Source organism: Oncorhynchus nerka, linkage group LG24, assembly GCF_034236695.1.
Source record: "Oncorhynchus nerka isolate Pitt River linkage group LG24, Oner_Uvic_2.0, whole genome shotgun sequence".
Lineage (NCBI taxonomy): Eukaryota > Metazoa > Chordata > Actinopteri > Salmoniformes > Salmonidae > Oncorhynchus > Oncorhynchus nerka.
In genome coordinates, this window is record NC_088419.1 from 19,766,911 (window position 1) to 19,838,645 (window position 71,735).

At 42.6% G+C, this 71,735-nt stretch overlaps 4 protein-coding genes across 4 annotated transcripts; 1 reads left to right on the forward strand and 3 right to left on the reverse strand.

Moving 5' to 3' along the window:
• Positions 1 to 14,692: 14,692 nt before the first annotated feature.
• On the reverse strand, positions 14,693 to 17,320 carry LOC115107277 (insulinoma-associated protein 1a-like). The gene has a single exon (XM_065009430.1). It carries the CDS (start codon positions 16,907 to 16,909, stop codon positions 15,533 to 15,535), a length of 1,377 nt encoding a protein of 458 aa, XP_064865502.1. The 5' UTR covers positions 16,910 to 17,320; the 3' UTR covers positions 14,693 to 15,532.
• A 1,625-nt stretch (positions 17,321 to 18,945) lies between these two features.
• cfap61 (cilia and flagella associated protein 61) lies at positions 18,946 to 49,306 on the reverse strand. The gene is made up of 26 exons (XM_029631075.2): positions 49,104 to 49,306; positions 48,752 to 48,900; positions 48,424 to 48,574; positions 48,269 to 48,345; positions 47,649 to 47,716; positions 47,391 to 47,511; positions 46,113 to 46,245; positions 45,198 to 45,398; positions 44,987 to 45,064; positions 44,753 to 44,880; positions 43,940 to 43,979; positions 43,661 to 43,800; positions 43,303 to 43,429; positions 42,918 to 42,995; positions 42,608 to 42,814; positions 41,796 to 41,924; positions 37,241 to 37,368; positions 34,900 to 34,992; positions 34,546 to 34,714; positions 34,160 to 34,334; positions 23,225 to 23,532; positions 22,640 to 22,967; positions 21,667 to 21,746; positions 21,262 to 21,467; positions 19,623 to 19,719; positions 18,946 to 19,507 (listed from the first exon to the last, which is right to left on the reverse strand). The coding sequence occupies exons 2-26, from the start codon at positions 48,892 to 48,894 to the stop codon at positions 19,307 to 19,309; spliced, it is 3,606 nt and encodes a 1,201-aa protein (XP_029486935.2). The 5' UTR covers positions 48,895 to 48,900; positions 49,104 to 49,306; the 3' UTR covers positions 18,946 to 19,306.
• Positions 49,307 to 49,364: 58 nt separating this feature from the next.
• crnkl1 (crooked neck pre-mRNA splicing factor 1) lies at positions 49,365 to 55,939 on the forward strand. Its single transcript, XM_029631076.2, has 14 exons — positions 49,365 to 49,541; positions 49,932 to 50,084; positions 50,230 to 50,321; positions 50,496 to 50,654; positions 50,771 to 50,937; positions 51,178 to 51,356; positions 51,467 to 51,637; positions 51,749 to 51,940; positions 53,949 to 54,008; positions 54,144 to 54,224; positions 54,315 to 54,554; positions 54,722 to 54,823; positions 54,964 to 55,212; positions 55,317 to 55,939. The coding sequence occupies exons 1-14, from the start codon at positions 49,494 to 49,496 to the stop codon at positions 55,773 to 55,775; spliced, it is 2,352 nt and encodes a 783-aa protein (XP_029486936.2). The 5' UTR covers positions 49,365 to 49,493; the 3' UTR covers positions 55,776 to 55,939.
• Positions 55,935 to 58,621, reverse strand: naa20 (N-alpha-acetyltransferase 20, NatB catalytic subunit). The gene is made up of 6 exons (XM_029631077.2): positions 58,421 to 58,621; positions 57,966 to 57,990; positions 57,749 to 57,839; positions 57,474 to 57,609; positions 56,626 to 56,771; positions 55,935 to 56,533 (listed from the first exon to the last, which is right to left on the reverse strand). Exons 1-6 carry the CDS (start codon positions 58,471 to 58,473, stop codon positions 56,448 to 56,450), a joined length of 537 nt encoding a protein of 178 aa, XP_029486937.1. The 5' UTR covers positions 58,474 to 58,621; the 3' UTR covers positions 55,935 to 56,447.
• Positions 58,622 to 71,735: the final 13,114 nt, after the last annotated feature.

Genomic DNA, 71,735 nt, shown 5'->3' on the forward strand with positions numbered 1-71,735 from the left:
TTATGGAGATTCCAGACGACCCCCTCCCATGACCTTTATTGATTGTGGTCTGCACCAAACAGCCCCCTGCAGTCACCAAAGAGCCCTGCCCCTCCGGCTACAACACTGGGGTGCCGTAATGTTTCAATTACTGACCCCTCTCATTGTCTAGCCGTGACAGGGGAGGTCCATCTCTAATTGCTGAGTGGAACCTTTTGTGGTCCATCCGGCATCCGGCCGAAGTAGGATTTGACATACAGCTAGGACATGGTGTCTTAGGACCTGAAGGCCAGAGGAGAGGAACCAGTATTGATACATACGGAGTGATTTTGTTATTTTTTAAATATATTTAATCGTATGTGACTTGAAAGACTGTCTGTCTGGGATCAATATTTGCCAAAGGGAGCGTAATTAAAGTCTGATGGAGTCCTTCATACTCCAGGTAATGGACAGGAAGCCTGCTTGTCAGAGATAAGATCCAATTTATGTTGAGCTGAATCTTCCCTTTACATGATGAAGACTTACTTATACCCTACAATATCAAATTACAAATAATGAGCAACGCAGTTCATTTTTAGAAGACCATTTCATTTCATCAGCAAATATTTAGCAGAATGAAACCTGCTGTTGTGATATGGCCCTGGTTGCCATGGCAGCTAAACCTTTGATGCTCCTCTGGTGTCCTAACTCATCCTGTGAAATCCAGAGTGGCCAGATTATGAGTCCACTTAGGACTGGACCCAACCCTGCACATAAGCATCAACATAAAAAGCCTCTGTTGTTCATTACTGCCAATTTGTGCTTTTTAAATCTCTCCTGTATTTCATATCATGATAGCTCAATACACTGTCTGCTTTTGGATTTCTCTATTGCTCTATCACCTGGATGAGTTATGTAAACAAAACAGTTTGTTTGTATCTTATTTACAGTACACAAAGCCTATTACTTCTAATGCAAAGTGTAGACTATGCAGGGAACCGGTTTGTCTCTCGGATGGTAGTATGTGCCATGCACCGGAGGGATTCTCTTGAACAGCAGGAGGGTCGTTCTGGAGGTGGACTGTGAAAGGCTTGTTCTCTAGTGGACCAGCTTCATCTGATAGACCACAGGGCCCCCTCTGTGGCCCCCTCTGTGGCGGTCCAGGCTCAGGTGCTCCTCGGCTCAGAGTTGCAGCAACCTCTTTCAGCGATTTGTCATGCCTTGGACCAGGCCTGCTGCGCCGGCACGTGCCAGGCTTTAGCCCGGCTGCGTCTGTTTGCCAGACGGCCACTCAGGCCTGACAGCCTGCTGCTGTCACCCAGGGGCTGAGGAGGAATGAGGAGTCACACACAGGGACCCTGGCAACCGCCCAGCCCGGCAGCCCCACCACCACCAACCTCTACCTTAACCCAGCCCCAGCCCAAGACAAGAACACACAGAGCCCCGAAGGGCCTGGAGGGTTTAACTGTGGGGATTAACAGCCAGCCCTGTCAGAAAGGTCACGGTTACATTCACAGGTCACTCTGTTGAGGTGATTAACACAGGCATCTGAATAGAACACTGAGGTGATTAACACAGGCATCTGAATAGAACACTGATGTGATTAACACAGCCATCTGAATAGAACACTGAGGTGATTAACACAGCCATCTGAATATAACACTGAGGTGATTAACACAGCCATCTGAATAGAACACTGATGTGATTAACACAGCCATCTGAATAGAACACTGAGGTGATTAACACAGGCATCTGAATAGAACACTGATGTGATTAACACAGCCATCTGAATAGAACACTGAGGTGATTAACACAGCCATCTGAATAGAACACTGAGGTGATTAACACAGCCATCTGAATAGAACACTGAGGTGATTAACACAGCCATCTGAATAGAACACTGATGTGATTAACACAGCCATCTGAATAGAACACTGAGGTGATTAACACAGCCATCTGAATAGAATATAGCACTGATATAACACTGAGGTGATTAACACAGCCATCTGAATAGAACACTGAGGTGATTAACACAGCCATCTGAATAGAACACTGAGGTGATTAACACAGCCATCTGAATAGAACACTGAGGTGATAAACACAGCCATCTGAATAGAACACTGAGGTGATTAACACAGCCATCTGAATAGAACACTGAGGTGATAAACACAGCCATCTGAATAGAACACTGAGGTGATTAACACAGCCATCTGAATATAACACTGAGGTGATTAACACAGCCATCTGAATAGAACACTGAGGTGATTAACACAGCCATCAGCCAACACTGAATAGAACACTGAGGTGATTAACACAGCCATCTGAATAGAACACTGAGGTGATAAACACAGCCATCTGAATAGAACACTGAGGTGATAAACACAGGCATCTGAGTAGAACACTAAGGTGGATCGGTCACAGCATCAGAGTCTTTCAAATCCTGTCTATTATCATATCAGTTGGATTAGAGCTTTTCTTTTGGAGGAGGAAATATACAGTGCTTTCAGAGAGTATTCATACCCCTTCACTTATTCCACATTTTGTTGTGTTACTGCCTGAATTCAAAATTGATTACATTGATTTTTCCCTCACCCATCTACACACAATACCCCACAATGACAAAGTGAAAACGTGTTTTTAGAAATTGTTGCAAATGAATTGAAAATGATATATAGAAATATCTCATTTAAATAAGTATTCCCACTCTTGAGTCAATACATATTAGAATCACCTTGGGAAGTGATTACAGTGGTGAGTCTTTCTGGGTAAGGCTCTAAGAGCTTTGCACATCTGGATTGTACAACATTTGCACATTCATATTTTTTTTTAATTCTTCAAGCTCTGTCAAATTGGTTGTTGATCATTACTAGACAGCCATTTTCAATTCTTGCAATATATTTCAAATCAAAGTTGATTTGTCACGCGCGCCGAATACAACAGGTGTTGTCCTTACAGTGAAATGCTTACTTACAAGCTCTAACCAATAGTGCAAAAAATCTATTAGGTGAACAATAGGTAAGAAAGAGAGAAAAACAACAGTAAAAAGAGAGTGAAAAACAGTAGCGAGGCTATATACAGACACCGGTTAGTCAGGCTGATTGAGGTAGTATGTACATGTAGATATGGTTGAAGTGACTATGCATATTTTCAAGACGATTTAAGTCAAAACTGTAACTAGGCCACTAAGGAACATTCAATGTCGTCTTGGTAAGCAACACCAGTGTGTATTTGACCTTGTGTTTTAGGTTATTGTCCTGCTGAAATGTGAATTTGTCTCCCAGTGTCTGTTGGAAAGCATGCTGAAACAGACTGAGGGACCATACAGATAATTGTGTATGGGGTACAGAGATGAGGTATTAAAAAATCATGTTAAACATAATTATTGCACACGGAGTGAGTCCCTGCAGCTTATTATGTGACAGGTAACCAAATGTTTACTCCTGAACTTATGCTTGAAATAGGGGTTGAATGCTTAATGACTCAAGACATTTCAGCTTTTCATTTTTTATTAATTTGTAAACATTTCTAAGAACATAATTCCAATTTGACATTATGGGGTATTGTGTGTAGGCTAGTGACACAACATCTCAATTGAATCCATTTGAAATGTAAGCTGTAACACAACAACATGTGGACCAAGTCTAGGCGTGTGAATACTAAACTTTCTGAAGGCACTAAGGATTTTACTAGGTCTGACTGTGTTCTTCATCTATTTAGTCCAATCAAAACAATAAATGTATTGCATATTTTTTTCAAGATAGCAAATTCAAAACACACAAACAACCTCAACAATATAAAAATAATTAAATGAACTAATGCATTTATTTACAGTTTATAGAGAGTAGTAATTTGACTCTTGGCTGAACTGGGTATGGTGTCAGCCTGCGGCATGAGGTGGCATGACGCCCAGCTGGTCTCCTTGTGGTGTACATGCCCGTCCCCCTGTCCGTCTGGCTCTGTGCATAACATCATCATACCCTCCATCGGGTGCTTCCCAAATGGCACCCTATTCGTTATGTAGTGCACGACTTTTGATCAGGGCTTGGTCAAAACTAGGGCACTAAATAGGGAATAGGGTAACATTTGGTACACATCCATGGTCTTTGTTCTGCTCTAGTCTAGTCCATTCCACACTGATGTCTGCACCCTTACATAAAAAAACACTTGTCAAATTTGTAGTTAAACATGTACAAATCGCATTTTCGCATGTTGAACTTAAACCATATGTTCACATGCATTAAATGTATAGTTAACATGTTAACACCACCTTTCCACATGTGAAAAGAATAACATGTTTTCACCTTCGCCTTACAGTTGCACAAGTGAAATTTGAGGTTTCACATGTTAAAAACATTCACATGTGAAAATTGGATATGCAGTTTCACATGTGACCTAAGTTCTCATGTGAAAATATTACGTTCACATGTGGAATTGCAAGTTCATGTGAAAATCAATCACTTGAAAATCTAATTTGCAGTTTCACATGTAAGAAAACTCCACATATGAAAATCTAACTTTCAAGTATGGAATTGCATTTTCACATGTAAAAAACAATCACTTGTAAAAATTACATTTGCAGTCTCACATGTAAGAAAACTCAAGTCCACATGTGGTGGTATCAAATATCAAATCCACATGTGGTGGTGAAATAGCGTTATTCTCCTCACATGTGAAATGTGGTGTTAACATGTTACATATGGAATTTCAAATTCTGTGATGCCATCTGTAAAAAGGTAACTTAGCCTACATGAGTATAATAAGTCAACTGTGTTAAAAAATAATCTATTTTTTTATTTCGGAACCATCCATACGGAAGGTTACTGCTGCCTTTCAGTGTCTCATTATTTGTCCTGTTTAACATGTTAAAATGAACGGAGTAAATCAGCTAACTCAAGTTCAGTTTTTGTCATTTTAGTGCAATTTTTTTAAACACTGTCGGAAAGTACATTTAGTTTGGTTCAAAACACTCTAAATACATAATCTATACAGGTAAAAACAACAATGCAATGTCCAAATAAGTTGACATTGAGTTTCAAAAAAGTGTGTTAGATTTAGCTAATCATTACTTTGGTCAAAATCAAGATGCCAATATTCTTGTAATGCTTTTTGTATTAATAATCTTAGATTACAGTTCAATAAGAGCGAATTCTGAATTTGTGATTAATTGTGATTAGTGATTTGTGATTTATCCTTTGATAAACTCAATAAAATGTAGAAATCGTTTGACAGCCCTAGTTCAAATGTACATTAAAATGTGAAAATGCACATGTGAAAGTGTAGTCAACATGAGTCGGCCATGGTTGCTCTTGGTCACGTGATGAGGGAGCCCTGCCTGGGACTTCAAAGTTAGCGTTGGTCCTCTTGGTCTAATGGTCAAGAAATCGGCTTCTCCCATTGGAGAAATGTTGGGAATCCAAGTGTCTGAGTCATGTGAGAAATCCATGTGAAACTCAAGTGTCTATTTTTCACATAATTTGTTCACATACAAAAAAATCATGTGAAATGTCACACTTGTCCAATAACCACGTGTCTGACTCGTGAAAAAATAATATATATATTATAGTTATTTTTCATGTGAAATTTTCACGTGTCAGACACGTGGTTATTGGACAAGTGTGACATTTCACATGATTTTTTCACATGTGAACAAATATATATATATACATGATAAAAGTTTAAAATGTGATTCTTTCATGTGATTCTTTGTAAGGGTATCCTGACATTGGACATTGTCCGTCCCCATGTACGCTCACATCACATGACCAAAAAACTGACATCAAAGCCCTGAACGCTATTAGATTTGTTATTGAGTTATTGAATTTGCACAGATTCAATCAACCAATAATAACATCAGTATTGGTACTGTTGGGTGCTTTGTCATATGATTTGAAATGTTTGTATCGGTAAGTGTTTGTATGCATGTGCTTTGTCTGTGTGTGTGTACGTATATGTGGGTACTGTATAACTGTGTTCTGTATGCATGTGCCTTGTCTGTGTGTGTGTACGTATATGTGGCTACTGTATAACTGTGTTCTGTATGCATGTGCTTTGTCTGTGTGTGTGTACGTATATGTGGGTACTGTATAACTGTGTTCTGTATGCATGTGCCTTGTCTGTGTGTGTGTACGTATATGTGGGTACTGTATAACTGTGTTCTGTATGCATGTGCCTTGTCTGTGTGTGTGTACGTATATGTGGGTACTGTATAACTGTGTTCTGTATGCATGTGCCTTGTCTGTGTGTGTGTACGTATATGTGGGTACTGTATAACTGTGTTCTGTATTTGTGTGTGTGTGTATATGAGTGTGTACTGTTTGTATATGAGTGTGTGCTGTGTGTGTGTGTGCGTGCGTGTGTGTGCCTGAGAGCATGTTTGTGCTGGAGTGCGTATTAATGTGTGTGTGTGTGTGTGTCAGTGGATCGTCTTCACAGGCTCACAGAGCAGAGGGCCGGCCAGACCAGCAGACCGGCTAGAACTAAGGGGTACCAGGTACATCTGCATCATTATGCCGCTGCTTCCTGGAGAGGCATTGAGAAACCCTGTTCTAACCTCTATCAGCCTTTCATGAACTGGAATACTAAACAGCACAGGGACACAGGGAGAGAACGAGGGGTTACCAAAAACCTCTAGTAATTCAGTTGTAATTTGCAAAGTAGTTGTGTGTGTGTGTGTGTGTGTGTGTGTGTGTGTGTGTGTGTGTGTGTGTGTGTGTGTGTGTGTGTGTGTTTTTTTTGCAGATATATTGGTCCGCTAATACAGGACTAGCAAAGGCCTAGTGAACTACTTTTGTGAGATTTCTTTTCTTTATTTTTTCTGACTTGATGGCTACTACCCAGCCTTCTATTAGTCCAAGAATAAACATTTCTCTGCATTGATCCAAAATGGAGGATTGGTCTCCCTCATCTGTCTATAAAGCAAGAACATGTCTTCAACATAATTAGGTTCTAATGTGAGAGGGCTCTTTTGCCTCTCTTGGAAATTAATTCTGAACAGCTTGTTATTATCTTGGCCCCTGGATGTGTGAATAGTAGATTTACAGCATTAGGGCCGGGGTATTGTGAGGGGCAGCATTAGTGGCATGTGTGGGGGAGGTCCAGGGACTTTTGTGTGGGCTGTGGTTGGAATCAGCTGTACCCTACACAAAAGCCTTCTGGTTGGAAGAACACAACAAATAAATGTGTTGCAGTGTTTTCAAGAATCACCAAATAGACATGAGCCAGCTTTAGACCACGGCTCTCTCTGAACAGGCCAGCTGTTAACACGTAGCCTACAGACTCCCATACAGTATGTACATGTACACGCTTGAGATTGGGAGGGTTCATATCTGTAGTGAATGGAGGGTTCATATCTGTAGTGAACGGAGGGTTCATATCTGTAGTGAACGGAGGGTTCATATCTGTAGTGAACGGAGGGTTCATATCTGTAGTGAACGGAGGGTTCATATCTGTTGTGAATGGAGGGTTCATATCTGTAGTGAATGGAGGGTTTATATCTGTAGTGAATGGAGGGTTCATATCTGTTGTGAACGGAGGGTTCATATCTGTTGTGAACGGAGGGTTCATATCTGTTGTGAACGGAGGGTTCATATCTGTTGTGAACGGAGGGTTTATATCTGTTGTGAACGGAGGGTTCATATCTGTTGTGAACGGAGGGTTCATATCTGTTGTGAACGGAGGGTTCATATCTGTTGTGAACGGAGGGTTCATATCTGTAGTGAATGGAGGGTTTATATCTGTTGTGAACGGAGGGTTCATATCTGTTGTGAACGGAGGGTTCATTTCTGTTGTGAATGGAGGGTTCATATCTGTTGTGAACGGAGAATCTGGAATGGAGGGTTTATATCTGTAGTGAATGGAGGGTTCATATCTGTTGTGAACGGAGGGTTCATATCTGTTGTTTATATCTGTAGTGAATGGAGTGAATGGAGGGTTTATATCTGTTGTGAACGGAGGGTTCATATCTGTTGTGAACGGAGGGTTTATATCTGTAGTGAATGGAGGGTTTATATCTGTTGTGAACGGAGGGTTCATATCTGTAGTGAATGGAGGGTTTATATCTGTAGTGAATGGAGGGTTCATATCTGTAGTGAATGGAGGGTTCATATCTGTAGTGAACGGAGGGTTCATATCTGTAGTGAATGGAGGGTTCATATCTGTAGTGAACGGAGGGTTCATATCTGTTGTGAATGGAGGTTTCATATCTGTTGTGAACGGAGGGTTCATATCTGTTGTGAATGGAGGGTTCATATCTGTTGTGAATGGAGGGTTCATATCTGTTGTGAATGGAGGGTTCATATCTGTAGTGAATGGAGGTTGAAGGAGGATGACAGTTTCTACATTTATGCAAATGTAAAAAAAACAAGAGTATGTACAAATGTTCCTAAAATGCTATGTGTTGATTACATTAAGTAGATACATTAAAATTGCATAATGGTGGAGTGATGTCACTGAAATGTCCTGGAGGCATTTCTTGTCATTAGGTTCTTGACACATAATTGTCTCCTCTTTGGTCTGTTGGTTGAAATAATTAGCCTTTGACTTTCAGTCAGGTCAACCGAGTGATTAGATCTTAGAGTGTTGAGCGTGCTAATCACAGAGAGATATGGATATCAGGGGCACCTGTATCCTGTATGCTGCATAGGATCAGTAGCCATCTGCAAGACTAGACTCCAACACCCTAGAGATGTGTCAGGGATCTTTAGCTAGGCTGGAGAAGGGGAGAAGGGAGATGGGCATAGATATGGTCCTTGAAGTGAACTGAAATAGGTGTTGGTACTCATTTTGTGTGCTGGAACCGTTTATATGTAGGTGCTGGAATGCCACAATATTTTTAAACCAATATTCTACGAGGTGCTGGTGCTTAGCAGGGTCAGAACATGCTGCAGGCTGTTAGTGACACACTAAATACCAGCTTCAAAACAAACTACACTGTTGTACTCATAACAATGTTTCACTGCGTGGTGGTTTCTTCCTCTGCTTTTATTCCAGCGTCCATCCTTGTTGACTCTTCATGGGTGTCTGGCCCTGGCACCAACACCTGCTACAATGGAAAATTCCAGGAGGCTTGTTTGTCTTGACATGTGCAGGCCAGGGGAGAGAGCCCAGGGGGAGAGAGCCCAGGAGGAGTGAGCTCAGGGGGAGAGAGCCCAGGGGGAGAGAGCCCAGGAGGAGAGAGCCCAGGGGGAGTGAGCCCAGGGGGAGTGAGCCCAGGGGGAGAGAGCCCAGTGGGAGAGAGCCCAGGGGGAGAGAGCCCAGTGGGAGAGAGCCCTGGGGGAGAGAGCCAGTGGGAGAGAGCCCAGGGGAAGAGAGCCCAGGGGGAGAGAGCCCAGGGGGAGAGAGCCCAGTGGGAGAGAGCCCAGGGGAAGAGAGCCCAGTGGGAGAGAGCCCAGGGGAAGAGAGCCCAGGGGGAGAGAGCCCAGGGGGAGAGAGCCCAGGGGGAGTGAGCTCAGGGGAGTGAGCTCAGGGGGGGAGAACCCAAGGGGGAGAGAGCCCAGGGGGAGTGAGCTCAGGGGGGGAGAACCCAAGGGGGAGAGAGCCCAGGGGGAGTGAGCTCAGGGGGAGTGAGCTCAGGTGGGGAGAACCCAAGGGGGAGAGAGCCCAGGGGGAGAGAGCCCAGGGGGAGTGAGCTCAGGTGGGGAGAACCCAAGGGGGAGAGAGCCCAGGGGAGTGAGCTCAGGGGAGTGAGCTCAGGGGGTTAGAACCCAAGGGGAGAGAGCCCAGGGGAGTGAGCTCAGGGGGAGTGAGCTCAGGGGAGTGAGCTCAGGGGGAGAACCCAAGGGGAGAGAGCCCAGGGGAGTGAGCTCAGGGGGAGAACCCAAGGGGGAGAGAGCCCAGGGGGAGTGAGCTCAGGGGGAGTGAGCTCAGGTGGGGAGAACCCAAGGGGGAGAACCCAAGGGTGGAGAGTTTACTTTTCTTATTTGTTTTCTTTGTCTCTGAGTGGTACAGATAAGAGAAGGCATGGGCTGTATTGAACTCTGCTGTGGACTAAGCTGAAAGACTGCCTGTTGACTTGTCTTTTTTTTAAAGAGGGACGGATGGATGGATGGCAGAGTTGATAAGTGGAGGGAGGATGTGAATAGAAAAGAGAAGAGAGGAAATTGGGGTTGTGGGTGTGGCTGACAAGCAAAGGGCAGGTGTAACTTCCACCATCTGTGTGTGTGCACACGTACACCCTCACACAGAGGACAACACGTCCAACCACGTAACACTACTCCCAAGGTCTGGTTAACTGCATTAGACTCTGCTGAATGTCTGATTACATCAGGCAAATTGAATAACTCTGTGTTGCTTTAATGTGAGATATCAAGTCAGCTCACAGGATAAAATGAAGGTGTCTTTGAACCAGACCAGAGAGTAGAACTGCCTTGGGATACTGACTGGGAAGCCTCTGTTATGAACACTTACAGACAACACACACACACACAATGTTATGGCAACCAGACTTATAGTCAGTAGTGCCAAGTTACACTATATATATACATATGAAAGAACGTGGACACCCCTTCAAATGAGTGGATTTGGCTATTTCAGCCACACCCATTGCTGACAGGTGTAGAAAATCGAGCACACCACCATGCAATCTCCATAGACAAACATTGGCAGAAGAATGGCCTTACTGAAGAGCTCAGTGACATTCAACGTGGCACCGTCATAGGATGCCACCTTTCCAACAAGTCAATTCGTAACATTTCTGCCCTGCTGGAGCTGCCACGGTCAACTGTAAGTGCTGTTATTGTGAGGTGGAAACATCTAGGAGCAACAATGGCTCAGCCGCAAAGTTGTAGGCCACACAAGCTCACAGAACGGGACCGCCGAGTGCTGAAGCGAGTATTGCGTAAAAATCGTCTGTCCTTGGTTGCAACACTCACTGCTGAGTTCCAAACTGCCTCTGGAAGCAATGTCAGTATAAGAGTTGTTTGTCTGGAGCTTCATGAAATGGGTGTCCATGGCTGAGCAGCCGCACAAATGCGCAATGCCAAGTGTCGGCTGGAGTGGTGTTAAGCTCATTGCTATTGGACTCTGGAGCAGTGGAAATGAGTCCGACGGACTAATCTGGGTTTGGCGGATGCCAGGGGAACGCAATCCTGCCCGAATGCATAGTGCCAACTGTAAAGTTTGGTGGAGCAGGAAAAATGGTCTGGGGCTGTTTTTAATAGTTTGGTGTAGGCCCCTTAGTTCCGGTGAAGATAAATCTTAACACTACAGCATGCAATGACATTCTTGATGATTCTGCGCTTCCAACTTTGTGACAACAGTTTGGGTAATGCCCTTTCCTGTTTCAGCATGACAATGCCCCCGTGCACAAATCGAGGTCCATACAGAAATGGTTTGTTGAGATTGTTGTGGAAGAACCTGACTGACCAGCACAGAGCCCTGACCTCAACCCCATCGAACACCTTGAATTGTGTTGAATTGGAACACTGACTGCGAACCAGGCCTAATCGCCCAACATTAGTGCACAACCTTACTAATGCTCTTGTGGCTGAATGGCTCAAGTGGGAAAGTCTTCCCAGAAGAGTGGAGGCTGTTAGAGCAGCAAAGGGGGGACCAACTCCATATTAATGCCCATGAATGAGATGTTCGACATGCAGGTGTCCGCATACTTTTGGTCATGTAGTGTATATACAGTATACTTTCTGTCATATTATCACAGACTCCTGCTCTCTCCTTCGATGGAGTTCAGATTGGCTGTCATATTATCACAGATTCCCTGCTCTCTCCTTCAATGGAGTTCAGATTGGCTGTCATATTATCACAGACTCCCTGCTCTCCCCTTGATGGAGTTCAGAATGGCTGTCATATTAACACAAACTCCCTGATCTCTCCTTCTATGGAGTTCAGATTGGCTGTCATTGGCTGTCATATTAACACATACTCCCTGCTCTCTCCTTCCATGGAGTTCAGATTGGCTGTAAAATTAACACATACTCCCTGCTCTCTCCTTCGATGGAGTTCAGATTGGCTGTCATATTAACACATACTCCCTGCTCTCTCCTTCCATGGAGTTCAGATTGGCTGTCATATTAACACATACTCCCTGCTCAAACCTTCCACGGAGTTCAGATTGGCTGTCATATTAACACATACTCCCTGCTCTCTCCTTCCACGGAGTTCAGATTGGCTGTCATATTAACACATACTCCCTGCTCTCTCCTTCCACGGAGTTCAGAATGGCTGTCATATTAACACATACTCCCTGCTCTCTCCTTCCACGGAGTTCAGATTGGCTGTCATATTAACACATACTCCCTGCTCTCTCCTTCCATGGAGTTCAGATTGGCTGTCATATTAACACATACTCCCTGCTCTCTCCTTCCATGGAGTTCAGATTGGCTGTCATATTAACACATACTCCCTGCTCTCTCCTTCCATGGAGTTCAGATTGGCTGTCATATTAACACATACTCCCTGCTCTCTCCTTCCATGGAGTTCAGATTGGCTGTCATATTTGAATGGTACACTATTAAAGATTCGACCTATTTGCCAACGCTATGCATTTCCCTTTCCCACATTTTTCTTTCTCATTGTGGTGTAGAACTAGACTGCCACAGGCAGCTCCATTATAGTGCAGCAGCGGTCGGTACTGTTGGTGTGAAAGGCTTTATCTGAAGCTCTTATCTTTGGCCCGCTCCCCAGCTGCCTGTCTGCCGCACACCTGTCTGGGATACCCGCCGAGAGGAGGTGTGTGTGTGTCAGGTTTTAATGTCACATGAACAAGTACAGTAAAAGGCCTTTTTTGCAAGCTCCAAACCCAACAATACAGTGATCAATATCAAAGTAGTACTAAAAATAACAAGGTAGAACGGAAACAAATGAGAAATAAAAACAAGAAATAAGAAGAACAGGAGAAAGTAAGAAGACATATACAGGATCAGTTCCAATACCATATTTACAATGTGCAATGTGGATAAGGTGACTAGGCATCTGGGTATATGATCAACAGAGTAGCAGCAGCGTATGCGATGAGTGTATGTGAGTGTGTGTGTGTGTGCGCGTGTGCGCTTTTGTGTAGAGTCAGAATAAATGTGTCTGCACGTTGTGTGTGTTGGAGTGTCAGTGTGTATGAGTTTGGAGATAAAACATGAAATACAACGGTAAACTCAGACAGTCCGTGTAGCCATTATGTTAGCTACTGTATTTATCAGACTTATGGCTTGGGGATAGATGCTGTTCAGGAGCCTGTTAGTGTCAGATTGAGGAACCGGTACCGCCGACCGTGCGGAAGCGTGATGTGTGTGGTGGTGTGGGCTGAAAGGTGCATGAGGACTGTTAGCCAGGCCATCACCATGTGAGGAGAGGGGTCTGGGGTTCAGGGGTTCAGGGGAACTGAAGGAATGTGTTGAGGTTAGTGAGGACATATTTTGTGGTCACTGCAGAGCGTTTGTGAAGTGCAGTTGAGGACACTTCCTCTTCCGTATAAAATAAAAGTCCAATAGAGTCCAAGAATTTCCAACATGTTTTACCACGACTTTCCTCTCTCTAAACCTCAGAACTTTAGGTGCCTTTTTAAAAAACAGAAATCCACCACGTAACATCGGTACAATTTTTTTTGTAATTAGCAAAAGTCAATTGAAAATTCCTAGCGGCCCACCAACAAACTCACATACATCTACCCATTCCAGTTTAGAAACCTTTTCCATTTTCAGTGGTATATCCATACTAATTTCTTACTGTGTTCGTTTTCTGTTTTTATCATCAAGCTCAATCAAGTTTTTTGGGGGGGGGGTTCTGATTATTTACAAGCTTATAGGGCCATGCCTTAGGTTTCTGACCATGCCACTCTTAGTGACAGTGAACATAATATGTGCAATTGACAGCTTGCAGTCCTCTACCACCAGCAGCAGTTACTGTGTAAGGGTGTGGCTGGCTCGTCCGTCACATCTTTCTACTCCTCCAGAGATCTGGTTGCCATGGAGAACCAGGTGGAGCCCAGGTGGCTATGAGAGCTTACCCTTAGTAGTAAAAAAAAAAAAATCCCTTCATTACTTTATAGCATTATACTCAGCATTGTCACTAAGCCAGCTCCAGTGTAATTAAAAACTTAATATTATGTGGATTCTCATTATAGTTGCATGGACTGAAGGATTATTACAACAAACAAAATGTCTTAAACATGTATGTGACTTCAATTGAGCCCTAGAGTGACAGGAACCAGTATTCCCTCCAACTATACTCTGCCCTGTGCTGCACTATGAGATGGGATGCAGTCAGTGGAGGCTGCTGAGGGGAGGACGGCTAATAATAATAACTGGAATGGAGTGAATGGAATGGTGTCCAAAACATGTGTTTGATGCCATTCCATTCACTCCATTTCAGCCATTATTATGAGCCATCCTCGCCTCAGCAGCCTCCACTGGATGCAGTGAGAAATTAACACTCTCTGGTGCAGTAGTGCCATCTCTGCTTCTTGTTGGTCTGCTCTGTGCTGCTGAACTATGGGATGTTGCTAATGGAGGATGCCTCCGGTGTGAGGATGATAGCCTGAGTCAAAGAGTCAATGTGTTGAGGGGGAGCCTTTTAGGAAGACAGACAAAAGAAACTCAACCTGCTGAACACCTGCACTACCCTGTAGTCCCTCACTGACTGACCATGCAGGGCCAAGACCAGGCCATGTCCTTTTACTTTCTGACAATAGTGAAATGCACTATAATAACACCACCACTGTGGCTGCATGATCCTGAAGCTACAAGCTCAGAAAACAGAATTTTCTTGGATCCAAGTTAGTCAAACAATATAGATTTTTTTGCTTTTATTATTTAGACATATAGCTAATAGTTATAAAACAATCAGAGCAAAAAAACAGGATTGCATTTAAGAGCATTGAAGAGAATGTTTTATAAGCTCAGGGTCGATCGATTACTTATACATTCTCAGTATCTATGTAAACTTGAAATAAATAAGTCAAAAGGATAATTTGGCTATGGCATGAAAAAATACATGAATAAGTATCACATAAATCACACAAAACATAATTTACATAAGATCAATTCAATAAATAAATAAATAGAAAATAACCATGATGGTTTTATGTGTGGTACATTGGCAATACACGTGTAAAATAACAATAATGATACAATATCTGGCCAATGATAAATAAGACATTAAAAACAATCATTATTCGACATATAAATTAAGGCAGTTTTACAGCAGGAGTGTACATGAGCTCTAATCCAAGGCATTGATGGCTACACTAGGGCAAACCTTTCAAATTGTATTATGTTCAGAGACAAAGCTAAAATTGAATGTCCACAGATTCACAAGCTAATAAAGTGATAGATACATTTCCAGCCTGTGAATTAAAAGGCAATTGTATGACAACAGTACAGCTAGGATATGCCTTTCTTAGGTCTAGAAGCTAATGCAAAAGCACTTGTGCAGAGATCCTAGAAAAATAAAGTAAACAGTCTAATGCTTTACGTACTTTAGATAAACTAAGATGAGTCTGAAAAATATATAATTCAAGCTCCAAACGGGATTTTAAATCCCCATTAGTAAATGCAGTGGTCGAGGACCGAGACAAACTTCACGCATACTGTATGACGTCCACGCGTAAAGGCACAGGTATCTCTTCAGTTTAACAGGCTGGTCGCACAGGCATCTGAAGGAGTATAACCTGCCTGTTTTCTGAGGGATGACATTTGTTGATGTGCCGTGTAAGTCCCGGAGAACTGTAGAACATGGCAGGGCAGTATTTGCATGGGTAGACCTGCGAGGAGTGGAGGAGACGGATGTGCCTCTCCTGGTTGACTCTGTTGGGAAAGTCCTCTCCACAAACAGGGCACAGGTGGCACCCTGAGGAACTCAGATTCAATGGTGCGTGGCTTGGAGTTTTGCCACTCGGTTTTCCTTCGTTTTGGGATAAGGGATAGGCATCGTGGACCTCACTGCTGGTATTGTGGGAAGCTGTGGCATGTTGAGATATTATGTGCTTTCTTAGGTATGCCTGGCGTTTAAACTTTTTCCCACAGTGATGACAATCATAGAGACCCTCCTCTGATCCAACTGATCCCGACTCTGACAGCCCGGGGCTGGGTGTGTCTCTATCACTCCGGCCCTTTATTTCATCAGACACAGCCTTGTCGAGCGCGCACATCTTATCACTCTCTGATTTAATATGTTGTGCACCAGACATTGACGCGTTATTTTGAGGTTTTGGTTTGTGCCAGCGCCTGTGGGAGGCTAGGTTTGCCGGGCAGCTGAAAACCTTATCACATTCAGGGCATCTGTACTCAATCCTCACTATCCTGGAACACTTATGCTGGGCCAACGCGAAGGGGTCGCCATATGCTTCTCTGCACAGTTGACAGACGAACTCACCGAGAGGTTTGTCACCTGCTGCCGGCTGTGGTCTGGGTTTTTGGTCGACGGGAGCCTCTTTAATTTTGAGCCCAAGCACGGGTGATGTGGTCATCTCGTCTTCGAAATGTAGTTTCTTGATAGCTTTGTTTTTTTTTGATGGAGGCTTGTTTTTACGCTCGGTGTCGCTTGAAGGCCTTTTGGTGCCATTCCCGGTGACAGCGGGTAGATTTGGGTTCGTGGTTGTCCCGGTCCGATTGCAGTTACTAGTACCGATTTTTAGGTCCACAGGGGCAAAGAGGGGATCTAAAGTGGTAAGCGATGCAGGTGTGGGAAAGGATTCAGCAGACACCGGTGAGCCGAGATTGAAATGTCTCTCTAAATATCCCTGTTCATGGTCTTTACTGACGGGCCGGGTGGGGCTGTAGAGAACCTGGTACAATGCCTCCGGGTTCCCAAACTGAACAGGTTTAGCATCTTGTCCGGGGGCTGCTGCTGTTGCTGATGCCTCGCAGAACAGGGATGCTGCATCTGCGCGCTCAGGGGAGGATGCGAAAGCTTGTATTTGTTGTCCCTGCTCCACCTCATCAGAGCGGACCCTGTAAGACATAGGGTTTGGTTTCTTGTTCCTTTTCACTAAAAATCCTCTTGGCATTTTTGCGATGGACGGAACAGATTAAGGCACTGTTGACGCACAGATTATGTTGAAATAAAATCCAGGTTCAGGTTATTATTACAGACACATCGGACACTTTGATTGTTCACCGTTCCCCTGGCTGCTATTGATTCGTTCTCCTTCCGAGATGCTTTCATCACGACATAGCTGCACTCGTTTTAAGGGGAAATTATGATATTGTTCTCGCCCCTTGTTGCCTCATCCTCAACCAATCAGATGGAACTAAGATCCCTATGGATTTGCGGAGTTGGTTTAGGAGGGTGGAGAGAAGGGCTTGGTTTCGGGTGGAAATAAAGGAGGATTTGCAGCTTGCTAAGCAGATGTACCTGAGTTAAAAAATATATATATATTACTATGCACGCATTGCCCCCCCCATAACCTCGTTCCATCGAAGGCACACGCCGGGACCCTCCTCTTTTTACGGTCTGATGAGTTTGCATAGAAATGCACACGTGCCTCGGCTTTGTGTCCCTCCTTTATGCTGGAGGGGGGCACACAAAGATCTGCCAAAAAGGAGATGTCCATTACTACACAACAACCATTAGAATCTAAAATAAAAATTAGGGAGGGGTGCCTGATTTATCGGACAATGACAAAGATGGTTGGGGTTGGTGTTATTTATTAGTTGGCCTACCCAAAATAGTATCTTCTGTGCAGACACACACACACACATTGCTGAGTTGCATGTTTTAATCTGCTTCAATTGCGTAACTATTACGCGTTATTCAAGGCTAAAGAAAATCGACAAATTGTTCAACCAATACAAAGTTTAAACTATAGCCTATTCCTTTAAAAGACCACATTTAAAAACCCCAAACAAGCAAATATTTCTATTGGAGAGAAAGAAAAAAAAGCAACAAAGAAACATTTCAAGGCATCCATAGCGACATGTGTTGGATACGACAGTTGAACTCTGGACATATGAATCAGTCATTTTACGCATACATAATTAATGAAACAGGGTTCTCTGCTTTGCATTACAATGGCAGCGCTTTTGCAAGCTGTATCCCGCTTGTGATTGAAAAGGAAATTGCACGGTAAAATGTGCAACAAAGCAATCTGGCCAATAGATACTTTCGGCGCGTGCTGTGCGTGATCAGTGTGGTTTGAACAAAGCCGACCGTCTCCAAACGGGCCCTACCATGATTATCTCTCCGTTAAAAACAGCCAAACCCAATTCCTTTAGGGTCATATCCCATCTCTAAAATATAGCCTAAAGGCTATCCACCACCATGGCGAGGAACGAGAAGACTTGTCTAGTTTGGCTAATGCGTCAAGATTTCATTCCATAATAATTTGTGCGATAAACCACATGCCAGATGTCTGACCAAGTCTTTTTGTTTCTTTTGACAGAATTTCACCGAATATGAGATTTGAATGGCATAGGCCTCTCCGGTTATTAATAGGCATATACATGTATATAACTATAAAGTTGCTCAAACTAATCTGAAATAGGGCTACGTGAAATTATTGTAATTAAAGTAATTATCCAAGGAAATCTTAAAAAAGTGTTTGAAAAAATGGTATTCTAACATGACCTACAGTATAAGCCTATAATATAGGCCTATAGGTCATGTTAGAATACCATGTTTTCAAACACTTTTTAAATTGCCTTCCTCTGGGAAATTGTTTGCATTAAAATGGCTAATTATTCAATAGCCAGGGGATGACACAATTCATTGGGTGTCATTGAGCCATGTCATTTCATAGATTCATATATTGTACCAATTAACGTTTATCTTACCGAGCTATTTGATAATCGCTTGAACGATCCCATACCTTGAGGCGCGTGTGCGGCTATTTGTTCATTGGCGTGTGCTGCGCAAAGAGAGGCAGTGAAGATTTGAGCCTCATTACCATACAGCTGTAGAATATAGAACCCCTCCTCGCACTCACTAAATCCACTTTCATCTAGGCCTAGGTCGTATCAGTCATCCCAATAACATTTGCAGTTACAATTACAAGTGACCTTTTAATGCGAATTTGAGCAAAAACTGTTATGTGAGAAAGCAGAATTTGACAATTCGTTGTGACTTTATTATAACACTTAATGAGGATTGTTTTGTTTTCTCTGTTTTCTCAAATCAGTCAACTTTAACTTCTCATAAAATTAAGACAACTACAAGTTAGTGTTCTTGTTCATGCTAAAAGTGTGTACATAGCCTAATATCCTTGTCTATCTAAAATCACAAGTACATTTATTAAAAACATTGGCTACTGTATTTTCTGTTCAAATGAACTCAATTGAATGTCAATGTTTTTACTACAGTTGGATGATTCTACAACGTTTAAATTAAATAAAAACAATGGAATATTTCTTTGTGATGAATATGTCATTTAAAATGTGGGTTGAGGTAAAATAAGATGTCAGAGCAGTTACAGTAGTCCAGGCTGGGCATACATAGTCAGGTGGTACCTGTTGTACCTCAGGTAATTCAGAGTGCTGGTCTTCAGGGAAGCCAATCCCCCACTTGTTTCAAACACCTTCTTGAGAAACACGTTCGGTTCCTCAATAATGTCCAGCTTCTCATCTACCATTCTCTGAACGAGCTCTGAAATGGACACATCATTGTGGTTCTGGAGAAAGAGAGAAGGCCTTCGTTAAAAGCCCCCCCCTCAAAAAAGACCATAGCAATGACAAATAGTATAGGTAGACAAACATGTGAATGGAGAAAGATGAGACAAATCCAACCTGCACTTTAGTTGATTCCATTATCTGGTGCATTTCCTGCTCAAAGTCTGCAAAGCGATCATGATACATCGCCAGGCACCATTTCTCCCTGAAATAACTACCAACACCCCCCCCCCACACACACACACATACAGACACATACACGCACGCACACACATGCACACACATTTAGTGCATTCACCTAAGAACCCCAACAGAACAGCAACAACATGGACAATTCATTATTTTAACAGTTGATGATGTTTTCAGTCAGCTCCAATAATGACATTGAGAGTGGCCTCATTCAGAGCCATGACAAGGGCCAGTGATGAATCCAGATGTAGTAAGTGTTAGACAGCTTTATGAACACGGCAGGGTGGCTACGCTTCTCCACAGAGCAGAAGAAGCAGATTGGGGACCTGCATTAATAGATTAGACCCAGGGACAATGGCTCCTATATATGGCGTGTTGAAACATCAGAAACGAGGTCACTCAAACACCAATCTCCAACCGCTGGCCTACCTGCAAACACTGACAGGGAACAGTATCTTGAAGACATACTTCTTCTGAGAGAGCTGCCTACTCAAAATGCAGATTTACATTAAGACAGTGTGTTGATTTACTTTTTTCCTTGACCATACTTGTATTGTCTGTAAACATTTTAAATGTAACTATATATTACATGGCCAAGAGTGTGTGGACACCTGCTCGTCAAACATTGTTTCAAAATCATGGGCATTAATATGGAGTTGGTCCCCCCTTTGCTGCTATAACAGCCTCCACTCTTCTGGAAAGGCTTTCCACTAGATGTTGGAACGTTGCTGCAGGGACTTGCTTCCATTCAGCCACAAGAGTATTAGTTAGTTTGGGCACTAATGTTGGGCGATTAGGCCTGGCTCGCAGTCGGCGTTCCAATTCATCCCAAAGATGTTCGATGAGGTTGAGTTCAGGGCTCTGTGCAGGCCAGTCAAGTTCTTACGCACCGATCTCGACTAACCATTGATGTATGGACCTCGCTTGTGCACGGGGGCATTATCATGCTGAAACAGTCCAATGTTGGCAAGCTTTATACCACTCCAGCCAACGCTTGTCAATGTGCATGACAATCTTAGGCTTGTGTGCGGCTGCTTGGCCATGGAAACCCATTTCATTAAGCTCCCGACGAACAGTTATATTGCTGACATGGTTTCCAAAGAGTGTTGCAATCGAGGATAGATGATGTTTTACACGCAACGCGCTTCAGCACTAGTCAGTCCTGCTCTGTGAGCTTGTGTGGCCTACCACTTCACGGTTGAGCCATTGTTGCTCCTAGACATTTCCACTTCACAATAACAGCCCTTATAGTTGACCGGGGCAGCTCTAGCAGGTCAGAAATTTGACGAACTGACTTGTTGGAAAGGTGGCATCCTATCCCGGTGCCAAGTTGAAAGTCACTGAGCTCTTCAGTACGGGCCATTCTACTGCCAATGTTTGTCTATGGAGATTGCATGGCTGTGTGCTTGATTTTATACAAGGTGTGGCTGAAATAGCAGAATCCACTAATTTGAAGGTGTGTCCACATGCTTTTGGCCATCTAGTGTATCTTTCCAGAGACCTGAATCTCCCCACTCCCTCCTCTCTGTGGTGTACTGTAATGTAAACCACCCCAGCAGCTACCTACCTGTAGAGGTCGTGAACCAGCCCTTCATCATAACGGGAACACAGGCGGTTGAGCAGCAGCTCATGTTTCCCATAGAGACACAGGTAGTTGGAGACTGGTAAGGGCTTCAGTGACAGACAGGTGATTGTCTCCACCATGCCGTACTGGTTCAGGTGCAGGTGGAAATAGTTGCCAGTCTCAATGCGGCCAGTCAGGATCTCTCTTCCCTGGGGAGAATAGGACAAATCAGACAGGGATTTCAGTATTGTTGTTAACATCACAATTTGTATGAGAACTTGGAAAAATAATCTCAATCTTTTTCAGAACTTGCATTTCAAAATGAGCAGTCACAAAGAGAAATGCATACTTATGTGACAAAATAATCAAGCCATGCACTTTCTAGTGAGGATTTAAAATGGTACCTACCTCTACAAGGTTAACTGCAGATGGTCTTTGCTCTGGTTTGGTAGCATGGAGATAACTGTATCCTCCTGGCAGTCTACCACCTTGGTAAAAACCGTGTGTACAGATAGAACAGCTGAACTGGGTTTTATGGGTCTACTGATGCCAATAAACAATGAAAACCCAGGCATGACTCCCAAGTCACAGACATGTCTTGCTTACAGTGTCTGAAAATAATGTTTCCAACTGTGGGATGCTTTGAAATACCTAATTAGTGTAATATTGATAAAAACACATGGTAACTTGATGAGCAATAAATAGTTACAGTACTATATTTATGTTCAAATGAACAGAATTGTATATGTGTGGATAACTACCACAGTTTAACAGACAATGCTGTAGAATAATGCCGGGTGATAAGGTATTTCTACCACTAGGAAAAACGTTCAAGGCTTTTCAATTTGTTTGAAACGGACAAAAATAAGTGGTTGTTTTGTGAGCACAGCTCTTCACCTGACCTTGTTTACCTTGTGACTAAACAAATACAGAATCGGCCATTGTTATGGTTCATTGTTGTTTGATGATCAAACAGTAAAATGAGAAAGAAGCGAGTAGCTCAGAGATTCCATTACTAGGAAACAATGTAGCATTACATAAAAATGTGAGATGGAGTACATTGTCCTGAACAGACAGGATAACAGGACATACAAGGTGCGAACCTTTGGGTTTTGAATAAATCAACAATGATAGAAAAAAAATGGCAATTAGTTATAATTAGAATTATGACTCAATCAGTATTATAAACTGGGTGATTCGGGCTCCGAATGCCAAGGCTAAAGGCTGTATCCATGCACTCCGCGCGGCGTCGTCATTAAGAACAGCCCTTAGCCGTGGTATACTGGCCATATTCCACATCCCCTCAGGCCTTATTGCTTAACTATAACACATGGATTAAGTTCATTTCTCTGGCTTATTTCTGTGTTGGACGGCAGCAGACCTTGGATCTTGGCTTGTGTGTAGATGGGGATGAGGCGGTCCAGGTCGGCTGGAGAGTTGCCGGCCGGCTCCAGCGTGGGGTCGAAGAAGGGCAGCAGAGCAGCAGCCAGCTCCTGGCCTACCTCCCTAGAGTTGAAGCTGGAGTGGGACCACTGGTCTGCGAGATAGCGCCGGGCAAACTTGGTGAGGGGCCCGGCTGCGCGGATGGTGGAGTCGTTCGTATGGAATGTGGTGTCTATGACCAGTCGGCCGTCGTACACCAGACAGGCGTCGTTGATGGTCTTAAAGGCATCGTAGTCCACACCTTTGGAGGAGAGGTTGATAAAGACCTACAGAGAAATCAAGGATGGTTAGGCAGTTTTACTACATTAAATGATCCTGCTACCAACTATTTTACTCTGCTCATACGATTATGAAATCCACAATTAAAATGGACAATAAGAGACCAAAAATGATTGAAGCCCACAACACCTCTGATATACATTCCATTTTAGAGACCTGTTACAAATTCACTGAATCAAGTATGAAGCTACTGCACCCTAGTAAGAGCGCCTCTTTTCTCTCAGAGATGGTGATTTGGACTTACAGAGCACTCCAGCCGGAGAGGCTGACTGTCACTGGTGAAGGACAAGGAGGTGATTGGCTCAGGGTTCTGTCCGTCATTCATCTGGGCCAGCAAGCAGTTGTGGTGAACATGGACCCCACTCTTCTCCAAGGCCTTCTTCATGGCCTTCTCCACTGTGGGGTTGCTGAAGCACGATCTGGGGCTGCAGCTGGAGCCCTCCGTGGTAGGCAGATGGACCAGGTGGATGCGATAGCCTTGGACATCCAGGCATAACAGAGTCTCCACACAGGTGTACACGTCAATGGTGTTGCCATACACTATGGCATTACCTGTAGTGCCACAAAAACAAGACATTCCAACAAAAAACAGATTGAATGAATAGCGAGCTTGATGCAATTTACAATCACAAGAGGATTGGTTGAAATGTATTACAGCCAGCCTTCTCAAATTACTCAGATGCTATGTGGATGGAGAAGATCGGGTCACTTGGCAACAAGGGGGCATGGCAACCACACAAAGACTGCCTAATCTTCTCTTTGTCAGTGAAGAGCTGTGGAGGAGGGATGAGATGAGAGCAGCTATTTGAGTGACCTCTGAATTCTTACAGCTCAGCCTCTCCTGATGATGAAAACTCACTGATGTTAATAATGACGGTAATAGGAGGATCTAAATTAGTTTAGCCTCAGTGAATGTGTCCTTTGATGCACACGTTTCAGAAGTGGCCCCTTTCTCCTCGATCTAGCCATCCCTAACCTTGGGCTTATTATCCTAAATGGGAAGAACAACCATGGCTGCCGCATTCCAGTTGATTTGAGACAGTAATGTAGATATTGTCCCTGAATAAAATAATTTCTAAGGCCTGTATAAAAAAGTATTGTACTCTTTTTTTGGGGGGATAAAAGGAGAAGAATTGTATAATAGTATACATTCAAGTAAGCATCATTCTGGTCGAAAAACTAGAGATCATCCCAAATTTTGTAATCATCATTTATAAGGACTGCAAGCATGAAATTGGTGCATTTATGTAGAATGAAAGCTGTTCAATGAAGCACCCCACTTTTAGTCAGGGCTTTGCTTTTCTTTCTCTGTCCATGGTGCTGAAGTGGACGGCTACAGCAGTGCCACTACAGAGGACAATGCTGCCAGTACACTTTAAATGCTTTTTATATTTCTATGAAGTATATCATTATTATTCCTCCTTTCTATAATTATTTTGCTGAAATTAAAAGGAATAAGGAACAAGATGGCGCCGAAGAGGATGGCAGACGTTTTACGTACCCCCAGTCGATTGTGTTTTTTTGTTTTGTTTATTTGCGTTGTTTGTAACTTATTTGTATACTTATTTTGTACATAATGTTGCCACTACTGTCTCTTATGACCGAAAATAACTTCTAGACATGATTACTTACCACGGACGAGCAGAATCCTCTTTTCCTTTCACAACTCTGACAAGGCCAACGCGAACGATACACTGCTTCCTCGGAAACAAGCCCTGATTCCCGTGATCTGCGTGAAGAGGACGCGGAGAAAGGCGGAGAAAGAGGGTCTGCCTTCTGAGAATTCGTAGGCTATCGAATATATCCCTACTACCGTCCTTTCTGCTAGCAAACGTGCAATCTTTGGACAATGAAATCGACAAGTTACGCGGAGGATTAAGCTACCAACGGGACATTAAAAACTGTAACATCCTATGCTTCACGGAGTCGTGGCTGAATGATGACATCATCAACATACAGCTGGCTGGTTATACGATGTACCGGCAGGATAGAACAGTGGCATCTGGTAAGACAAGGGCGACGGTCTATTTATTTTTGTAAACAACAGCTGGTACACGATATCTAAGGAAGTCTCGAGCTATTGCTCGCCAGAGGTAGAATATCTCATGATAAGCTGTAGACCACGCTCCCTACCAAGAGTTTTTGACAATTCTTTGTAGCTGTTTACAAACCACCAGAGTCAGAGGCTAAGACAGCATTGAATGAGCTGCATTCCGCCATAAGCAAATAAGAAAATGCTTACCCAGAGACAGCACTCCTAGTAGCTGGGGACTTTAATGCAGGGAAACTTTAATTTGTTTTACCAAATTTCTATCAGCATGTTAAATGTGCAACCAGAGGGAAAACAACTCTGGACCACCTTTACTCTACACATAGAGACGCATACAAAGCTCTCCCTCGCCCTCCATTTGGAAAATCTGACCATGATTCTATCCTCCTGATTCTAGCATCAGTGACTAGATCAATAAAAAAGTGGTCAGAGGAAGCAAATGCTAAGCTACAGGACTGTTTTGCTAGCACAGACTGGAATATGTTCCAGGATTTCAACAATGGCATTGAGGAGTACACCACATTAGTCATTGGCTTCATCAATAAGTCAATTGATGACATCGTCCCCACAATGACTGTACGTACATACCCCAAACAAAAGCCATGGATTACAGGCCGCATCCGCACTGAGCTAAAGGCTAGAGCTGCCGCTTTCAAGGAGCGGGACTCTAACACGGAAGCTTATAAGAAATCCCGCTATGCCCTCTGACGAACCATCAAACAGGCAAAGCGTCAATACAGGACTAAGATCAAATCGTACTACACTGGCTCTGACGCTCGTCGGATGTGGCAGGGCATGCAAACCATTACAGACTACAAAGGGAAGCACAGCCGGGAGCTGCCCAGTGACACGAGCCTACCAGACAAGCTAAACCACTTCTATGCTCACTTCAAGGAAAATAACACTGAAACATACATGACAGTTCCGAAAGACTGTGTGATCACTCTCTCCGCAGCCGATGTGATCCTCAACACAGGGGCCCCTCAGGGGTGCGTGCTCAGTCCCCTCCTGTACTGCCTGTTCACTCATGACTGCACGGCCAGGCACGACTCCAACACCATCATTACATTTGCCAATGACACAACAGTGGTAGGCCTGATCACCGACAACGACGAGACAGTTTATAGGGAGGAGGTCAGAGACCTGGCCATGAGATGCCAGGACAACCTCTCCCTCAACGTGATCAAGACAAAGGAGATGATTGTGGACTACAGTAAAAAGAGGAACGAGCATGCCCCCATTCTCATCGACGGGGCTGCAGTGGAGCAGGTTGAGGGCTTCAAGTTCCTTGGTGTCCACATCACCAACAAACTAACATGGTCCAAGCGCATCAAGACAGTCGTGAAGAGGGCACGACAAAACCTAGGAGACTGAAAAGATTTGGCATGAGTCCTCAGATCCTCAAAAGGTTCCACAGCTGCACTCTCGAGAGCATTGGTTGCATCATTGCCTGGTATGGCAACTGCTCGGCCTCCGACCGCAAGGCACTACAGAGGGTAGTGCGAACAGCCCAGTACATCACTGGGGCCAAGGTTCCTGCCATCCAGGACCTCTTCAAGAGGTGGTGTCAGAGGATGGCCCTACAAATTGTCAAAGACTCCAGCCACCCTAGTCATAGACTGTTTTCTCTGCTACTGCACGGCAAGCGGAACCGGAGCGCCAAGTCTACCTCAAATAACCGGTGCCCCCGCACATTGACTCTGTATTGGTACCCCCCTGTATATAGCCTGCTGCTCTTTAATTACTTGTTACTTTTATCTCTTATTCGTATCTGTATTTTTTCGGCGCATGTGACTAATACAATTTGATTAGATTTGATTTGAACCAATATGTCTTCAACATATATTTTTTGGTCTACATTAGATTCATAGTAGAAGTAATTTGCATTTAGTAAATGATTTCCTCCATAATGAACAGATCCCCTAATTAATAGGCTTAATCTGAATCACTGCACATCTCATATTTCTTCAGATGAAAAATATGAATTCTACTTAAGCACATCAATCTTTTCATCAGCAGAAAACCTTACATTCCAAATAGCACCCTATTCCCTTTATAGTGCACTACTTTTGACCAGGGCCCTATATAGGGAATAGGGTCCCATTAGGGAGCTGGCCTCTCAGAAATTAGTATCACCCTGTAAATGGAGGGAGATGGAGGAGGCAGACCTGGTTGAGAGAAATGAAAGATTTCCCTCTCACTAATTAGACCCTAATTATTCAGACTTTTGAATAATGTTACATCCGTGGAAATTAATGTAAGGGCGCTATCATGCCTTTAGCACTTCCTACATACAGTAGTATACCAAACATAAAGAAAACCTTCCTAATATTGAGTTGCACCCCCTTTGCCCTCAGAACAGCCTCAATTCATCGGCGGATGGACTCTACAAGGTGTCGAAAGCGTTCCACAGGGATGCTGTCCCATGTTGACTCCACAGTTGTGTCAAGTTGTCTGGATGTCCTTTGGGTGGTGGACCATTATATATATTTTTATACTTTCTTTTTTATTGAAGAACACATAGACAAAAAACGGTCTGGCAGGTACAGTATACATCATGCGTACAACAGTAACATCATCTTTGAATTAGACAATGTACAAAACCCATTTTTCCCAGTATTCCTGGTCTCTCTCTTCATGTGTTCTTAAAGGTCATACGCTCCATATAGTGTATTTCTTTAACAATGTCTACGCATTGGGTCACGAGGTCTTTTGTAGCCATTTCCTAGTGACAGCCTTTTTACTGGCTGCCAGTAGGACCTTCAACAGGTACTTTTCTCTATTGTGTAAGTTATCAGGTATTTCATCCAAGGACAAAGAAATTCATGTTTGATGAATGCTTGTTCTATGTCAAAACCAGTTAGTTTTTTTTCTTATTTCTCCGCAGTAGGATTAAACAGCAGGGCAGGACCAAAATATATGAGTGTGATCCGCCCTTGATAGCCCACATTCTCTCCAATAGTCTATTTGATTTCAGTTTAGGTGTTGTGAAGAAACGCAATACATCCTTCCAACAGATTTTTTCCCCATACCTCAAGTTAGTAGAGCTTAATTGAGTCGTAAATCAAATCAAACCTTGATATCCGTTTGTCCCATTCCCTAAACTGTTTAGGTGGGATTTCTATCGGCAGTGATTGGAACAAATACAGTCACCTCGGCAGGATGTTCATTTGGATTGTTTCGATGCTACTACTAAGATCCAAAGGAAGTGAATTCCACCTGTCCAGGTCATCATATATTTTCTTGTTGATGGGAACGTAATTCATGGCATAAAGTTTGGGTGTATCTTTTGGTAGGTTTACTTTAAGATATTTAATGGATGAAGTGGTCCACTGGAAGTTATACCTACTCTTCAGTGCTTCCTGTGGGATATGATTATATACTAGGGCTTGGGTCTTGTGTACGTTAAGCACACACCCTGAATATCTTCCAGATGTTTGTAAAACATCCATCAATCTACTGCCTGGGTCTTTAAAGAACAAGATAACATCATCAGCATACATGCAAATCTTATGTCCACTGCCTCTTACTGTTACTCCCTCTAAATATGGGTCCTGTCTTATTGCCTGGGCTAATGGCTCGATGTTCAAGGAGAAGAGCCTGGGTGAAAGATTACAGCCTTGTCTTGCCTCACATTCTAAAATGATCATTAGTGACAAATGTCCATTCATCTTTATTCTGGCAGTCGGACATGAGTAGTGTTCTGACGCAGTGTATCACTTCTTTGTTGAAACCAAATCGATACATAACTTGAAATAGATAATCCCAACCCACTGAATCAAATGCTTTTTCTGCATCTAGACTGATTAATATAGCACTTATCTTCTCCTGACTGACGTGGTCCATGACATGTAATGTTCTCCTTATGTTGTCTGTCTATTCTGTATGAACCCAGTTTAATCCCCATCAATCAATTTTGGGATTATGTCCTCCATTCTTTTGGCTGTTAATGATGCATAGTTTATAATCCATGTTAAAAATTGTGATAGGTCTATAGGAACTGCATTCCTGCGTATCTTTACCCTCTTTTGGAATTACAGATATTATGGCTTCTCTCCACAGTGGTGGTAGATCCCCCTCCTGCAGAGTCCAGTTAAAACAGGCCTTAAGTAGAGGTGTTAGTTGTTCTCTTAAGGCTTTGAACCATTCTGAAGGGAAGCCATCAGAGCCTGGAGACTTGTTCACTTTTAGATTAGACATTGCATTATTCATTTCTTCAGTAGTTATTTCTGAAGGAAGTCTATCATTTTACTCTATCTCAATGAGGGGAGATCAAGTGAGCTAAAAACAATACTATTGTCTATGCATCTACCTTCTCTGGTTGCTTGTACCGATTTGTATAGTATGATTCAAATGCATTCTGTATTGCATCCAAACATTCTGTATTTCACCCACAAATTGTATTATGTGCTTGTTGTTTTCTGAGTACATTTTTGTTCCACCTTTATTTAACCAGGTAGGCTAGTTGAGAACAAGTTCTCATTTGCAACTGCGACCTGGCCAAGATAAAGCATAGCAGTGTGAACAGACAACACAGAGTTACACATGGAGTAAAACAAACATACAGTCAATAATACAGTAGAAACAAGTCTATATACGATGTGAGCAAATGAGGTGAGATAAGGGAGGTAAAGGCAAAAAAAGGCCAGTAAACAATTAACAAGTCAATAACAAAGTAGAAAAAAAGGCATGAAGAGGTAGGTGAATAATTACAATTTTGCAGATTAACACTGGAGTGATAAATGATCAGATGGTCATGTACAGGTAGAGATATTGGTGTGCAAAAGAGCAGAAAAGTAAATAAATAAAAACAGTATGGGGATGAGGTAGGTAAAATTGGGTGGGCTATTTACCGATAGACTATGTACAGCTGCAGCGATCGGTTAGCTGCTCAGATAGCAGATGTTTGAAATTGGTGAGGGAGATAAAAGTCTCCAACTTCAGCGATTTTTGCAATTCGTTCCATGCTAGAAATTGTGTTGCCTTTGAGCCTGATTCATAATATCATTGTTGATCTCAACTTCTTCACTATAAATCTGGTCAATTTCCTGTTTTACCTTTTGAATCTCACGTAATATAAGAGGGTCTTTGAGATGACTATGAGATTGTTCTAAGCTTCCTAAAGTTTCCTGTAATTTCAGCAGTTTCTTTGCTTGTATCTTTTTCTTGAGAGATGATGTGGATATGATCTTTGCTCTAATAACCGCCTTAGCTGCATCCCACAATGTAGGAGATACTTCCCTGTTATCATTATTCTCCAGATAGACATTCAATTCTGTCTTTATTGATTCCTTGAATGCTGGATTATTCAGCTTGCTTGAATTAAGACTCCATAGAGTATTTTTTGGTTTGCTATTAAGGTGTAGAGTTAGGTTAACTCCATTATGATCCTTCTGCCCGATCCTACATCTTTAGACTTGTGCCTATCTGCTCTGTACATTAAAAAGTAAAAACTATATTCCCTTCCTGACATATGGAAGTTGTGCAATACATCATTCCTGTATTATCCTATTGATATTTTTAGCAACCAGACTTATTTACCTATTTTGATGTGTGCTGTCCAATTTTGAGTTTGAAATCCTGTTAAAATCCCCTCCACAGATATGAGTGCCAGACGTTTCCTTCCTAAAGAAGACCATGTCACTCCCCAGGGACACGTATAATGTACATTCAATAATGTAACTTCCTTGTGATCCAGTTTACATTTAACAAGGATACATCTACCCTCCTTGTCTTTTATATATGACATAAACAAAACATTTACTGAATTTGGGATAAAAATTGCAACAACCCTTCTACCCGTTTTATAAGAGAAAAAAGCTATCCCTATAGCCCATTTTCTCGTGTTCAGGATGGGATAAGTGAGTTTCCTGTCAGAATAGTATGTCAACTCTCTCCCGTTTCATCGTTGCTATTACCTTACTTCTCATGATGTCACTCCCCAGTCCGTTTACAATGAGACTTAGGACCTTACTTCTCTTGATGTCACTCCCCAGTCTGTTTACAATATAAACCCAAAAACCTGTGTACCATAACAGCCTGCCTAACATAAACCTAAAAAAATAATGAAAAATCAAGAACAACAGAAAAGTAAACCAAAGTGGGAAGAGACTTTGCTATAAGGACTCTCATGTCAGAGGATTGTCCCTGGCCTCTGGAGTTTGAGGGAATGAACCTGACCGCTGGAAAGCCCCTTGCTCAAGTATCAAAATGCGTGAAGCAGTCTGAATCAAACCTGTTGGAACCAAAAATAAAAAGGCCGCCTTTTTGTCGCCGACACACATCGGATAATTACAAGAGCAAAATAGGAGTGTAATGTAACAGAGGATAAATAATGGAACAGTAACAGTCTGGTCTATAGCTTATATCCTAGAATAGCCTATATAAGCCATCAACCATATGCAGTTCATTCATTGAATCTTCCCCATGATACAATATGTCCTTCTGCGCCTCGTTGTCGGTGTCATCAAATCAAATCAAATTGTATTAGTCACCTGCGCCGAATACACCTGTAGACCTGAAATGCTTACTTACAAGCCCCTAACCAACAATGCAGTTTAAAAAATATGAATAAGAAATAAAAGTAACAAGTAATTAAAGAGCAGTAGTAAAATAACAATAGCGAGACTATATACAGGGGGTACCGGTACAGAGTCAATGTGCGGGAGCAGCGGTTAGTTGAGGTAATTGAGATAATAGGTACATGTAGGTAGAGTTATTAAAGTGACTATGCATAGATAATAACAGAGAGTAGCAGTGGTGTAAAAGAGGGGGGGGGGGCAATGAAAATAATCTGGGAAGCCATTGGATTAGATGTTCAGGAGTTTTATGGCTTGGTGGTAGAAGCTGTTTAGAAGCCTCTTGGACCTACACTTGGCATTCCGGTACCGCTTGCCATGCGGTAGCAGAGAGAACAGTCTATGACTAGGGTGGCTGGAGTCTTTGACAATTTGTAGGGCTTTCCTCTGACACCGCCTGGTATAGAGGTCCTGGATGGCAGGAAGCTTAGCCCCAGTGATGTACTGGATCGTATGCACTACTCTCTGTAGTACCTTGCGGTCGGAGGCCGAGCTGTTGCCATACCAGGTAGTGATGCAACCAGTTCTCGATGGTGCAGCTGTACAACCTTTTGAGGATCTGAGGACCCATGGCAAATTTTTTCAGTCTCCTGAGGGGGAATAGGTTTTGTCGTGCCCTCTTCACGACTGTCTTGGTGTGCTTGGACCATGTTAGTTTGTTGGTGATGTGGACACCAAGGAAGCTCTCAACCTGCTCCACTACAGCCCCTTCAATGAGAATGGGGGCGTGCTCAGTCCTCCTTTTCCTGTAGTCCACAATCATCTCCTTTGTCTTGATCACGTTGAGGGAGAGGTTGTTGTCCTGGCACCACACGGCCAGAATAACATTAGCTAATAGATCTGTTAATAACGTGACCATATGTAATGTGTCCATATAGGCGACATACTTCAGGCTTCTCACTCTTACAAAGCAGTGGGGAAAATATGGGAGCTGTTTTACCTCTTGCAATGTCAACCATAACGGTCCAATAAGCCTAACATCTCGCCGTGATTATTAAGTCCGTAAAATCCGATTCTTTAGTTCCTATCTTCGTTGGAAATGCCTGAGTCTCTCTCGAATGTGAACGTCCTCTCGCCAAGGCGACTTCCCTCTTTCTCCGTGACTCTGCCCGCCGACCGCGGTCCATGGGAGGAGCTGCTCGAGTCTTTCAGCCAATGAAGATGCCTGTCTCCTGATGGTATACTCCACTGGGACACCCCTTGACTTCAGGTCTTCAGCAGCCTGCATGCTAGGCAGGCTGCAGAATAAGGGAGTATTCCTTCCTTCTTTTCAGCATCTCTCCCGCATAGTCATGATCAAAGAACACTCGTTGGCCTTGGAAGTTAACAGGCTTTTTCCAGGCTACACGGAGGACTTTCTCTTTGACTAAGAATTGTAGGAAGTGCACATGCACTATGGATCTTGGTAGGTCACCACTGAGGGGTTTTGAGGCCAGAGCTCGGTGTGCTCTCTCAATTCCCAAGTCAGTTTCGTCTTAAAGTTTTTATTTGAATACACCCTCTACGAATTTGGGCATTGAGTATTTTTCTGTTCCCTCGACCACAGAATAAAGTTGAATGTTATTACGACGGGAAAAACCTTTGAGTTCTGTCACCTTTGACTGTAGTGCGTGCTGTCTTTTCAAAGACTGCACAAGCGCGTCCTTTATTGCAGTGTTCTATGTATCCGTTTCCCCAATGTGCTGTTCTGCATCTCCCATTCTTGAAGATATGCGGTGAAGTTCTTCTTTGTTTTCTTCAAGTTTCTGGTTAATGTCTTTCTCGAACTCATGTAGTTATTTTCGTACATCTTCTCGGAGTGCCTCTCGAAAGGGGAATTCCTCCTTTATCACCTCACGGAATGAGGGATATTTTGCTGCTGTTAGCTCGTTTGTGCTAGCATTAGCCATCTCTGTTTCGTCGACAATTTTAGTTTCTTCTACCTTGTTACGGACTATCATTGTAGCTCCACAACCTATTCCTGCTCCCCCCTTTCTATTGTAGCATAAGTTACTATAATACTCAGAGTAAATACTTGAATTTATGGGCGAAATACCCAACAGATGTGCAGTACAAAAAAATCAGGCAGCCATTTCCTAAATTGCGTCACCAAAAGTCTGTGGTGGCCCATTCTTGATACACAGGAAACTGTTGAGCGTGAAAAACTCAGCAGTGTTGTAGTTCACAAATCGGTGCACCTGGCACCTCCTACCATACCTGTTCAAAGGCACTTCAATCTTTTGTCTCGCCCATTCACGCTCTGATGGCCCACATACACAATCCTTTTCTTAATTGTCTCAATGCTTAAAAATCCTTAAAAATCCTTTAACCTGTCTCCTTCCCTTCATCTACACTGATTGAAGTGGATTTAACAGGTGACATTAATAAGGGTTCCTAGCTTTCACCTGGATTCACCTGGTCAGTCTGTCATGGAAAGAGCATAATGTTTTGTACACTCAGTGTACATACTCACTTGGTTAGCAGCCAGTATGTGTCAATCCTCATGACAAGGAGTGGCATGATGGAGTGGCATGATGGCAGAAACAGATTGGTATCCAGGCCACATACATACCCTTCAGCTCCACAAAGTTGTTGAGCAGCCACTGGTAAGCGGTCACACAGTCGTGGTGGTCGTTGAGGGTGAAGAGGTTGGATGGGACGGGCCCGGTGTATCTACGGCGGGGCTGGGCTGGGAGCTGGCTTTTGGGGGGAAGATGGCTGCCGTCCACACCAGTGGGACAGGAAACCTAGCAGGGACGAACCCAGAAATCCTCACAGCAATCATTCAAGTTTTAGAACATCAATACAGAATCATGTGATTATGAAATGATGACTATTGTGATAAAATAAATACATGACACTATAGAAATCGTGCTTTAATTTCCCCCAACACTGTGACATAAAACATATTATACATATACTACTATTATAATCTTATATGCAGGATGTCCCTCCAACCTGGTACTGCTGGCCTGTACAGAGGATGAGATGATCATAAGGCACTTTCCTGCCCCCAGACACCAGTACGTGTTTGGCTGCCCTGTCGATGCCCACCATCTTGCCTGTCACCACGTTGATCCAGGAGCGCAGAGACATCTGGGCATGGTCCCTGTCGCTGGAGCTATGACTGTGGGCAGCGGACAGGGGCACAGAGGTAAAATGTTTTGTATGCTAGCGTATTATGGAGCCCGTTGAAAGACATCCTCGAACTCGAAAGATTAAATAATGCACAAGCGTTAATGAGTTTTCCATTGACGACGACAGTCCACCACGCAGGAAAAATGACAACAAGAGGAGCTGCAGGTGTCTCACCTCATGGACAAGAATCTCATCTTTTCATTGGTGTAGTAGCCTGGGAAGCCATGCGTGGAGATCAGAGTCATGTTATTGAACCTCAGGTGTGGGCTGGAGAAGGAAAGGAACATACTGTTTACTGGGAAGATAACCCTGACTCATGAGTGCAGCTACTGTGCATTGCAGAATAGGAGAACGTTTATTTTCTCAGAAATGATGACCTCATCCTACCTAAGCACGGATGCTCTTGACCTGATGATCAAAACGTTGTATTTCGCCAATAATTATCTTTCAGCGTTCCTGAACCATTTTGAGGTAGTGGGGAAAATCTAATACCTAACATATAGTACATGGGGTTCAGGAAGAATAGAGGACATCACAGAGAAATGAGCACAGGCTCTCTCTGTCTGCAGTGTTCTGTTATTCTCTGAGAGCTGAGTGAGGGGGCGCAGATGCAGCTGAATGGTTCCATCTAATACCCCTATTGCATTTCATCTACATCGGTATGCATTAAAAATCCTTTATTTTCTAAACCTCATAGTAAAAGCCCTTCCTTTTGTTTTGTCTGGTTTTGTCCCCACTCTGTAGTGTTCCTCTTATGCGTTTACTATCAGGAGTGTAAAAGGTCTCTTGTGATGTAAATGGCCTCCTTTGTTCTGTGCCAAATGGATATTATCCCTATTGGTGATACAACAGAGAAAGTCTCAATGGTGTTGTGTGAAAAGGAGATGTACACTGAGCTGAGCCATGTCACGTCAAGCTTTAGATCGCCTGCAAGTCTGCTGCCTCTCTCTGGGAGGGAAAGTGATTGATTGATTTTGGCTAATGAATGCACTGCATCTAAATCACAAATGTGTGTAGGAAGTGAACAAATACCTTTTAAGGCAACACAAACTTGTTTTTTCAACACACAATAGTTAATACAACCCTTTAATTTTGACACTTGGCTTGCTGTATAGAGAAACTACTTCAACTACAGTCTTTGTTAAAAATGGTAGCCTAATCCAGTGTGTTTTCTGGTGAACAGAGAATAATCAGAGCTCATTTGAATCCAACTTTCCGTGTTAATCTGAGCCAGAAGGTGGGTTTAACGCCCAGCACTGAGGCATTAAGGCCTGTTATTGGGTTCTGGACGTGACCTCCTGGCTTTCTGTCTGTCTATTATCAGGCGCTGACAGACAACCGCTGTGACCCCGATGCTCCACTCCCCCCACCCCACTGACCACCAGGCAGAGAGGCCGAGCCACCGCACCAGCTCTTTATCTGTCTGCCCTGCTCCCCCTGATCTGACCCTGTCCCACTGAGGAGTGGGGGTGGGCTGGATGGAGGGGGATGGAAAGCTGGAGGCCAGCCGTTTGAGTTGGCCTGATAAGGGGGCCCAGTAGGGCCCAAGCTGACCCATCACTCAACCAGCCCACTGCTAGCACCGCCTCACCATTAGTTTAGTGGACACTAACTGCCTCATTAGTCAAGTGATTAGTGACAGCAAACACAGATCGCTGCAGAAGATCCCTGACAGGAGAACAGTGGAGTGTCTAATTAAAGGGCCAGCTCCGGGCCCTCCTGAATGCCAGCCCCAGGCAGCTGTGTGCCCATTGCATCGCCGCCCCTGCCTGCCAACCCCCTCACTGAGTTATGCACGCTCCCTCCCTCCACGCTGCTTTCACATCCACACACAATGACGCGGTTGCTTGGTAGTTATCGGCTGGCGGCGAATGAGCAGAACCTAGACGCCATATTGTTTGGAGGAACAGTTAATCTCAAAGACGGAAAGAATACAAGCAGTGCCTCCTTTTTCTAGCCAACCAAAAGTCTGGCAACATTTCCAGATATTGGATGCCTGGAATAAAAGACAAATTCAGGAGAAAAGTCATTCTGAAAGTGAATGCTGTTGACATACACTTTAGACAAGTGTTTTTACTCGTGGTCAAGGAGGGTTGTCGTGTTTGCAGGCTTTCATCCAAGCCTACAGCTATAATGACTCATTCATCAAATCAACTAAACATCAAGACTTTGATAAGCAAGAATCTACACACCGCATGTGTAGATAGTCATAAATAAGCTTTCTTAACCTATGCAAAACATACTGTAATAACAAAAGGTGTGGTATTGGTGTTTGTTTGAAGGTAACCATGAATTGGTGGGAGAAGGGATGGTTGTGCATTCACACATTGCTCTGGGTGGGTATACTCATATTACTACTAATCACTGCTGCTAAAGCTGCACACACTGCTGCTCTAATACCTACCAGTCTCTCCCACTAATTACAATCATCTAGAGGAGGATGTCATTGAGCTTCCTCTAATACACACAATTCTAAATGCAATTTATGAATGCCATGTATACAATTTCTCAATACCAGAAAGCAAGCACCTCCAGAAATGCTAAGCCAGTGTCTGATGCCCCCACTACCACGATCCTGGCATTGATGGTGACTTTTGGTTCCATGGTTAGCTTTCGGTTGATGTGGTTGAGAGCATACGAGACCTGAGGAGAAGAGAGACAGCGTGTGTAAAAGTCACAGATTCATCCATTTGATTACTTCAGAAGAGTTCTCCAGCAATCTAACCAATATACAGTACCTGTCACGCCTGCTCCCGCTCCCCCTCTCTGGCTCTCAAGGGGACCAGGCTGCCCATCATTATGCACACCTGTCACCAGCATTACGCGCATCAGCGCTTCATTGGACTCACCTGGACTCCTTCACTTTGTTGATTGCTCCCTCTATATCTGTCTGTTCCTCAGTTTGTTCCCCAGATCAGCATTAATGTAATTTTGTTTCCCATCCAGACACTGTCCGTGTTTTGTTTCTTGTCCGTTATTCATTAAATGTACACTCCCTGTACTTGCTTCTCGTCTCCCAGTGTCTGTCCTCGCAGTACCAGTCAAACATTTTGGACACACCTACTCATTCAAAGGTTTTTCTTTATTTTCTACATTGTAGAATAATAGTGAATACATCATAACTATGAAATAACACATGTAGTAACCAAAAAAGTGTTAAAGAAATATATTTTATATTTAAGATTTTATATTTACAAATTTATTTTATACTTTGCCTTGATGACAGCTTTGCACACTCTTGGCATTCTCTGAACCAGCTTCATGAGGTAGTCACCTGGAATGCATTTCAATTAACAGGTCTGCTTTGTTAAAAGTTAATTTGTGGAATTTCTTTCCTTCTTAATGCATTTGAGTCAATCAGTTGTGCTGTGACAAGGTAGGGGTGGGTATGCAGAAAATAGTCCTATTTGGAAAAATACCAATTATGGTAAGAACAGTTTAAATAAGCAACGAGAAACAACAGTCCATCATTACTTTAAGACATGAAGGTCAGTCATTGCGGAAAATTTGAAGAAATTTGAAAGTTTCTAAAATTGCAGTCGCAAAAACCATCAAGTGCTTTGATGAAACTGGTTCTCATGAGGACCGCCACAGGAAAGGAAGACCCAGAGTTACCTCTGCTGCAGAGGATAAGTTCATTAGAGTTACGAGCCTCAGAAATTGCAGCCCAAATATATGCTTCACTGAGTTCAAGTAACAGACACATCTCAACATCAACTAATCAGAGGAGACTGTGTGAATCAGGCCTTCATGGTCGAATTGCTGCAAAGAAACCACCCGTGTTTCTTGGGCCAAGAAACATGAGCAATGGACATTAGACTGGTGGAAATCTGTCCTTTGGTCTGATGAGTCCAAATTTGAGATTTTTGGTTCAAACTGTCATGTCTTTGTGAGACGCAGAGTAGGTGAATGGATGATCTCCGCATGTTTGGTTCCCACCGTGAAGCATGGAGGAGGTGTGATGGTGTGGGGGTGCTTTGCTGCTGATACTGTCTGTGATTTATTATAGAATTCAAGGCACACTTAACCAGCATGGCTACCACAGCATTCTGCAGCGATACGCCATCCCATCTGGTTTGGGCTGTGGGACTATCATTTGTTTTTCAACAGGACAATGACCCAACACACCTCCAGGCTGTGTAAGTCATGGAGTGCTGCATCAGATAACCTGGCCTCCACAATCACCCGACCTCAACCCAATTGAGATGGTTTGGGATGAGTTGGACCGCAGAGCGAAGGAAAAGCAGCCAACAAGTGCTCAGCATATGTGGGAACTCCAGGTGAAGCTGATTGAGAGAATGCCAAGAGTATGAAAAGCTGTCCTCAAGGCAATGGGTGGCTACTTTGAAGAATCTAAAACATAAAATATATTTGGATTTATTTAACACTTTTTTGGTTACTACATGATTCAAATCAAATCAAAGTTTATTTGTCAAGTGTGCCGAATACAACCTTACAGTGAAATGCACATGATTCCAGGTGTTATTTCATAGTTTTGATGTCTTCACTTTATTCTGCAATGTAGAAAATAGTAAAACTAAAGAAAAACCTTTGAATGAGTAGGTGTGTCCAAACATTTGACTGGTACTGTAGATGACAAACATAATTATTGCATTCCTAAAAAGTGTATTAATGTGCACAACATTTTCCCATTTGGGTTTATTTGAATGACAATGGCCTAAAACCCAGAGACTGGCATTTATCAGAGCACTTAACTACAGGAAAGAGAGTACCAGTTTTCAGAAAAAAAAATTGTAATATTATTTTAGCAGAGTTTATACAAAAAAATATGGAAATGTCTTAAAGTTTGATGTTCCACTGGAAACGCTGAGTGAAACGTAATAAGTGCCAATGCTCCTACTTAAATACTAACTATTTTATTATGAGTACTGGCCCTATTGAAAATTAATGTCCAAATGTCAGAGCATTCAATGCGAGGTATAGACTCAGAATGAACACAGAGAACATTGTGTTATCCACAGAATCTCCTCACCAATAATCAAACTGTGATTTTAGTGCGCTAATTGGTCCTAGAGCACTCATAATTAGTTACATTGGTTCCCTGTTGGATGGAAAATGGCAGCACACCCCAAAGGAAGGGGAAACCTGCGGTTGGAATTAATCTTCAAGTAATATTTAAGCTATTCTCAGTAGTGCCTGCTCTGTTCTTAAAAGAACACATATAAGTTCAAACTCTGACTTCATGTGAAAATGACCAAATGTAACCAAACCTATGTAATTAAAGTGCAAGAACATTCTCCGTTCAGTGAATTACATATTTTTTTCTGCTTTGTAACGAACCCCCTAAATAATAATCACCTGAAATACTCCAGCTAACCAAACAACACGATGCAGGTCTGATTCATGCTCTGTCTTGTGCAGGTAGGTATAGGCTAGTGTGGGCAAGTGCAGCTGTCTTTATTCCCTATCCTTGTGGAAATGGTGCCTAACCTTTTCTCTAACATAATGGCCGGGTGCTGTGACCATGGCACTGGGTAATACGATCTGTTATTGACAGAGAGGGAACAGGTGCTTTAAATCTGATTAATACATCTGTGCTGGACACCAGGCTTAGATTACAAGGCTGAGGCTGTGTCACAAATGGCACCAAATGGGATCTGGTCAAAAGTAATGCACTATATAGGGAATAGGGTGCTATTTTGGACACTAAGAGACAAAGCTGTGAGGCATCGCCCTGCTATCCTTTTATCTACATGGCAGCCTGGATATGATGGTTGCCGTGTTACTAAATGGAGGTTTTAAATTGGATGGCCTGGAACGGGCGAATGCAGGTGTATCTGTTAATACACTGAGGGAGAGGGGAGTGCCACGCGGTACACGTGACACATATAGGAACATGTTGCTATATTGCTGTGTGCTATAGCTGTATTGATCTATTAATTTTATAAATAAAATATTAAAGCTGTAATATGTAACATTTTGGGTGACCCGACCAAATTCACATAGACATGTCAATTATAGATCTGTCATTCTCATTGAAAGCTAGTCTAAGAAGCGGTAGATCTGTTCTATGAGCACTATTTCTATGTTTTCTGTTCTTAAATTTTGTTTAACATATTTTACTTTCATTTTGTACATCAGCTTTATTTTTGTTATGGAAAAGATATTTCACAACGTTTAGATGGTACAATGATTCTCTACACTATACTTGCTTGTTTTATCACATAAACTGAAATTAGCCTATAAAATTTTAGCAACCAGGAAATAGTGGAGCGATTTCTGCATAGTGCATCTTTAAGAATATATGCTGTGATTAGTGACACTCATATGGTGAAAGTATTACCTAATAAAGTTCTGATTTAGTATAATATTACATTTGCTGCATATCCAAAATGAGTGTCTGATTAAGTCTGAAATGCCTTCCTTTCCTTGTCTCCTTTCCTTGTCTCCCATCACCCACATCAGTGATCATGGAGGAAGAGGACACAAGGATACGAAGCTAGTTACAACTATTGAGACACAGACCAGGTGCGGCAGACAGTGGCTTATGACTGACTGTGTGGTAAGTGGTCTGTGCTCCTTTACCTGTTAAACAGCAGAGGCAAACATTCCTAACCATCTGTCAGAGCAACCATCTGCTGCCCTCATCTACACTAATACAAGCACTTTAAAAATAGCCTGAGGAGTTGGGTGTGGAAAGACTAATAAAGAAAAGTTGTGCATATACAATACCACTGAAAAAGCTTTACAACTAATTAAAAGCAATGTTCAAGACTGCAATGCTATTTGTACATGGAGTGCCGTACCCCTGATGGAATAATTACCTTTAACATAAAATGACTTTCCAATTGTATCCATCACAATATTTTACTGTTTGAAACAAATATCTATATTATCTACACTCCATGCTAAGAGGGGAATGTGTTCACTTTAAAGCAGCACCCCCTTGTGGGCATGTAAATTACACACAAAATATATTTGTCTCCTTTCTCATATCATCCCTCTGCCTCTCATTCTGTTAACCTGGAGACAGTGGGTACTTGCCCAACTGCATTCCCAGGCATGTTAAACCACCAACCAGCCTGTTCATCAGCTACTGCTGTGCCCACCTGGTCCTTAGTGATCTGCTTGGATGGCGCGTTGATGCCCAGCTCCTCCAGAGGGTAGACAATCTGGCGTCGCGGGCGCACCGGAACCATGCAGTTAAGAACAGAGGTCAGGTAATGGGCACATGAGTTCTGAGGGGAGCAGAAAAGGGGCAGGGTCAGGGGAGGTGATGCCTATCAGCTATACCATTGATGGAGGCAAAGGAAGGGGTGACTAACAGGTTCAATATATTCCCTAAATAGGGCACTACTTTTGACCAAGGCCCATAAGAGCTCTGTAGGGGATGCCACTTGGGATGCAGACATAACTAGCTCTGATAAAGAGGTTGTTTTATACAATTTACACGACCATCTGAATAGAAACCACTTCTACTGAATATAACTTCCACTGCCTCGGTCATGGCTGGCCAACCCTATGCCCCAGCATCCACTGCCCAAATGATGATTCCCTCTCCCATTAGATTTTCCATAATTCCATTATTCTATTTACACCTCACCATCTGGTGCATGTTTGTAGAAGTTAATTAGCAGAGGGGAAGGAGGAGGATGAGGACAAGGAGAAGGCCTCTACACAGTGAGGAAATGTTTTCTAAAAGTCCAGAGAGGTGGACCTGGTAGTCCTATATCAGCACCTGCTTCTCCAACCCCAGAGAGAGTTGGTGAAGAGTGGCTGGGCAAGGACTGAAGAACACTGCACTTATGAATATCTGGTACTGAACACAATGTGCACGCACGCACGAACACATGCACAGACACACACAGTGGAATGGGCAAGGTGAGAAGTCAATATGAGATTTACAGGCTGTTTCTCTCACCTTCTGGTTGTGGTAGGAGGGGTAGATTGGGTAGTAGAGGCAGGATTTGTGGGCCAGCCGCAGGACCTCCTTTAGGAAGTGTTTGGCGTAGTGCTGGAAGATGGGGTTGAGGGCAAAGTGACACAGCTGGCCGTGCTCCTCATAGCGGTGGTGGCTGAAGTAGATGAAGTTCTCAATGTTGTAGTTGGCTCGGATGTAATCTATATCCTGAGAGAGAGAGAGACAGAGAGAGAGAGAGAGAGAGAGAGATTAAGTAGTACTGAATCTATGAAAGCAAAATACCATTGAAGTCTGTAAACGAGAAAACTACCTCCTCATTTCTGATAATTACAATCCCGACTAGTTGGTTCTGAACTTGGGCTACAAATGCCTGCAAGGGTGTTCCATCCTGGAAGACAGACACAGAGAAAGAGATGAGATATTACACTTGAGGAATCCATTTTCATATCCAAAGTAATTATCTGTGTTGGAGCTCTGTCATAGTTATGCTTGACTGCTCCTTGCAAAAACCATCAATCAATCAGAGATACTCCAAGTCTTCCAACATAATAATTTGAATAAATCTGGTTCGGTTTTTGTGTAATTGATTGATAAACTTGAGACTAGCTATATAAGAACAAGATAAATGGAACTAGTGGGTGTACTATTCCTTGTCCTATTGGCAGTAGTATGTCCTGTGTGTGTATGTGACTGACCTTGTCTCTATGGGCCTGGTAGAACATGTCCAGGTCCTCCAGCAGGCTCTCATGCAGGCTGAGTCTCTTCACCATGTCACAGACTGCAGGCCTGTCTGCAGACACTGCCAGACTCACCACAAATGTCCTGATGAGACAACAAGACCATGATGGACATTACACAAGCAACTTCCATTGTATATACACATCCAGGGATTTCTCGCCCCAAAAACATGTCTCTCTTCAAATCTCCAATAACATCCATCTCAATTTAATCGTTGTAAATTAAATAAGGAGATGCATTCATGCTAAACCCTTAGATGTATGTCAATGGCTAAAACTACTGAAATGTTCTGTTGGGGACTATACTAATACCCACTTGAGCAGGCCAGAGCGGTGGAAGATGTAGAGCTCCTGGGGCAGGCTGCTGGTGTGGTGTGGTACTACCCTGAGGAAGCTCTGGAGGAGGGGGAACTCAGGGGCCAGCTTGGGCACAGAGATGATGCAGAAATCACGGTCCTGTGGAAGAAACAAGGAGATTGGCTTCATGCTTATCACATGCAGTAACCTCAGTTTCAAAGAGTCTTCACAATGTGGAAATCAATGAGTATGTCAGTCAAAAATGGTTAAGTAATAAGATTTGTTAGTGGGTACTTACAGGGAAAAGTTTAAATATATTGGGCAGGAAGTCCACTGATCTGTAGGAGGAGATGAATGAGGGAAGTCAAGTGAAACTGTGTCTCTGCCAAGGCTCTAATCAGAGCCAACATGGAAATCACAGCAGTGGAACAACTGGCCAAGCAATCCGCAATCATCTCAGTACTTCTCTCCTTCAAGTTGCTGTCACTTTATGCACCATACTCATTAATTACATGCTCATTCTCGGTGGGGAGTAACTGGCTTCCATATTCCAGGACAGCTGGGCAGTAAGGCGATAGAGAGAGAGACGCAGCGGGAGCCAGCTAACAATCACACAGCTAAAGACAGATACATACTGGAGGGCTGCCATGACTAGTGAAAGGTTGTTTCCACAGATTCATGAAGTGGTGAAATTGGAGAAAGCAAAACTACATTTGATCACCTTCAATTAATGGGAATGTATTTCCTCTTTATTTATCCAAAACAGAATTGTTTTTTCAAATGGGTTAGTTAAACTCATCCAAACAATGCTAGTATAATTACTAGGTAATTACTTAATCAATGAATGACTTAGTAATCAAATTATTGTCGCTGTTTTTCTTAAAAAGATTTTTTTCTTTTTTAAACATATTTTCCCATTAATGAACCAACAATTATGAAACTTCAGAAGGTATTTTGAATACCTTTTATTAGTCCTAGAGTAATGAAATGTTCAGAGTACATTGAGGGGACTTATTGCTTTCAATAAATACATACAAATATTGGCAAATATTGAGTTACAAGGTTTTCATCAGACAGCAACGTTATGCTTGTGACTTTCTCCTGAACTTACCTCATTTCAAAATTCTTGTAGATGACAAATAATTGAATACAGAATGCATTGGGTGTTACTGAGACTCTTGGTTTCAGAGTCACTTCTGAACCCTGAGGCTTTGCCGCACAAGCCTGGCTGTCCCCTGGCTGCAATGACATCAATACAGTGTTAATATATCAATAGGAGATGAATGAGAGCCCATAGCTAGGTGGACATGAAGGAAATACCATAAGGAATTCATAATTGGTTTACCTCTGATACTTCACTGGGTATTTCTGTAATGCCACCTTGATCAAAATCCTTTGTCTGGTCCACGTCCTGTGATGATACCTTGCAATTCATTTAATCAAACCAATATGTCACATTTTGCCTAACAATTGCATATCTGTTATAGCCTTACAGTATCGTTGATTTTGGATTTTGGACATGGGTCCTTCTGGGTCAGATTCATCTCATACTCCACCTCTCCAGTGCTACCCTGTGGGCTGATGGTGTTGGTGTCCCCTAAAGTCCCCTCTCCCTCTGGCTCAGGGGCAGTCTTAGTCAGGTCCTCTGGACTGGGCTTATACAGACCGTTGAAGGGCCCAAGCTCAAAGCATTCATTGAGCAGCTTCAAGTTGATGTCACCACTCACACTGATGAAACCCACAGCAGTTCCCTCATTCTGTGAAGACAGAACACAGACAGACACAGTAATTTTACTGTAAAGCCATTTGTAATTAAATCAAGTGTATCAACACTAGTAATATACATGTGCATACTATCAAACTTGACCAATTACAGTATTTCGTTCTAGGCTATAACTTAAAAAAAGTACACAATAAGTAAATAATTGGCAATGCTGTTAAAATAGAGTGCCGAATAGTACAACCCTCTTGGGAAGTGTTGTGCTGTTTGTTCTCTGAATGGAGAACACATACAGGCAAAGAAAATAAAATATGCTACAGATGTCTGGACACAATATGTTCAGTGAGAGCCTGTCTTGGCAGTGTCAACTCTCATCTACCATATGCTGCCATGAACACGTGTCAGCTTGAGTTGCAGGGAGGGGAGCAAAGATCTGTCATATTCTAAGTCCTGGGGGAATTCACCCTAGCAGGATTTCTGTGAACCAGGAAAAAGCATCTGCACTGCTGCTATTACATTTTAAATGGACTGAACTCTCTGACAGTGGATCAGAGATTACTGATGCCAATGATAAAACAAAGAGACAGATAACATCAGAAAGAACAAAATGGCTGACTTGATCCAAAGCTTAATAATCAGAAGGGCTAACGTTTTTTCCTTTCCCGTGGTTTTGGCTGAAGTTGGAATGCATTAAGGAGAAATAAATATATTCTCATGACAACAAAGAAATAGAACTGTAAACATAGCTGACCTCACAAACAGCTGCATGATTTTCGTCGTCCTGAGCCTCAATGAGTTCAGCCAGAAAGTAAGTCCCATAGGATCCTGTGAGGGCCTTTGTCTGCTCCGCAAAGATGTGTGTGAGGTCATCATGATCCTCCACCCTGTAACAGAAGCGTCAATCACTTGATGAAAGCCATGAGCAACCCAAGGATCATCCCTCACTAAAATTAGAATAGAAATACATGTGAACGTATTGAAATAACAGCCTGGTCTCATAGACTAGACATGGTAAATGTAAATGGTAAACATGGTAAATGTAAATCCGGGATTCTGAAATTAGTATGATATGTTACATTTGGTATGGTTACATAAGAAAGATGGTTACTTAAAGCAAAAACGAAAGTAGGGTGGTTGGTCGGGGTGGATGGGTGGGCGTATTACGCCCCCAAAGGTTGTTCGAATCTCATCATTGACAACTTTTGCATTAGAGCTAATTAGCAACTTTTGAACTACTTACTACCTTTTAATTACTTAGAATGTTGGCTAACCCTTCCCTTAACCCTTTTAGCTAACCCTGGCCCTTGTATCGCTTCCGTAACTACAGACGGTGGGAGACGGGAAGCAAGTACAGGTGAAGATTTAATAATAAATAAACATTAAACAAAAAAAAAACAGCATCTGGACAAGAGAAACAAAACTACATCAATGCAGACAATGAAACTCAGGAAGTGACAGATATAGGGAGGCAATCAATGACGTGATGGAGTCCAGGTGAGTCCGATGAAGCGCTGGTGTGCATAATGATGGCGACAGTTGTGTGTAATGATGAGCAGCCTGGCGACCCCTAACCTTAACCCTGTTAGCTAACCCTTCTGCTAACCCTAACCCTTTAACCTATCCTCTATACTTAACCCTAACCTTAACCCGCTAGCTAACGTTAGCCACCTAGACGCCTGGCTAGAATTCGTAACATATCATACATTTAGAAAATTCGTAACATATTGTACATTTTGCAAATTCGTAACTAATAATAGGAATTGTAATTTCTAACATATTTATGAAATGGGTGATGGACATCCACAAATTAATACATACAATACAAAACCTAACATATACTAACTCGCGTTTCTTCGGATTTACGTACAGAATAATATGATATGCTCTGAGACCAGGTTGGAATTAAACAATGAATTCCTTAATTCCAAAAAGTAATTTATCATACAGTGAACTGCAAAATCAAATTTGAGAGTATAAAGCAAAAGTGCTATGGTACAGAACGCAGGTGTGTTAAAATGACTATGAGGACCTGGCTCGGCGGACATGCAGCCTTGGGCAATAGCTGTGTCTGTGGCACACAAATGCTGAACACTGGGGCCCTGGATCCTTCAGACTCTTCATGGGCTCAAAGATCTTTTCCAGTGCACGCTCTGAAAACACACAGTGGGAGTGGGCATACTGTGAATACTTCACAATCATATATTTTTGAATACATAATGAAGAAAGTTAACTAATATGATTACACATGTTGTAATACATATTCTATAAAAAAGGACTACACACTTACCTAAACATCGACTAGTTGGGGTGACCAAGCAGATGTATTGCAGCTCTGTGATAGCATTGAACACAGTTCTGCAAGAAGATGTTTACTTTTCTTATTGCACAATCCATCACCCTGTCAAGAACCTACAGTGCATGCCATATCACATCATGAGAATCTAATTTCTCATGCTGAAATTTTATGGAATGGCTGTGGAATCAAATCGGAAAAGCATATGTGGTATAGGAATGGCAGACTGCTGTATCACTAGTTGCCACAAACAGGATTCAAACCTGGTCTTATTATATTATGGAAAAGTTGAACATGTTATATTTTTGAGCCTACGTTATGAAAGGGGTTGTTACATGATTATGAGCAATGCCATGCCATAACTTGTTAGTGCTGCTCACTTTGACACTCACTCGCTTTTTGCTGATTGCATACAAAGAAAACATTGATAATCTCTCTACCAAGGGTGGCTGGTGGTACCTTAATTTGGGAGGACGGGCTCATAGTAATGGTTGGAATGGAATAAATTGAATGGCATCAAACACATGGTTTCCATGTTTGATACCATTCCATTCACTCCATTCCAGACATTATTGTGAGCCATCCTACCCTCACCAGCCTCCTGTGCTTCCTACCTTACAATCTCTTTGGCACTCCCAATGGAGAAGATCGGCTGTGCCACGAAGAGGTGCAGGAAAAGTGTGTTCAGAGGCTGTTGTGACGAGAAAATATGGTTAAACCCAGAGAAGAGGAAAGGAAACAAGAACAAGTCTCTCTAGTTGATACAAACCGTGTATTTTTCAGCACTGTAATTGTCATGCAGGAATGGTTCCCAACAAGCTTGATCCACAATGTCTCCAATGGGGTGATCAGAGAAGGCAGCATGGGCCAAGACCTCATTCTTCGCATTGCTCAGGGTCACTGCCAGATTGGCCTTCTCTCTGAGGATACCAACATACAGACAGTGAAGCCAGGATAAATTATTGTGGTCCATCTAAAATGGATTGACGCTTGCATGTTCATGCATTCTGACATGTAACAAAAAATATTCTTCCACCTTGAGTGTGAATATCTATTTCATGCATTTGACAGACATGATTAAGGCTATGCATACTCACAGTAGATGAATGACATTTACTCTTCCAAATACTGCTACTGTGGCAGGACTGATCAGGCTATTGATCGCATGTGCATCCGATGACTCTGTTCTCCTCACAGTCACAGTCTCAACTTTTCCACCCGAGGAAGTTATGGTCCTCATCTTTCTCTGATTTTGGAAGAGAAAAGCAAATGAGAAGCGAATAAACGTAAATGGCTTTCCAATACAAATTTGACCAAAACACAACAAATGCATTATTGTAATGATGAAATTACTAGCTAGGGGGTATCACATCAAGTATTTAACGTTACACATTGGAATCCACTCCGGTAGCATTCTTCTTGTCAAATTAGCCTATCATGCTAACTCACCTGGTGGATGCAAGAACTTTTCCAGTTCTGATATATATTTTCCGAATTTGCAAAAAGGATTCAAATCAGGGTTTCTATTTCATGCTTAGCTAGCTCATTATCGAAACATACCGTGTCAATAACAGTTTGTTCTCCTGCATTCAACCTAAAGTTAGAAATAAAGTAAAACTAGTACTAGCTCCAGCTAATGGGGGGGGGGTATGTTACCATAGAAACATAACGCTCGGTGACGTCTTGGGGTGAAGAGTCACAGTTCACATGTTACGTTCAACGCGCGCACGTTTGAAAGTGTCATGGCGGAGTCCACAGGCGCGCTGTGAAAATATTATAAACGGATCGATTCTGTTGTAATAGTTTATTCTAATTGACTCTACCATACAATCCAGTAAAATGGCATCTACTGCGGCAGGGAAACAGAGGATACCGAAAGTAGCGAAGGTAGCGAAAAGTTTAAAAACAGCTAACGTTAGCTAGGGAACTTATAATATGGCCTAGCCAGGTAGCGTTAGCTAGCTAACCATAACAAAGTGCTTTGTTTTGGTAAGAATGTAGATTACTTCTAGCTACATTAAACGAACGAAAAGGTAGCATGCTATGTAAGAACTGCTATTTTGTATTTATTTAACTAATGTAGATTACTCTATCGAGAAATCTGACCCAACTGTGTGCGAGGAAGGGCTAGCTAGCTAATTATTTAAAGTTTATGCCAGCTAACTAAACGAACTGTTTACATTTGGAACATGTACTACCTATGTAGCCAACTAGTATTGTCTTCAATCAACTAGTTTCATCCAATTCCAAAATAACGTCTTAATTTGTGCTGTGAAGGTGAAAAACAAAGCTCCTGCAGAGGTACAAATCACAGCTGAGCAGTTGCTCAGGGAGGCAAAGGAGAGGGAGCTCGAGCTTCTGCCACCGCCACCCAAGCAAAAGATCACTGATGAAGAGGAGTTGAACGATTACAAGTTGAAGAAGAGGAAGGTAAGACCCCAAGTGACACATGAACTATACTTCAGACTTCAGTCTTACTGTTGGTATTCTCAGTTGTCTGCAAATCTTGTGTAGTGCACAGTAGTAAATATATTGATCTAATCAGATACAAACTGGACTTGACTCCTTCTCTTAGGGATTTGAAGACAACATCAGAAAGAACCGTACTGTTATCAGCAACTGGATAAAATACGCTCAATGGGAGGAGAGCCTGAAAGAAGTCCAGAGGTAAGTTAATGCTTGTCAATGTCTCTGTGAAGCTGATTCTTGTGATTCATACATATATGTGGTCTAATGTGAATGTAGATGGATTTTGACAGGGATAATTGTTGTATATGGAGTTTGACTGGGATACATGTTATCTGAGCTTTTCTTTTTATATATACACGCCCCCCCCCACAGGGCTCGCTCTATTTACGAGCGTGCTCTGGATGTAGACCACCGAAATATAGCTCTGTGGCTGAAGTATGCCGAGATGGAGATGAAGAACCGGCAGGTGAACCACGCCCGCAACATCTGGGACAGAGCCATCACCATCTTGCCCCGTGTCAACCAGTTCTGGTACTTAACAACTTTACCTCTCCTAAACTGAGCATATCTGGTTAAAAAAGTTGAGGTATTAAAAAAAAGCACGATTTTGTCGCTCATCTGTTCTTTTGCTGCTTTCCCCCTTTCAGGTACAAATACAGTTACATGGAAGAGATGCTGGGCAACATCGCTGGCTGCAGACAGGTGTTTGAGCGCTGGACAGAGTGGGAACCAGAGGAACAAGCCTGGCACTCCTACATCAACTTTGAGCTGCGCTACAAGGAAGTCGACAAGGCCCGCTCCATCTATGAGAGATATATCCTTTTGATGGGAAGTGCTTAAAGCAATGACTTACTACAATGTATTAGCAAATGAGTTGTGGTTGCTGACTGTAGATATGCATTATTCATTAACAGGTGTTTTATTCTAACAGATTCATCTAACATTTGTAATGATGCATTGCCTTTGGTAGTGGTATTACCTTCATGCCTGTAGAGTGCATCTCTCTCTTTAAATTTTTTTAATTTTTTTTTAAAGCTCCTTAACTCCAGTGCACTTGTGATTGTCCACCCTGATGTGAAGAATTGGATTAAGTACGCCCGTTTTGAAGAGAAGCATGGCTACATCGCCCATGGAAGGAAGGTGTTTGAAAGATCAGTGGAGTTCTTTGGCGAGGAGCATGTTGATGAGAACCTCTTTGTGGCCTTCGCCAGATTTGAAGAGAAACAGAAAGAGGTTTGTAAATCTGACACTTTTAACCATGTCAGTTTTATTCCCACACGTTTATAGTGTTCTCCAACTGTGGTCAACAGAACAACACAACTTTTCTCCCCCTTGTGTCTTAGTTTGAGAGAGTTCGAGTCATCTACAAATACGCCCTGGACAGAATTCCCAAGCAGCAGGCTCAGGAGCTTTTCAAGTTCTACACTGTGTTTGAGAAGAAGTTTGGAGACCGGAGGGGAATCGAGGACGTCATCGTCAGCAAGAGGAGATTTCAGTATGAAGAGGAAGTCAAGGTAAATTAAACCTATGAAGATTCGCAAAGATTTCATCCCAAAATAATCCATTAAAACAATATTCTATCCACTAATGGCTTGTTATTGGATTGGGTTTTTCTTCCTGTATAGGCAAGCCCACACAATTATGACGCATGGTTTGATTACCTACGCCTGGTGGAGAGTGACGCGGATCCTGACACTGCCAGGGAGGTCTATGAGAGAGCCATCGCCAATATCCCTCCTATACAGGAGAAGAGGCACTGGAGAAGATACATTTACCTGTGGATAAACTACGCTCTATATGAAGAACTGGAGGTCAAGGTAGGCCTACATTGCATCCTCTGTGTTTAAATAATGGCTATTAGGGATGTAACGATTCACCAGTATGCATCGGTCCGCGAACCTCAAACCGATCCAAATGTAGCATGCATCGGTCAGAAAATCAATCTAAAAGTTACGAATCACTGATTCATTAACATTTTTTTCTCTCATATTACTTTCTTTCTACCTTCCAAAAATACACATGACTAAAAGTATGTGGACACCTGCTCATCGAACATCTCATTCCAAGATCATGGGCATTAATATGGAGAGGTCCCCCATTGCTGCTATAACAGCCTCCACTTTTCTGGGAAGGCTTTCCACTAGATGTTGGAACATTGCTGCTGGGATTTGCTTACATTCAACGACAAGAGTATTAGTGAGGTCGGGCACTGATGTTGGGCGATTAGGCCTGGCTCACAGTCGGCATTCCAATTCTTCCCGAAGGTATTTGATAGGGTTGAGGTCAGAGTCTGATCTCGACATACCATATTTGTATGGACCACTCTTTGTGTACGGGGGCATTGTCATGCTGAAAAAGGAAAGGGCCTTCTCCAAACTATTGCCACAAAGTTGGAAGCACAGAATCGTCTAGAATGTCATTGTGTGCTGCAGCGTTAAGATTTCCCTTCCTATCATCCGCCAAACCCAGATTTGTCCGTCAAACTGCCAGATGGTGAAGCGTGATTCATCACTCCAGAGAACGTGTAACGTGTTTCCACTGCTCCAGAGTCCAATGGCAGCGAGCTTTACACCACTCCAGCCAACGCTTGGCTGGACAGGCAATTTTTACGCTCTTCAGCAATCGACGGTCCCATTCTGTGAGCTTGTGTGGCCTACCACTATGATGGTGCCACGTTGAAAGTCACTAAGCTCTTCAGTAAGGCCATTCTACTGCCAATGTTTGTCTGCGGAGATTGCTTAGCTTTGTGCTCGATTTTATACACCTGTCAGCAATGGATGCGGCTGAAATAGCCAAATCCACTCATTTGAAAGGGTGCTTTTGTATCTATAGTGAACCTCCTCTTTTGTGACAACTGGTGCATCCTCTCCTTCAGTGGCTATGTCATAGCTAATTTGTAAACGGTAAATGTTGATACAGTAATAGCTCAAACACTTAATCTGTAAAAATGACAAGTTAATTAGTGGGTGATGGTGATTTCAGAACCAAAGTGGGGGGACAAAAAACACAAGCTACATTGTCCCCCCCTAATCTGATAGTGGTAGATGTCTAGTCTCTTTTATGACCCTAATCTGATAGTGGTAGATGTCTAGTCTCTTTTATGACCCCAATCTGATAGGTGGTAGATGTCTAGTCTCTGTAATGAACCCAATCTGATAGGTGGTAGATGTCTAGTCTCTGTAATGAACCCAATCTGATAGGTGGTAATGTCTAGTCTCTTTTATAAACCCAATCTGATAGGTGGTAGATGTCTAGTCTCTGTAATGAACCCAATCTGATAGGTGGTAGATGTCTAGTCTCTTTTATGAACCCAATCTGATAGGTGGTAGATGTCTAGTCTCTTTTATGAACCCAATCTGATAGGTGGTAGATGTCTAGTCTCTTTTATGGCCCCAATCTGATAGGTGGTAGATGTCTAGTCTCTTTTATGGCCCTAATCTGATAGTGGTAGTGGGGTGGTCAATGCCTAGTCTCCCTTATGGCTCAGATCAGGTGCCTACATACTAGTATAGACTGTGGACATACATCATTTACACACACAGAGAAGTCAGCTCAGATATGCCCAGCTCATGAGCTTCATCAGCAGCAGATATGAATTTAGAATGGTAAATGAATGTGTTTATGCAACAAATGATAGTGCATCCAACCGAATCACATCAATTAGTTCTCTAATCAAACTAAAACGTATCATTCCTGTATCTAGATACGTATCGAATCCTCTTGAAAGGGAAAGATGCACATCCCTATTGGCTGTGATTCTCACATTGCTAAGTGTGACATTGTGCATAGCCTGTGGATTTCAGTGCTTATTGTGTTGATTGGCAGGACCCAGAGAGAACAAGGCAGGTGTACCTGGCATGTCTGGATCTCATCCCTCACAAAAAGGTATCGGTAGTTTTCAATGTTTACAATCAATGGCACCTCTGTTTCTGAAATGGGGTTTAATAAAACATTTGATATGCAACAAAAAACATTCATCAACAAATCATCAAACTTATTACTTTGTTTCTTTCCTCATAGTTCACGTTTGCCAAGATGTGGCTACTCTACGGACAGTTTGAAATCCGCCAGAAGAACCTCCAAGCTGCTAGACAAGGCTTGGTAAGGTTCCTACTGTTGATGATTTATGTTTTTCATTGTGATACTTCAAACTTGAAATGTTCTGTCATTTGGCCTTGTCCCTCTCCCCAGGGCACAGCCATTGGTAAATGTCCAAAGAACAAGCTGTTTAAGGGCTACATTGAACTGGAGCTGCAGCTCAGAGAGTTTGACCGATGTAGGAAGCTTTATGAGAAGTACCTGGAGTTTGCCTCCGAGAACTGCACCACCTGGATCAAGTTCTCTGAGCTGGAGACCATCCTGGGAGACACAGAGAGAGCCCGGGCCATCTTCGAGCTGGCCATCGGACAGCCACGACTGGACATGCCAGAGGTCAGGCTCAAAAACGTTCACCCTGGGCATTTATTTACGCACGGTATTGGCTTTCCACTTTCAGCATGTCTGAAGACACCCTTCACGTGAAAAGTATTGTAGTGAAAACTAATTGAAATACCACTGAACAGTATTTTACTTTCAAATGTTTTGTTTTAAAATCTTAGGTGTTGTGGAAGTCCTACATCGACTTTGAAATCGAGCAGGAAGAGTATGACAACACCAGAGGTCTCTACAAGAGACTGTTGCAGCGCACACAGCACGTCAAGGTGAGAGCTGTCCCTTTAACCTTAGTGACTGTCTTGCTACCAACGGTCCCATACTACATTACTCACCTGCCTAATACTCACTGTGGCGCAGTAACTCATCAAACAATATTTGATCATTTTGTCAAATGTGTTACCTGCAGGTCTGGATCAGCTATGCCCAGTATGAGCTGTCCATAGATACCTCTGACCGGCTGCAGAGGTGTAGGGGGATCTTTGAGGAGGCCAACAAGGGCCTGAGGAGCTGTGAGGAGAAGGAGGAGCGTCTGATGCTGCTGGAGTCTTGGAAGGAGTTTGAGCAGGAGTTTGGCTCAGACACAACCAGGGAAAGGGTGAAGAAACTGCTGCCGGAGAAGGTGAAGAAGAGGAGAAAGCTCACGGCAGAGGACGGGGTAAGTAGTGTTTCTCTTATACCAATCCAACATCAATTCATTACCCTTGTTTATGTGTTGTGGTTCGGCTGATCACTAATTGACTTTTCATTTTGATCCATCAGTCAGATGCAGGGTGGGAGGAGTACTACGACTACATCTTCCCTGAGGATGCAGCGAACCAGCCCAACCTCAAGCTGCTCGCCATGGCCAAGATGTGGAAGAGGCAGCAACAAGAAGAAGATGATGAAGAAGACGATGAAGAGGATGAGGAAGAAAACAATGGAGAAGTGGATAGGGGTAAAGTGGAGGAAGTTAGGGGCAAAGAAATGGAGGGAGAAGAAAATGGAAGAGGGGAGAGAGGAATAGACAAAGAAATGACAGAAGATTTAGCATCACCATCATCAGAAAAGCCTATAGTCAGTGAGCCTGTGCCTGAAAAAGTCCTCAAGGAGAGCACATACGATGACAGAGATGATTCTGATGAAAGCAGTAGTGGAAGCAGCAGCAGCAGCAGTAGTAGTGACAATGATGGTGGTGAGAAACAGCCAAGGAAGAGCAATAAGGACTCAGTGAAAGATTAGCTTGTCTGGAGAATTTTTTTTTTTTTTTACTCATTACAGATGAGTTGGGGACCTCACCGGGTAATTTCTATTGCTTAAAAAGAAAGTGATTATTTTTCCATGTCTTTGTTTTATTCATTTACTGTGGTGCAATGACAGTGTAAATAAAAAAAACACTGATCCAACTTTTTATTTATTTCAACCATAGAACTGACTGTTGTAACAAAGCAGCAGATACAGTATCATTACCCGGGTAAGTAATCATTTATTGAATTTGGATTAAAGTCCTTTCAATTCTATATTGCATTTCAAATTTCACATCAAACAGTGACTGACTCATTGTCATCAAAAATCATAGTTTCACAAAGGATAACTTATTAGATCTGCCAATATTATGTACAATGATATTCTCTAAGCTTTCACACATCACACCCTAAAAATAAAACAAGTCCTAATAACACTTTTCTCACTTAATTTTCTAATGTAGACTGTGTGGAAATATCGTAAACCCTACTGATGTTTACCATTTCTTAACCCTGCCTAACCATAACCTCAAATTAAGACCAAAAAGCAAATGTATGTTGTCATTAATTTTTACCATAGCCAATTTTGACTTTGTGGCTGTGGTAACTAGAGATAACCGAGAAATATAAATGTATTTGTTTTCAAAAGTGTCAGAGCCACCGTCTACTGTTATTCTATATCTTCTGGTCTGACAGGATGTGGTATAGGAATGATGGACTTCCTCTCGGTGTCTCTTGACAAGGCTTTCCTCATATCTGCAAAAAAGGACAAAGAGTGAGTACATATCCACATAATGATTGTCTGAGTTACAGTAATGTTTACATTGATTTGAAGGGGTTCATATTACCATAGGCGTCTTCATCCGGTTCTCCATTGCTAGCAGAATAGTACTCTATCACGGTTCTGTAAACGCTGTAGCCTAGCTGTTTGTACATGTTCACCGCCACTTGATTGGAGACTCGCACAAACAGATCAACAAAGAACCCACCCTTCCTAAACAACAGTGAGGCAAAGAAGTAGATCTTTGCTGATACGACAAACTGAAAATGATCAACACCGATCACTTATCGCAGGCATTTTGTTGATATCGTTCATTACGAGAAGTAGTCTATACTAGAGAAATGTGAAGCTTTAAATTAAATACGTTTGCTAATTAATATGGGCGATTGTTAATGGGACAATTGATGGCTACAACCATCAAATTATTAGTAGTAGTTTAAAGGTTAATATTTAAAAAAGCGGTGCACATTAGTGTTATAAAACTATCGTTCTATTTATCGTCATCACATCGATTCAGGCAATTTAGCACAATATGGATTTTTGTCCATATTGCCCAGCTCTACTCTAACATGGTTATTGTTCAGTAGGGTACAAGAACTCAAAGGGTTTCTTATTGGACCAGGTAGTCCAGTGTTTCCCCAACTCCGTCCTGGGGACCCCAAGGGGTGCACATTTTGTTTTTTTGCTCTGGTACGACACAGCTGATTCAAATGACAAACTCATCATCAAGCTTTGATTAGTGGAATCAGCTGTGTAGTACTAGTGCAAAACCCCAAAAGTGCACTGAGTCGGGGCCCCAAGACAGAGTTTGGGAAACGCTGAAGTACTACCTCCGTTTCAGTTAAAAAATAAATAAATTGCCAAATGAACACAACCCTGATCTTAGTAACCTGAAGCATTAGAAGTCAGCCCCACCTTTCTGAGATCTCCTCCAGCATCTCCATAAGCTTGGCTGCCAGTCCCAGTCGTCTGAACTCTGGGGCCACAGAGAGAGCTGTGACGTGGCCATGCCACTCTTCTCGCGCCACTGATCCCTCTGCCTTCCCCATGACTGAGGATAGTCAGAAGTGTCATTTTGATGGAAGCTACACAGAGTGTATGCCTTTGCTATTGCAATTATGTTTGCTATTGCATTTTATCTAAAGCAATCATCATATTGCTAGGTGTGTATGACATGTAGGCCTACTCACTGTAACCCATCAATTCACCACCAGGGGCCTCTGCAACAATGAAGTACTCTGGCCAGTGGGCCAGGTACTGTAGGTAAAATGGGATTCCGTACTGTGAAAGAAAGTTAAGGAAAGCTTGTCTTAGCCTTTGTCTTGTTATCAGGAGGATCTGTGGTGTCTGTGCATGACGGTGGTATGTTATTACAATGCTGGGGAACAATTTGTACTGAAAGGATACAGTCTCTGTCAATGGATCCAGGTTGCTGTGAAGAGACAAACAAATACTGAGATGTTTCGTGCATTCAATGCAATGCCCCGATGAGGTGCAGCAGACTTCACAGTTTAATCAAATGTCGTTACGCCCAACGTTATCGATCTAACTGTTAGCTAGCTGGCTCTAGTTAGCCAGCTAATCTTGGAAAGCTTGCGTAGCTAGCTAGTGAGCTATTATGGTCCATGAAATATACAAAATAATGTATCTTATAATCAAGAGTTGACTAGTGTAAACTAGCTAACGTTAGCAGATAGTCTCAAACTATGCATCGCACTGTATGATAATTAACTTCTGGCTAGCTAGCTATACTTGCAACTAGCCAACAAGCAATTGCTATTGTTCATTAAAACATAATGACGGTGTAGCTAGATGGGTAACCTATTCAACATTATTATAAAAAAATATCGAAATTAACTCACATGTTGTTGAATTTGAACAAATCATCGCATGTGAAAGCTCGTAATGTTGTCATTTTGCCTGTACAGTTGCCGCGTTCAATCCTAGTTGGAACAAGGACTCTCGGAAATATTGCACTTCCGGCAGGTGTATAACTATATTACAAACACTTATAACTAGTCGGAAATGTCTGAGTTCCAACTAGTACACGAACATGGCAAAAGTGTCTGCGACCCTTCAACTTTAGCAATCAACAAGAACAATGACGGCCTCCTTCGGCAGGGAGGTGTCATTGACTGTTTACTGCCATCTGCTGTTGGACTGAGAAAATAGCAGACTAACTTTAGTAGAACACAATATGTATATATTTTTTTACCTTTATTTAACTAGGCCGGTGTAGGCTGTCATTGTAAATAAGAATAAAAGTACAATATTATCATTAAGGTGTATGTTACAAGGTAACATGCCAAGGGGGTATTGCATGAACATTCAGTGTGGAAGTGATAGCAGCCAGATGAATGAACCTTGGGAAATGGAACTGTGATGGACAGTTGAAAATTCTCATTTCCTTTTAAAATTGTGCGAGCCAGGATCCCAAGGCAAACATAATCTGGCAGTGGATGTCATAGGGCAGAGTTCTGGGGATTTTGTCCAAAGAGTTTCAGCAGCTGTCTGAATATCCACCCCTTGGCAAGTGGACCATTGTGACTTCCATCAATGTGACTCCTATTAAATTTGAAAGGACCATGCCAACATATTTCTGCTTAAAAACACATTGAGTTGCTATTATATCTTCATTAAAGTTTTTCAGGATGATACTGGCTACATTTCATCTGGACAGTTCTACAAACCATTGTTCACAGATAGCCTTGGGGTTTGAATGTGTTTTTTTGTCTGGAAATGTTTTCATCATTATTGACACTAAAACTAACTATGAATTAGTGTTATTTAAAATCGTCTACTGTGAAACGTGTCTTCCTTTGTTGTTTTAATCATTATAGAGTAGATAACTAAAACCAAACTCAAACTGTCCAGCAGTTTTAAGTCTTACTGTCGAAGGGGCAGAAAAAAACAATAACCAGAGTTAATTTGTCAGTGTGCTGAAATGTGGTTATCCCTCGCATTGTCTCTCTGTGTTACGGGAACTTGTGAGTGAAAAGCAATTCCATGTGGATCACAATGGTAAGGGGGCTTTCATCAATTTTAAATGATAGTTAAGTTAAGGCGCCTTGACCTTTTCCCTAAGTTCTGATTCCTCCCTATATTCTCATAAGATACAGTTGAAGTCTGAAGTTTACATAAATCAAATCAAATTTATTTATATTGCCCTTCTTACATCAGCTGATATCTCAAAGTGCTGTACAGAAACCCAGCCTAAAACCCCAAACAGCAAGCAATGCAGGTGTAGAAGCACGGTGGCTAGGAAAAACTCCATAGAAAGGCCAAAACCTAGGAAGAAACCTAGAGAGGAACCAGGCAATGTGGGGTGGCCAGTCCTCTTCTGGCTGTGTCGGATGGAGATTATAACAGAACATGGCCAAGATGTTCATAAATGACCAGCATGGTCAAATAATAATAATCACAGACAGAACAGTTTAAACTGGAGCAGCAGTACGGCCAGGTGGACTGGGGACAGCAAGGAGTCATCATGCCAGGTAGTCCTGAGGCATGGTCCTAGGGCTCAGGTCCTCCGAGAGAGAGAAAGAAAGAGAATTAGAGAGAGCATACTTAAATTCACACAGGACACTGGATAGGACAGGAGAAGTACTCCAGATATAACAAACTGACCCTAGCCCCCCGACACATAAACTACTGCAGCATGAATACTGGAGGCTGAGACAGGAGGGGTCAGGACTGTGGCCCCATCCGATGATACCCCCGGACAGGGCCAAACAGGAAGGATATAACCCCACCCACTTTGCCAAAGCACAGCCCCCACACCACTAGAGTGATATCTTCAACCACCAACTTACCATCCTGAGACAAGGCCGAGTATAGCCCACAAAGATCTCCACCACGGCACAACCCAAGGGGGGGCGCCAACCCAGACAGGAAGATCACATCAGTGACTCAACCCACTCAAGTGACGCACCCCTCCTAGGGACGGCATGAAAGAGCACCAGTAAGCCAGTGACTCAGCCCCTGTAATAGGATTAGAGGCAGAGAATCCTAGTGGAGAGAGGGGAACCGGCCAGGCAGAGACAGCAAGGACGGTTCGTTGCTCCAGAGCCTTTCTATTCACCTTCACACTCCTGGGCCAGACTACACTCAATCATATGACCCACTTGAAGTCTTCAGTAAAGACTTAAAGGTTGAGACCGAGTTTGCGTCTCTCACATGGGTAGGCAGACCATTCCATAAAAATGGAGCTCTGTAGGAGAAAGCCCTGCCTCCAGCTGTTTGCTTAGAAAATTAGGAGGCCTGCGTCTTGTGACCGTAGCGTACGTGTAGGTATGTACGGCAGGACCAAATCAGAGAGATAAGTAGGAGCAAGCCCATGTAATACTTTGTAGGTTAGCAGTAAAACCTTGAAATCAGCCCTTACATTGACAGGAAGCCAGTGTAGGGAGGCTAGCACTGGAGTAATATCTAATTTTTTGGTTGTAGTCAGGATTCTAGCAGCCGTATTTAGCACTAACTGAAGTTTATTTAGTGCTTTATCCTGGTAGCCGGAAAGTAGAGCATTGCAGTAGTCTAACCGAGAAGTAACAAAAGCATGAATTAATTTTTCTGCATCATTTTTGGACAGAAAGTTTCAGATTTTTGCAATGTTACGTAGATGGAAAAAAGCTGTCCTTGAAACAATCTTGATATGTTCTTCAAAAGAGAGATCAGGGTCCAGTGTAACGCCGAGGTCCTTCACAGTTTTATTTGAGACGACTGTACAACCATTAAGATTAATTATCAGATTCAACAGAAGATCTCTTTGTTTCTTGGGACTTAGAACAAGCATCTCTGTTCACACCTTAGCCAAATACATTTAAACTCAGTTTTTCACAATTCAATTTAATCCTAGTAAAAAATCCCTGTCTAAGGTCAGTTAGGATCACCACATTATTTTAAGAATGTGAAATGTCCGAATAATAGTAGAGAGAATGATTTATTTCAGCTTTTATTTCTTCCATCACATTCCCAGTGGGTCAGAAGTTTAAATACACTCAATTAGTATTTGGTAACATTGCCTTTATTGTTTAACTTGGGTCAAACATTTTGGATAGCCTTCCACACGTTTCCCACAATAAGTTGGGTGAATTTTGGCCCATTCCTCCTGACAGAGCTGGTGTAACTGAGTCAGGTTTGAAGGCCTCCTTGCTCGCACATGCTTTTTCAGATCTGCCCACAAATTCTCTATAGGATTGAGGTCATGGCTTTGTGATGGCCACTCAAATATCTTCACTTGTTGTCCTTAAGCCATTTTGCCACAACTTTTGAAGTATGCTTGGGGTCATTGTCCATTTGGAAGACCCATTTGCGATCAAGCTGTAACTTCCTGACTGATGTCTTGAGATGTTTCTTCAATATATCCACATAATTTTCCTACCTCATGATGCCATCTATTCTGTGAATTGCACCAGTCCCTCCTGCAGCAAAGCACCCCCACAACATGATGCTGCCACCCCTGTGCTTCACGGTTGAAAATGTGTTCTTCGGCTTGCAAGCCTCCCCCTTTTTCCTCCAAACATAACGATGGTCATTTTGGCCAAACAGTTCTATTTTTGTTTAATCAGACCATAGGACATTTCTCCAAAAAGTACAATCTTTGTCCCAATGTGCAGTTGCAAACTGTAGTCTGGCTTTTTTATGGCAGTTTTGGAGCAGTGGCTTCTTCCTTGCTGAGCGGCCTTTCAGGTTATGTCAATATAGAGTGGTTGAAAAACTATTTTTAATGACTGCAACCTAAGTGTATGTAAACTTTCAGACTTCAACTGTAGTTAGAGGACCCACCAGAGGACACTCACTGACATCTCTACCATGGACCTGGTTGTTATTCAGCCTCATTTGGACTACAGGTGAACTCTTTCCCCTGACATTTTGTTCATTTATTTATTTACACAAACCAAACACAGTCAATTTGGTACATTTAGACTGTAACTAAATATGCTGTGATTGAACTGTATAGCCTATACAGATTGTGTACTTCCATATACCTTGAAAGAAAATACACTTTTGGAAAGGTTTGCTGAGGTAGTGTGTGATTGTAATCCATTGACATCAATGTCCTATGTGTTTGCTTCAGTGCTGCCCAGGTTTGAGGTGCTGAGGGCTGGTGCTGATAGAGGACCTCAATGTCCTCAATCATGACAATAGTCTTCATCATGACCATAATCAAATGGCCACCCGGACTATTTGCATTGACCCCCCCCTTGTTTTTACTCTGCTGATACTCGCTATTTATTATCTAGTCACCTTACCCCTACCCAAAGTTGAGGTCGGAGGTTTACATACACTTAGGTTGGAGTTATTAAAACTAGTTTTTTAACAAATCCACAAATATCTTGTAAACAAACTATAGTTTTGGCAAGTCGGTTAGGACATCTACTTTGTGCATGACACAAGTCATTTTTCCAACAATTGTTTACAGACAGATTATTTAACTTATAATTCACTGTATCACAATTCCAGTGGGTCAGAAGTTTACATATACTAAGTTGACTGTGCCTTTAAACAGCTTGGAAAATTACAGAAAATGATGTCATGGCTTTAGAAGCTTCTGATAGGCTAATTGGCATCATTTGAGTCAATTGGAGGTGTACCTGTGGATGTATTTCAAGGCCTACCTTTAAACTCAGTGCCTTTTTGCTTGACATCATGGGAAAATCAAAAGAAGTCTGCCAAGACCTCAGAAAATACATTGTAGACCTCCACAAGTCTGGTTCATCCTTGGGAACAATTTACAAATGCCTGAAGGTACCATGTCATCTGTACAAACAATAGTACGCAAGTATAAACACCACTCTCCTTACGTGGCCTCCAACTGCTCTTAAATGCAAGTAAAACTAAATGCATGCTATTCAATCGATCACTGCCCGCACCTGCTCGCCCGTCCAGCATCACTACTCTGGACGGCTTAGAATACGTGGGCAACTACAAATACCTGGGTGTCTGGTTAGATTGTAAACTCTCCTTCCAGACTCACATTAAGCATCTCCTATCCAAAATGATATCTAGAATCGGCTTCCTATATCGCAACAAAGCATCCTTAACTCGTGCTGCCAAAAATACCCTCGTAAAACTGGCCATCCTACCGATCCTTGACTTCGGTGATGTTATCTATGAAATAGCCTCCAACACTCTACTCAACAAACTGGATGCAGTCTATCGCAGTGCCATCCGTTTTGTCACCAATGCCCCATACACTACCCACCATTGCGACCTGTACGCTCTCGTTGGTTGACCCTCACTTCATACTCGTCGCCAAACCCACTGGCTACAGGTTATCTACAAGTCTCTGCTAGGTAACGCCCCCCCTTATCTCAGCTCACTGGTCACCATAGCAGCACCCACTCATAGCACGCACTCCAGCAGGTATATCTCACTGGTCACCCCCAAAGCCAATTCCTCCTTTGGTCGTCTTTCCTTCCAGTTCTCTGCTGCCCATGACTGGAACGAACTGCAAAAATCTCTGAAGCTGGAGAATCTCCCTCACTAGCTTTAAGCACCAGCTGTCAGAGCAGCTCACAGATCACTGCACCTGTACATAGATGGGCTGTTTACAGATGGGCTATCTACCTACCTCATCCCCATACTGTATTTATTTATTTATCTTGCTCCTTTACACCCTGTATCTCTACTTGCACATTCATCTTCTGCCAATATACCATTCCAGTGTTTAATTTCTATATTGTAATTACTTCGCCACCATAGCCTATTTATTTCCTTAACTTACCTCATTTGCACTCACTGTATATAGACTTTTTGTTTTCTTTTGTTCTACTGTGTTATTGACTGTATGTTTTGTTTATTCCATGTGTAACTCTGTGTTGTTGAATTGCTATGCTTTATCTTGGCCAGGTCGCAGTTGCAAATGAGAACTTGTTCTCAACTAGCCTACCTGGTTAAATAAAGGTGAGAGAAAAAAATGGGACCAAGCAGCCGTCATACTGCTCCGGAAGGAGACATGTTCTGTCTCCTAGAGATGAATGTACTTTGGTGCGAAAAGTGCAAATCAACCCCAGAACAACAGCAAAGGACTTTGTTAAGATGCTGGGGGAAACGGGTACAAAAGTATCGATATCCACAGTAAAACAAGTCCTATATCGACATAACCTGAAAGGCCGCTCAGCAAGGAAGAAGCCACTGCTCCAAAACTGCCATAAAAAGCCAGACTACGGTTTGCAACTGCACATGGGGACAAAGATGGTACTTTTTGGAGAAATGTCCTCTGGTCTGATGGAACTAAAATAGAACTATTTGGCCATAATGACCATTGTTATGTTTGGAGGAAAAAGGGGGAGGCTTGCAAGCCGAAGAACACCATCTCAATCGTGAAGCACGGGGTGGCAGCATCATGTTGTGGTGGTGCTTTGCTGCAGGAGGTTTTATGTTTTATAATTTAGCAAAAAGTTATAAAAGCCTGTTTTTGCTTTGACACAATGGGGTATTGTGTGTAGATTGATAAGGGGAAAAACAACAACAATTTAATCAATTTTAGAATAAGGCTGTAACGTAACAAAATGTGGAAAAGGTCAAGGGGTCTGAATACTTTCAGAATGCGTTGTATGAAAGCCCTCTTTGGACTTCACTGCTGAAGTGATGACGAGTGTATACTGTCTGGCTATTGTGTGGGAATAATGCAAAGCTTTATGCATAATATAATGTATATTATAGTGCATAATCTTTTAAATATTTGTATTTGATTCCAGATCCCCATTAGCTGCTGATACAGTAGGTTCGGTCACCTGTTCTGCTACTACTCTTGTTTTCATGCAGTGTGATCAGAGATACACGAGTAGGACATATCACTGTTTCAGACTACCTCATATCAATGCCATGGTTACAAGGGTACTACTATAAGTTTGAAAGTGTTGTTGAAGTCCCGAGCCAAGGTGGCAACACTCATCTTGGAGGTAGGTGGCCTGTCACAATGACAGCTTTTTGTGTTACCGCAGTAGGCCTACAGTATATAAAAAAGATTCCACCTGTTTGGGATGAAATTTCATTTGTTTTAATGCATCCTTTGAAGATGGCTATACGATGCTACAGGTAAATCAACAACCTGAAAGGCCGCTCAGCAAGGAAGAAGCCATTGCTCCAAAACCGACTACGGTTTGCAACTGCACATGGGGACAAAGATCGTACTTTTTGGAAAAATGTCCTCTGGTCTGATGAAACTGTTAGGCCATAATGACCACTGTTATGTTTAGAGGAAAAAGTGGGAGGCTTGCAAGCCGAAGAACACCATCCCAACCGTGAAGCACGGGGGTGGTAGCATCATGTTGTGGGGGTGCTTTGCTGCAGGAGGGACTGGTGGATTTTACAAAATAGATGGCTCCATGAGGCAGGAAAATTATGTGGATATATTGAAGAAACATCTCAAGACATCAGTCAGGAAGTTAAAGCTTGGTCGTAAATGATTTTCCAAATGGACAATGACCCCAAGCATACTTCCAAAGTTGTGGCAAAATGGCTTAAGGACAACAAAGTCAAGGTATTGGAGTGGCAATCACAAAGCCCTGACCTCAATCCTATAGAAAATTTGTGGGCAGAACTGGAAAAGCATGTGCGAGCAAGGAGGCCGACAAACCTGACTAATTTACACCAGCTCTGTCAGGAGGAATGGGTCAACATTCACCCAACTTATTGTGGGAAACTTGTGGAAGGCTACCCGAAACGTTTGACCCAAGTTAAACAATTTAAAGGCAATGCTACACCAAATACTAATTGAGTGTATGTAAACTTCTGACCCACTGGGAATGTGATTACAGAAAAAATAGTAAATCCTTCTCTCTGCTATTATTCTGACATTTCACATTCTTAATAAAGTGTTGATCCTAACTGACCTAAGACAGGGAACTTTAACTAGGATTAAATGTCAGGAATTGCGAAAAACTGAGTTTAAATGTATTTGGCTAAGGGGTATGTAGTAAACTTCCGACTTCAACTGTATGTGATAAACCAAACATTACTTTTTGACGGTTGATGTCCCACTCCAGTTGACACCTCAGTTCCACTACGTGGTAAGTACGTTAGCATCCCCCCTGTCTCCAGGTGATGGCCAGGTGCTGTCTTCAGACACGGGTGTCTCTGCTTTCCTCTCCCTGACCTCTGAGGAGTCTTGGGCTCCCTTGGACTAGGTTGTTATCTACTGTGTACATTCAGACGGAGAGATCATCAATGATGCACTGCATGTTCCCATTGCCCAAGTCATATGTTATTTTACTTTAAACATTTGTAGTCCTGCACCAGGTCAAGGAGCAGATAAAAACACAGTGTCCTTCATCATATCTCTAAATTTAATCATTAGAATAGGTTACATTCAGTTCAGTTGGTCAGCCTAGCAGCATAAATCAAATCAAATTTATTTATATAGCCCTTCGTACATCAGCTGATATCTCAAAGTGCTGTACAGAAACCCAGCCTAAAACCCCAAACGGCAAGCAATGCAGGTGTAGAAGCACGGTGGCTAGGAAGAACTCCCTAGAAAGGCCAAAACCTAGGAAGAAACCTAGAGAGGAACCAGGCTATGTGGGGTGGCCAGTCCTCTTCTGGCATAGTCATTCATTATCCTTATTTTGCTATCCTGTCCCAGTATGTTGAGGTGTGATAGTATGACCTGTGACCTCTGTCTGTCAGGTGTCTCTGAGCTGGAGTGAGGAGAGGGCCTGCTGATGAGGTGTCCCTCAAGGTGTCTGTGGCTGAGCTCGGGTCGCTGATGGGGATCTTGGTGGGGAATAAGGCCACACTGGCCACACTCACACCATGACATCACCAAAAAACAGCATTAAAAACAGGAGTGAAAGTGACTGCCACAGACACTACCGTTCAAAAGTTTGGCAGCTTCATTAACTAGTACCCGCAAAACACCAGTCTCAACATCAACAGTGAAGATGTGAGTCCGGGATGCTGGCCTTCTAGGCAGAGTTGCAAAGAAAAAGCCATATCTCAGACTGGCCAATAAAAAAGAAAAGAGGGGCAAAATAACACAGACACTGGACAGAGGAGTCTCCATCTTCACTGTTGACGTTGAGACTGGTGTTTTGCGGGTGCTACTTAATGAAGCTGCCAGTTGAGGACTTGTGAGGCATCTGTTTCTCAAACTAGACACTCTAATGTACTTGTCCTCTTGCTCAGTATTTCACCGGGGCCTCCCACTCCTCTTTCTATTCTGGTTAGAGCCAGTTTGCGCTCTTTTGTGAAGGGAGTAGTACACAGCGTTGTATGACAAGTTTCTTGGCAATTTCTCGCATGGAATAGCCTTCATTTCTCAGAACATGAATAGACTGACGAGTTTCAGAAGAAAGTTCTTTGTTTCTGGTCATTTTGAGCCTGTAATCGAACCCACAAATGCTGATGCTCCAGATACTAAGGTAGACCTCCACAAGTCTGGTCCATCAGTTTCATTGCTTCTTTAATCAGAACAATAGTTTTCAGCTGTGCTAACATAATTGCAAAAGGGTTTTCTAATGATCAATTAGCCTTTTAAAATTATAAACTTGGATTAGCTAACACAACGTGCCATTGGACCACAGGAGTGATGGTTGCTGATAATGGGCCTCTGTACGCCTATGTAGATATTCAATTAAAAAATCTGCCGTTTCCAGCTACAATAGTCATTTACAACATTAACAATGTCTACACTGTATTTCTGATCAATTTGATGTTATTTTAATGGACAAAAAAATGCTTTTCTTTCAAAAACAAGGTGACCCCAAACTTTTGAACGGTAGTGTAAATCAGTAATATACTGTTTGCTTCTTGTTTTAATACAGTACTTGTCTTGGCTGTGCAGGGCTTAGTGGATTTCACTAACTCCTTGGTGGTGAGGTTTTACACCTGCATTGCTTGCTGTTTGGGGTTTTAGGCTGGGTTTATGTACAGCACTTTGAGATATCAGCTGATGTACGAAGGGCTATATAAATACATTTGATTTGATTTGATTTTGATTTGATTTGAGGTTGATGATATGGACCAGGACCAGGAGCCTCGGGAACGCAGGGACTTCCCCGAGACATGACTGTGGCTAGACAGCAACACAGGGTGATGGACAGGAGCCATGTTCTATAACACATACACCCGGGGTGGACACACTCCTGGAGCAAGGGGACAAAGAGACATGTGAATGAGTCATTTTAATATACTGTACATGCATTAATCCTACGTTTACCGACTACATGCCTCACTTTGTCTTTTCAACAGAGATTCTGCCACGGCTGAGTTCCCTCTAACTATTCCAGACTGCATCACTTCCTGTGTAGCCACTGCCTTCATCATGTCTGCTGACCTGGGCATGGGCATCACTGAGATCCCTGCTGACGTCATCACACACACACGCATCTGCATCATTGGCACCCTGTAAGTCACTGTTTCTACTCTACTCTATGTACTCTTTTGTGTTTTCAGCTCAACATGTTCCAGGACATCTTCCTGTCCTTGAATCTACCTGCTTTCATAATCCGAGGCAAGCTGCTGCTTGTGGAGGTCACCTTCTTCAACTACCTGGAAGAGGAGCTTGAGGTTGCTGCCTTCACTGTAGTCAATGTCGCTCTCAGATGTCTGTCTGGCATAGCCACTTTGATATTATTTACTGTAACATATTCACAAATGTTATCCTCCTGTAGTGGAGAAGCATTCAGAACTAGAATGAACCTGTTTTGGTCAGTTTGTATTATCTTTATAATGATCACCGGCACTAAACACCTCTAGGGTCGTGCTAGAGGTATCCAAACATTGAGCCCATTAATCCAACATGGATTTATCCCAGCAATATCACCACTATGGAGCAGGACACGAGACAGTCATTTTATCATAGTTCTAATCTGTAATATTGTTGCGACACGTCATGTTGTTGTTATCATATGGGGTAAAGAACAATTCCATTTGTCTGTCCATACATTCCATGTATTTTAATCTGGGTGACTTCCCTCTCGTCTCTCTATTTTTCTCCTTGCTTTTTTCTTATCACCATGACCGAGCAGAACATATTTGCTCAGATTCATTCATTTAAGTTTGTCTTACCGGACAATGAGGATCTCTCTAAAGCCAGTACGTACACACACAGTGTTTGTGGGGAGTCAGAACGGAATCTCTGTCCTATTTCCCATCAGGCCACTGGTCCTGGGGGAGATCCCCATCTCCTCTGTGGCCTAAGACGCCGTCCGCAAGATGGTTCTGGTCAATGTACAGAACAACAGATGAAAAGTTTCACTTTACTTCAATAAACTTTCAATTTCTCTTTTCTCCTAATTGGAGTATCAATTGAAGTTGTTAGTTATTTCAGCTGATACATCTGTGACTCTAACACACAAATCTTGTTCTTGTTAAACTTCTTCAAAGGACCTCTCTCCGTCTCGCCTGGGTTGTATTACACGTCAATGTTTGTTTGTGTGTAATCATTTTTCATCCTTGTTGTTTTGGTAGGATGAAGGACTTGAGCAATACTTTTCAAATACCATGTTTCTGGAGCCAGTTAGGTCAGAGGAAAGCCTTTCCAGAGACATGGCATTCACCTTCCCTGCAGCTGTTGTTGAGGGCAGTCAGAGAGCTCAAGTGACTGCAGTCGATATGTAAACACATCAAGCTTGACCTCTTCCACTCCACTCACAAGCTGGTGAACCCAAACTACATTCCCATGGTCTTATAACGAGCATATTAATAACATATTTTACTTTTTATGAGCATTTTATTAGTGCCTTCCCTCCATAACATGGCTAAAAGTGAACATTCATTGGAAAAACTGACACAGAATGACAAGCAAAGCGTCAAACAAGTTGAATCATAGATTTCTTGTGAAAATAACGAAATTTGGAAACACTTCTTTGTCTTTTTATGGTCAGCAGCCGTGTGGTTATTTTCTTACCCTTCTAGAAATGGAACACTCTAGTGGAACACTCTTTCACTCTAGTCAACCTATCAAAGAGCCGGCTGAGGTGTCGGAGCCCGACGAGCCATCTGAGGCATGACGTGGGATGGGAGCCTGCCGAGCCAAGGAAACCTCTGGAGCCAGCTAAGGTGTGGAAGCCCGATGAGCCAGCTGAGGCATGACATGGGATGGGAGCCTGCCGAGCCAAGGAAACCTCTCGAGCCAGCTAAGGCGTGGAAGCCCGATGAGCCAGCTGAGGCATGACGTGGGATGGGAGCCTGCCGAGCCAAGGAAACCTCTCGAGCCAGCTAAGGCGTGGAAGCCCGATGAGCCAGCTGAGGAACCCCCGGTTCCATCCGTGGCGACACCCGGACACCACAGTCACCACCGAGAACACAAACTCCCTGATGTTTCAAATAGTGGTGTCAGCATTCTGTAAGGACTGACGCTGGAGACGAGAAGCAAGTACAGGGAGTGAACATTTAATGAAACAACGGACATATAACAAAACAAGAACAGCATCTAGACAGGGGGAACACAACGACATGACGACAACAATGCTGACACGGGGAACCAACTGGGAAATAGACAGATATAGAGGGGCAATCAACAAAGTGAAGGAGTCCAGGTGAGTCCAATGAGCGCTGATGCACATTTTTGATGGTGGCAGGTGTGCGTAATGATGGTCAGCCTGGTGCCCTCAAGCGCCAGAGAGGGGGAGCGGGAGCAAGCGTGACAGCTTTATTGGCATGGGAAACATATGTTTACATTGCCAAAGCAAGTGAAATGAACAATAAAAAAACATTACATTCACAAAAGTTTCAAAAGAATAAAGACATTTCAAATGTCATATTATGTTCAAATACAAAAGGGAAAATAAATATAAATATGGGTTGTATTAACAATGGTGTTTGTTCTTCACTGGTTGCCCTTTTCTTGTGGCAACAGGTCACAAATCTTGCTGCTGTGATGGCACACTGTGGTATTTCACCCAATAGATATGGGAGTTTATCAAAATTGGGTTTGTTTTCAAATTCTTCGTGGGTCTGTGTAATCTGAGGGAAATATGTGTAATATGGTCATCCATTTGGAAGGAGGTTAGGAAGTGCATCTCAGTTTCCACTTCATTTTGTGGGCACTGTGCACATAGCCCGTCTTATCTTGAGAGCCAGGTCTGCCTATGGCGGCCTTTCTCAATAGCAAGGCTATGCTCACTGAGTCTATACACAATCAAAGCTTTCCTTAAGTTTGGGTCAGTCACAATGGTCAGGTATTCTGCAACTGTGTACTCTCTGTTTAGGACCAAATAGCATTCTGGT

Excerpts from the sequence above, each read along its gene's own strand:
- LOC115107277 (XM_065009430.1), bottom strand. The coding sequence starts at position 16,909 with ATGCCAAGAGGATTTTTAGTGAAAAGGAACAAGAAACCAAACCCTATG.
- cfap61 (XM_029631075.2), bottom strand. The coding sequence starts at position 48,894 with ATGAGGACCATAACTTCCTCGGGTGGAAAAGTTGAGACTGTGACTGTG. Across the intron at positions 47,717-48,268 it reads AGTGCCAAAGAGATTGTAAG|AACTGTGTTCAATGCTATCA; the intron begins GTAGGAAGCACA and ends ATCTTCTTGCAG. Across the intron at positions 44,881-44,986 it reads TACCCAGTGAAGTATCAGAG|CCAGGGGACAGCCAGGCTTG; the intron begins GTAAACCAATTA and ends ATGTCATTGCAG.
- crnkl1 (XM_029631076.2), top strand. The coding sequence starts at position 49,494 with ATGGCATCTACTGCGGCAGGGAAACAGAGGATACCGAAAGTAGCGAAG. Across the intron at positions 51,357-51,466 it reads TTGAAGAGAAACAGAAAGAG|TTTGAGAGAGTTCGAGTCAT; the intron begins GTTTGTAAATCT and ends CTTGTGTCTTAG. Across the intron at positions 54,009-54,143 it reads ATCTCATCCCTCACAAAAAG|TTCACGTTTGCCAAGATGTG; the intron begins GTATCGGTAGTT and ends CTTTCCTCATAG.
- naa20 (XM_029631077.2), bottom strand. The coding sequence starts at position 58,473 with ATGACAACATTACGAGCTTTCACATGCGATGATTTGTTCAAATTCAAC. Across the intron at positions 57,840-57,965 it reads TGGATCCATTGACAGAGACT|TACGGAATCCCATTTTACCT; the intron begins GTATCCTTTCAG and ends TTTCTTTCACAG. Across the intron at positions 57,610-57,748 it reads TGGTGAATTGATGGGTTACA|TCATGGGGAAGGCAGAGGGA; the intron begins GTGAGTAGGCCT and ends GACTATCCTCAG.